This window comes from Ictidomys tridecemlineatus, chromosome 1, assembly GCF_052094955.1.
Source record: "Ictidomys tridecemlineatus isolate mIctTri1 chromosome 1, mIctTri1.hap1, whole genome shotgun sequence".
Classification (NCBI taxonomy): Eukaryota; Metazoa; Chordata; class Mammalia; order Rodentia; family Sciuridae; genus Ictidomys; species Ictidomys tridecemlineatus.
Window position 1 is genome coordinate 236,002,339 of NC_135477.1, and position 72,089 is coordinate 236,074,427.

The following is a 72,089-nucleotide window of genomic DNA, read 5'->3' on the forward strand; positions in this document are numbered from 1 at the left end:
AATGCAAAATTCATTATTCAATTTCAGAGTTCTCATAGGCTTAGTTTTAGCATTGCTCAAAAGTACAAGTCCAACATTTCTTTAGAGGTTCAAGGCAAACCCTTGACTGTAGGCCCGTACAAAAATCAAAACAAGATAACTATATCCAGTATACACAGGCACAGAGCAAACATTCCTATTCCAAAAGGCAGAAATAGGATTATGGTAATAAGGGATGTGGCCAAAGGAAGATCGAAACCTTACTGTTCAAACATATCCTTAATTGTATCTATAGCATCTATGACACCTAGTGCTGATATGTGCTCTGCAAAGAGCTTGGGACACAAGATTGGGGCACCTATTTGATCTTGTAGATTTTTACTGCACATGACCTCACTTTTTAGTTTGGCTCTCTTCACAGCTAGCAACTTTCTTTATCAGATAGTCAATGTTACTTGGCATCTTTTAATCTGGGGGACTCCATTCCACCTTTGGCTTCACCTTCAAAACTTCATGCCACATCCACTTAGGGGCAGCCCATCGGGATTTTGGTCTACACTTTGGTCTCACAGGTCTTTTTTTGAAATCTCAGTGGAATCCTACATGACACCTTAATTTTAGAATCCTTCATTCTTGAAAACCAGTACAACATGGACAGTGCCAATGTGTATTGTGTCTCAATGCAAAGTATTAAACTTCTCTTTAGTGGCAGTAATGTTTTCAACAACCACAACTTCCTTGGCCCCAATTTTACAGTTACTTTTCTGGAACAAAATAAGTTTTTAAAATTCTATGCTCTGCTGCCTGCTATTGTTTCTCACAATAAATCTGCCTAAAGGATTTCAGTAAATTCCATGTTTTGTTGCCTTGAAATTTCCTCCACCAGATTAATTAGTCCATCACCTTTAAATTCCCCTTACAGAAAGTCCCAGGACTTGCAAAATATATAGATAAATTTTGTCAGAATGTAGCATAGATGGTCTATATAGTCCAATTTCCAATATGGTTCCCATTCTCCTCAGAAAACTTATGAGCATGGTGTTTACTGCCCATATTACTTTAGGCATTCTGGTCTTTTGAGCTCTTTGCATTATTGCCCATTAAGTTCTTCTTACAAAATCCCAAGGATTGTCCCAACTGAATCCCCCAAATTTTCTAAATTCCTCTTACAAACCAGATCCAAAGGTTACCAAAACACAAAGTCAGGTTAGTCACAGCAACAATTCCATTTCTCAGTACCAATGTTTGCATTACTCATTTTTAATTTATGTGGCCAAAAGACATGACAAGAATAACTTATTGGAAAAAAAATTTGTTTCTCTTATGGCTTAAGAGTTTCAACCAATGATCATCTGATTCCACTGCTCTGGGCCCAAGGTGAGGCAAAACTTGTGGCATAAGGGAATGGTGAAGGAGTGATGGCTTTGTCAGTGATGGCCAAGAAACACAGAGAAAAGGAGACTGCAGGGAAAATGATTATTGCAATGTATGTCCTCAGTACCCATCCCCTACAGCCATGCCCTCAACCTTTCTACAGTCAACACCTTGTCACTCCATTCAAATGAGGAATAATTGATTAGGTTACAGCTTTCACAGTTCAATCATTTCATCTGTGAACATTGCTGGGTTAACATAGGAGCACTGCGGGGAGCTGAACATATCACTTTCACTAAAAGACAATCAGAATTAAACTACACTACAGATCAAATAAATTTAGCAGACAGCTACATAATAATTTATATAATAGTAGTTGGATATAAATTTGTTTCAACCATTCATGGAACTTTTAAAAAACAAATCATTGATATATTAGACTAAAGCAAGCTTACCAAATTAAAAAAAAAAACAGAAATAATCTCTTGAATCTTATTGGATCATAATGGAATTAAATTAAAAATCAATAGCATGAAAACTACAAAACTATACAAACACAAGGAGGTTAAACAATATATTTTTGAATGATAAATGAGGGGGAAGTTTATAAGCTGTGGTTGTCTACATAACAAAAAATAAAAATAAGCAAAACATGAAACAAAATAAAACAAAATCAAAATGGACATAAAATAAATAACCTAATGAAGCATCTCTAGGTTTTGGAAAAGCAAGAACAAATTCCAAAACTACTAATACAGAAAGGATTAATAAATGTTTGAATTAAATTATTTAACTAGACATTAATGGAAACACATGAAAAGAACAATGGAATAAAGAATTGGTTCATTGCTAAAACAACAACAACAAAAAGCAAGATTGATAAACCCTTAAGCAAACTAACCAACAGAATAATAAGACTCAAATTAATAAAATTATAACTGATAATGGGGATATTACAACTAATACCAAAGATTGGGGGTGATTTAGAGAACTTATATTTTGATATATTGGAAAATCTACAAAACATAGATGAATTTCTAAATACATACAACCTATCAACACTAAACCAAAGAACATAGAAAACCTAAATATACCAATAACAAGCAGTGAGATTTAATGCACTAATAAAAAGTCTGCCAATAAAGGAAATCCTAGGACAAGAAAATTTTACCAAACCTTGAAGGACTAATGCCAGGGCTCTTCACATTATTCTTTGAAATACAAAAGGAAGATTTCTAAACTCATCCACAAAGCCAGTAACATCCTGATACCAAAACTGGTTAAGACACTCCAAGTAAAGAAAAGTACATATTAACACATTTGATGAACATAGATGTGAAAAGTCTTAATAAAATATTAGCAAATTGAGTCTAACAACACATTAAAAAGAGTATACATATTATCTAGTTGGTTCCATTTTAAGGATGCAAGGATGATTCAACATATAACTAAAAAATGAATAACAAAATACACGTACAAGACAAAGAATAAAAATCACACATCATCTTAATATGATAAGAAATAGTGTTTGACCAAATTTAGCACCCCTTTATGATAAAAAAAACCTGACGAAACTATCTATATGAAGAACGTACCTGAGTATTAAAAAAAAGACTTTATATTACAAACCAGCATCATAATGAATATGAAAAAAACTGAAAAAAAAAATTATTTTACTATCAGGAACAAGACAAAGAGATATACTATCACCACTCTAAATAGTACTTGAAATTTGAACCAGAAAAATAAGTAAGAGAAAGAAATAAAATAGATAAAAATAAGAAATAAATATATAAAAATTTCATTTTTTATACAAGATATGACCTTATTTTTAAATACCACAAAGATTCTATGAAATCATTTCTAAAACTGATAAATTCATCAAGGTATTAGGATACAAAATGCACATAATAAAATCAATAACTTTTTTCTACACTAATAAGTACATTAATAATAACTACACTATTTCTACATCAATAACTTTTTTTTCTACACTAATGTAGTGCCACTAATGAAAGCACCCAGAAAGAAATCAAGAAAATAACTTTATCTGAAATAGCTTCAACAAATAATAATGAAGTATCTAGGAATATACCTATGCTGGGAAAGGCATGAACTGTCCAGGGAAAATCAAACAACATGTTATGGGCATGTATGAATATGTAAAAATGAAGCCCCCTATTATGTACAATTATAATGTACCAATAAACATAAATGATCTTGGTTTGGGAATCAAGCACAGTGCTAGAACACTTGCCTAGCATGTGGAAGGCCCCAGATTTAAACCCCAGTAGAAGAAAAAAAATATTTTAAACTTAAAAAAAATAAGAAACCAATAGAAGATGAAACCTTCTTCCATGATAAAGGATAGGCAGAATTTATATTGCTAAAATGGTTATATTGGAAGACGTGATCTATGGATTCAATGCAGTTTTTATCAAAATAAGTACATTAAAAGAAGGAAAAAAAAACCCTAAAATTTACAACAAGAGCAAAAGACCCATACTAGCCAAATCAGTTCTGTCAAAAGTGAGCAATGGTGGAGGCATCCTGATACCTGATTTCAAATTATACCATAGAGCTATAGTAATAATAATAATAATAACAATAATAATAATGTTACTGGAATAAAACAAATAAACCAATGTAATAGAATAGAAGATATGGAAAGAAACCCAGATAGCTATTGTCATCTGAATTTTGACCAAGTTACAAAAAATGCATGTTGGAGATCAAATAGTCTCTGTGATCAAGTGGTGATCATGAAACACAACTATTCTTATACAAAAGAATCAAACTAGATGCCCACCCTCATCATATGTTAAAGTTAACTCAATATGGATCAAGTATGTGGACATAACAACAGAAGGTTTGCAACTGTTAGAAGAAAGCATAGGGAAACATTTCATCATATTGGCAGAGGCAATGACTTTCCTAATAGAACTCTTATAACTCAGGAAATAATAGTAGGAATTATTAAATGGGATAATATTAAATGGAAAATTTTCTACACAGCAAAGGATACAATTAACAGTGCAAGGAAACAGCCTACAGAATGGGAGAAAAAAAATATTTGTCAGTTACTCTTCCAACAGAGAAATAGGATAAAGAATATATAAAGCACGCAAATATTTAAATACCCAACAATGCAACACCAACAAAGCACCAAATGACTCAGTCAGTAAATTGGCAAATGAACTAAACAGACAGTTCTCAAAAGAAGTACATATAATCAATAATTTAGTTCTTTATAAATTATTTATAATTAAATTTATTGAATATAATTAAATTATCTAAATTCATCAAAATAATTTCCTAATTAATAAATTTCTTATTTCCATATAACTGAGTGTTGGGAGCAACAAATTAATCATTGCTTTGGACTCCGTAATGTTGGACAGCTAGACTGCCCTTTTGGGTTTCTCTCAGGTATTCACTCTTAAAGGGGCAGAGTCCATTTCCACCGGGAATTTATGGGTTTGATAGCTTTGCATTCAGATGCCTGCTGACCTGAGGCGGAAAGTAGCCTGGAGGCCTGAGCTTCCTCTGCAACCTGTGTACACTCAGAGAAATGAGAAATTATATCCCATCTGATTCAAATGTATGATATGTCAAGATCACTGTACTGTCATGAGTAACTAAGTAAAACAAATTAAAAAAAATGTGCAAGTGATAAGAGTTCTATAAGGCAAATTCCCCACAGCCTCTTGCTTCTTGTTTACCCTCCTCACAATAAATTCCTTTGGTGTGCTTCCCTTTAACTAAAGAATTGGCGGACCTTTTTCCTTTCTTAGGGGTAGGACCCATCAGGTCCCATTAGGTCCCAGCCATCCACAAGGTCAAGCTGTGAAACTATTTTTGTGTGTCTTTTGTCTTTTATTTCTTATTAATTATTTTAGAATTTTAATATCTCAACCGGCTCACACCTCCATGTGGTTATCTCATCCCTTCTTGTTTAAGACTCAGTGACAATTGAGAAGCTTCAAAGAAAAAACAAAGGGCTGTAAGGGAAGAGAATTTAATTTTGGAAAATCACACAGAAAAATAAATCATAAGATCGCTTATATGACACCTTTATTCATAGGCAAGTTTTTTTTTTTAAAAAATGGCCTCCTGTTTTCCATCCTTCCTCCCTCTCTCTTGTTCTTCACCTTCTACTCCACTGATCTTACCTATATACTTATGATATCTGATCCTACACCAAAACCTTCTTTTCCTTACTTTGCTTTAGGTTCCATATATGAGAAAGAAAAAAAACAACCAACCAACCAACCAAACAAACAAACATTAAACCCTTGATTTTCTGAGTCTGATTTAATTTATGTAGTATGATGCTTTCCTTTTCCAATCATTTACTGGCAACTGCTTTTATTTCATCACTCTTTATAGCTGAGTAAAACATCATTGCATGTATATACCACGTTTTCTTGACCATTGCTTTGTTGACAGATATCTGGGCTAATCCCATACTTGGACTATTGTGAATTCTACTGCTATAAACATTAAGGTGGCTGTATCACTAATGGTCAATAACTCTACATAATAAATGTCCAACAGTTTTAGTCATCAGGTAACAAAGATCAAAACCACACTGAGATTCCATCTCACTCCAGTCAGAATGGCAATCATTGCAGGTACAAATAACAATACATGTTTTCAAGGAAGTGGGTGGAATGATACTCTTATACCCCTTATACACTCTTTATGGGAAGATTAATTGGATGGAATCAGCATGGAGGTTCCTCAAAAAAATAAGAATAATTCAGCTATAACACTCCCTGGTATTTCTCCAAAATAATTAAAGCCAACATACTTTAGAGATGCATGCATACCCTTATTTATCACAGCACAAATAAAAATAGGTTATTGAATCAGACTACATATCATTAAAATATTAGTTAATAAAAAGTTACCTATCTATCTATGTATCTATCTATGTATCTATGTATGTATGTATGTATGTATCTATCTATTTATTTATCTATCTATCTTATGGAGTTTTATCCAGTCACAAAGAAAAGCAAAATTGGCACTTGCAGGAAAGCAGATGGAAGCAGAAAACACTATATTAAACAAAATTAGTCAGACACAGAAAGAAAAGTCACATGTTGTCTCTCCTCTGTAGAAGCTAGTGAGAAGGGAAGGGAGAAAAAAAAAAGTAGGGGTGGTGGGACAGAATGAAGACAGAAGACCAGTCCAGAATGCCACTATGAAATCTACCATTCTATATAATCAATGTCTGAATAAAAAATGTGATTGCTAGAAGTGTAAAGGAAAAAAATTAAATTTTAACAGTGTCACATTAGAAACCATATACCTGGCAATTTTTGGAGTACTTATTTAAATTAATATGTTTCTCAAAAAATATATACTATTATAGCAGTTTTCCATGAATAAAAATTTTCCAAAGTCACCATTTTTTGATATCACTAATTAATATTAAGGCATTTACTATTATTTAAAGGAAAATATCACATAAAATAACCAAGTAATATTCTAAAACTAGTGACTGCCAGTACCAACTCATTGTTGAAACCATACTCTGAAAATTATTCACTCACTTCATATTTACCTAAAATATACAGCTTTAAAATGTAATTTGTACATATGAGAGTACATTTTTATTGCTTCTTTTGAGTTATACAAAACCTTAGGGTTCATTTTGACATGGAACACGAAAAGCATGGAATACAGTTTTTCAAATTCAGTTTCCAATGTTTCCCCTTTCCTTCCCTTCCTTCATCTCTATGCTCTTTTCCATCTTCTTTACTTATCTTTCTGTTATTTACTTTTAGATTCTTTTTTTATTGTAAGAGTACATTTAAATGAATCCCAGGTGTTATAGCAGTAAAAATTCTTACAGAGATTAAAAAAAAAGGGTAATGGATGTTCACCTAAAAATATGAACTTCTTTGAACATAAATTTATGGGTAAAGATTTCAAAATTTATCATATATGTATCTATTTGTACAAGTAAGTTTCATATAATTTCCTATTATAGGATTATTTTATGTCACATCTTTAAAATCATTCTGCATGATGTGATATACCACATATAATACTTCAAAATAGGCTATCTATTTTCTAAATCGCTACATTTCTCTATAATGTAGGAGTTTATTTGTTACCTTGAAATGATAGAAATTGTGTAATGAAATAATTCTTTTATAAAATAGAATGCTGAAAGGGCTTAGGGAGTGAAAAAATTTCTGTAAATGCAAGATAAAATTTTTATTGTTACAGATCCTTTTGTCCACATTAACATCTGTTCCTGTTTGGGGAGATTTTCCACTTGGCAAGGGAGGGCCACACACATCCAAAGGCCCTCAACCATTCCCAGAATATGTGGAAAACCACTAAAACAGCTCATCACTCTGCACCTGTTCAGGCTACCCAACCCAAGTTTGAACTGCAGAATGAAAGCTGAATAATACAGACCAGATACAGTAATCCTGCTAAAATAAATTAATTTACATGTCCCTGATTGTTAAAATTAATGAATATCCTACATACTGTAGTGATAAAAAAGATAATGAGATTTATAATTGCAGTATTTCAATCTTTACAACCATATAGTGCTGTTAGAATTTTCTAAAGCCATCTTCAAATATAAGTTAACTGAAGTAAAGTGCTTCATATACCATATTTTCTGTATACCCCTTAAATCATCTTCTCATCGACTACTTCATATATGTGCAAGAAATGGCCACTTGTCTCAATAACTTGACAAATTCTTATAAGTCATTTTCCTGTGGCTGTCTAAGCAATTTTGTTTTCAGCTTTAGTACTAAATGTGTGAGAATCAAGGAAAAAGTTTGTGAGTTACAGTTCATGAGTCCAAAGGGACTTTAGCTATTGATATGTCTGCTCCTGGGAGATTGCAGTTAAAAGGCTGATTGAGCTCAACATCAAGAATGAAGCTCCACTTTTGTGAAATGCAGAGATTTCCACAATTCCATGTACTCTCAAAGGATACCTCTGAACCCTAAATGATTGTTTGCCTAAAGTACTCTCACTCTATTTTCACTCAGAGATAATGGGGTAAACAGTGTGTTGGTCTTTTTAGTTTTGAAAGTATTTTGTTATTTTGAAAAAAGTACAAATATTCAAGAGAAATAAAGTCTGTCCTATCTGAAAGGGAATTTGGCTCCTACAACCACACGATAGTGCTAATATTTGGGGATAACACATTAATTAATAAATAAGTCAACATATTATGATATACCAAACTGGGTCTGTAAAATAAAAATAATAAAATCATTCCTTATTTTTTTTAGCTTACAAAAATAAGCTTAGTTCTCTTTCACCCTATTCAAGCAGAAACTAATGTAATCAATAAGAGAAATCAACATGAGTCCCAGAAAGCTGAATATTTCTCCCGACAAAACTTATTTTAACGAAAATAAATGAAAGCCAATCTTTACAAAATCCCCATTATAAAAATTTGAAACTTTGAACTCTATTTTAGGATTAGCTTTGAGCTCAGGGATGAAGCCATTTGTTATTTATGATAGCTCATCTTCTGAGAGTAGAGATAATATTAGTGTTGTTGTTTGGGATTAAGATGCCACTAAAAATATATTCTTGAGACTTCTTAGAGCTTTCAGTGAGTGGAAAATGTAAATTTTGAGAAGACAAATTTCATGTGATACCACATATAATACTATTGTAGATCACTAAATCCCAGCACAAAACACTGCTCTTATAAATGGTCAGTTCTAATGTATACTTCTAGTTGTTCTATTATTCCCATTGTATTTTTAATTAATTAAAAGAATTAATGAATGCTAGATGGTGCTTACATTTCGTAGAACATATGATATATAAAATGTGATAAAATAATTGAATAAAAGTAGGCTTAAATATAAACAGATATGATTGGACAAATAAAATATTTCTAAATAGTATTTTGCATATTACAGGTGGAAGAGCTAGTTTACCCTTTACCTATAAAAATACTTCTGAAAAATTTTCTGCATAGACCCTAGCATTCAGTCAGATCTTGTTCACATCACACTGTGGAGTTGAGAAAATTTTTTGTAAAAATCAAAAACTAGTACCTATAATTACTTTGTGCATTAGAATAAAAATTTTCTAATAGAAAAAGAGGAACACTCTCTGAATTTTAGAGGTCTTTTTTTAGATTCTAGATATGAGTTTAGTAAAAAAAATATTTACAAGCATAGTTTCCTATGATATGAAAAGCATTTTATATAACATTGCATTTTATTTTTAAAAAATTATACATAAATAGTCAGTGTAGTAATTATATTACTGTTACATGAAACTTGGTCCTTGTACCAGATACAAATCTAATAACAAAGACACAGTTTTGAGAAAAAGAAAAAAAGAAATTTTATTGCTTTGCTAACAAAGGAGAAACACAGTGGACTCCTGTCTCAGAGGATGGGATTCTGCTCATCATGGGAGAAGGGGGTTTTTAATGAGCTGATCCAAAGGTTACCTTCCATATTTTCTCTGTCAGGAGTTGTAATTCACTTGTTAGTTTGAGAAGACAGTCATTTCTTAGATCTTCTGGTACCATCCCTAAAGTCTGAATTAGTTTGGTCCTTTGGTGGATGTGTATGTCCAAGGACAAATAACTCTGCCTAGGATTAGGAAGAAAGGTACTCTTATAGGGAGGAGGAGGGAGAGAGGAATAGAAAGAAACATGTCTGTTTTAAAGACAAGTCACAGTGGCTAAGCCTCAACAGCTATACTCAAAGCATAAAGTGACCAGTATTACATTACCATTAAAATAAAAATCAATAGGTAAGGAAGCTAAGGCTCAATTTTTTAAATTATATTACTCATGTCTGTGTCTTTAAGAAAGATTTAGAACAATTATCTCAAAATTCTTTTTCCAGTTCTTCAATAATTCCTATTACTGCCCAATGACAGCAAATTATTTTAACTGTGGAGATGTATAAATGGTTAATGATGAAAACCAGGGCTTATGTTGCATGAAATCATAAACATGTTCAATACCCTTATTTCATCTTTATGGGAACTAATAACAGTGCATATTTACTCAGTATCATTTTCATTTACAGGTGAAGAGGTGAGGACACTTTCCTTCCATATGCCTTCTTCATTTTCTGCAGCATTCATTTTATGGTCTGCTGCCTTTGGAAACAAATGGCTATTCTGGGGAATTTTTGCTGTCCACTCATCTTTTGGTGATAAATTGTGGTATTTAAAAGATTCTGTGGTCTTACAGTTATCTCATAGCCCCTTAGTGCATATTATGGTTCTTACTTTTAAATAAATTCATAAATTATTGGGATAGTGCTAAAGTAAAAAAATTATCTCCTTAAATTGGAAGTATATTTTGCCTATCATGTAGCTTGCTTTATTTAAATATAAAATTTAGTTGATATTATTTTGCAAGCAGATATTTGCAACAAAATTTCCCGCATTTATTGATGCTCCTTTCATACAAAGTTGTTTTATAGGAGTATTTTCTGAAGTCAACCTAAAGGTTCTAATTCTCTTCAATACACATCATAAGAATATTTTATTTTACTAGGCAACTCAAATAGAAATGAATTATTATTGTGTACAAATTTCTGAAAAATTTTGTGAGGGGTTCTTGAGAAATTTATGTGAGAATTATTGCTGAAACAAGAATACAAGAAATATATTCATGTGAGATAAATATATGATTGAGTAGGATATAAATAATCTGTCACACATTTTATATATAAAGGGAATTGTGTCTGTACATTATATATTTAAAGGATTTTGCATTTACCTGAGAAAATTTATAACACAAATATCCCTTAGAAACTTTGGTAAAAGGGACATTTTCCAAACTTATGCCATTGAACACTGGATATCTTTGATATCTGGATATCTTTGATGATTTCACATTGAACTAGCGAAATCATCAAAGATATCCAGAGAATTTGAAAATAATTTTCACATTTTTGGTACTTAAAAGCAGGAAATGGGACAGGTGTGTTTATCAACCTAAGGGTAAGGAAACCAAGGTCAGTAAATCAAGTATCTACATAGACTTTATTAGCATATGCAAGGAAATCCCTAGAATTGCAAAAATAATTGATGAAGGCTTAATCAATGAAAAGGATACCTTAATAATCTACCCTATGCAATTATAAGTCCATAAAATAAACACTGGCAAAGTATACATAGATCATTTTGTGTCACTCTTGAGTGTAGTCTTTTCCTAACATAGTGTTTGAAAATGTTGAAATAAATAAGAACAAAGGGCTGGTAAAGTAGCTTAATGGCAGAACACATGGCTAACTTGAAAAACACTGGGTTTGATCACTTTCAGCACACACACACACACACACACACAAAAGAAAGCCATCAAAACCAATCTGGGTTTAGTATTCAATTTTGCCAGTGATTAGTTTGAAAAATTGAATGTTATTATTTTTAATAACAATATAGGAGAGGTATAGAAAATCATAGTACATACTTAGATCAAAAAGAATGCTTTTAGCGGCTGGGGTTGTGGCTCAGTAGTATAGGGCTTGCCTAGCATGATTGAGGCACTGGGTTGGATGCTCAGTAGTAGATATAAATAAATAAACAAATAAATAAATAAATAAAGGTATTGTGTCCATCTACAACTAAAAAGTATATTTTAAAAAGGGATGTTTTTTACATTATAGATAAGAAACTCATATGACTTTTTAAAATTTTTCTTTCTTATTTGTTGATAGATCTTTATTTTATTTATTTATATGTGGTGTTGAGAATTGAACCCAGTGCCTCACACATTCCAGGCAAGTGCACTACTGCTGAGCCCCAACCACAGCCCCTCATATTGATTTTTAAATAAAAATTGACAGTATAAATAAATTCAGACCCACTTGAATACAAAATTTCAAAAGAGAGTCACAAATTGCCTTCTATTTCAAATCTTTGCTGGCCTGGCTTCAGACTTATTCTGAGACTGACATTCTTTCTGATAACAACAATAGCGTGTGTAAATTTTTAACCATTAAAAATTCCATATCATTTTGTTCAAAGGACAATTCCTATCTTCCCAGTGATGGGTACAGGAAGCCCTTGGTCCTTTGAGCAGTTAATCAAACTACCCCTGAAAGTAGGAAATTCCCCTTAAACTCCATCCCCTGAATTGTGTTCTTTAATAGAATCCACCTTACAAGTGAACCTTGTTCTGTCTCTCCCTCCCTTGTTTCCCACTCAAAGGCCATTTCACCCAACTATTGAATCCAGCCTAATGTCCCACCCTCATTTCACTGCTAACATACCGGTCTTTCATTCAGGCTGTTTAGACTCTATGGCTTTAATTAAAGCAATAAATTCAGCCCCTTCTTTGAGAATTATCTGCTATAAATCATTATTCTCATAATTGGATTTGATTTCTTTCAGGCTGAGATATAGAGAGTGAAATTTTCAAGGCGCATAAAGAATTCGGTGTGGCTTGGAGCCTCTCCTTTAATCCATTAAACTTTGATAATAAGCTGTCAAACCCTTAATAGAAGCTCCATATATTTACTTTTCAACTCCATTTTAAAACCAGATAAACAAATCGACTGAGTTGATCTGTCTGACATTTCCCCAGCCATCTTTCAAACATTTTTTTTTAATTGCTCCCTTTCTTTTCTAAGAGATGGATATTTTTTTCCTCCTCCTTATAGAGTGCATCTGTACCATAACTGAATGTTTTTTTGTGTTTCCAGGCCACCATAGCAGAATAACATAGACTGAATGACTTATAACAATAAGAATTTATTTATGATATGTTTGGAGTCTGGAAAGTCTACAGTGAGGTGCTGGCAGATTCTCTGTCAGGTGAGGGTGGTCTTCTTCCTGAGACATGACATGACTAGAGGCACAGGGAACTTTCTAAAGCCACATGTACAATTCTGAGCCCTCATATCCTAGTCACCTCCCTGAGGCCCCACTCCCTAACATCATCACAGTGGAAGATAGAATTTCAACCTACAAATACGCATGGGGAGCACAAATATCTAATTTATGATTCACTAAATTCCCCCACTACTTAAAATTCTCCTGGCTTTCCAAAAACAAACTTAAGTTTAAACAAAGCAAACCAAAAGTGAGAAAGTCATTGTGTTGGCCAGATTTGTGTCATTGTGACAAAATACCTGAGAAATGAACTTGAAGAAGGAAAGAATCATTTTGGCTCATAGTTTCAGAAGTTTCCATCTAGGGTCACTTGGCCCCATTGTTTCTAGTCTTTTGTGAGGGAGGATACTATGGTTGGGAGGATGTGGTGGGGGAGTGATGCTCACCTCATAGTGACAGGAAGCATAAAGAGATAGAGGAAGAGTCTAGAGACAAAATAAACCCTTCAGAAGAATGTTTTGAGTGACCCACCTTCTCCTACTAGGCACCACCTCTCAAAGTTTCAACCACCTCCCTCTGGTGGGTGCTACCAGCTGGTGATCAAGCAAGAGATTATGGGGACATTACTATTCTATACCTTGACACCCATTACATGCCCATCCATCAAGATCCCTGTCAATAGCAGTAAAGTAAGCTTATCTTCGTGATTAACTTGTATTGCTAACATTTTAGCCACTTAGGAAGAAGGATTTACTCTATTATAGAAAAGAATAGGGCAGTTTCCCTTCTCAGCATCCCCAACCCTTGCATTTGTCCACCCACACGGATTAACTGAAATATGTGTGGAAAATCCTAAATACAAATGTTCACAATTATTCAACAGTGCTCATAATCTCAAAGAAGCCATTCCATTCAGTAGATTAAGACATTTGTGATGCACCTTGCAAACACAAATTCTAAAAATAGCCTCCTGGACCCTCAGCTGTTTACATACTCCTATTGATAAGAAATCATCTTAATTAAACAACAAGGTAAATGCTCAATAGGAGGATAATGGGTTAAAAGGCTTTCTAGTGAAAGAAAATTCAATGTTGCAAAAATATTTTTCTCTCATTTCATTATTTTTCTCTTAATGTTTTGGACTGAACACAAAATATTAGTAATAGTCAAGATATACAAATTTTGCTACTTTTCATTGAATCTCTTATTGTCTGACAATTTATTTACACAATTTCATTGGGACTGTTTTTTTTAAATTTTTTTTAGTTGTTTATGGACTTTTCTTTATATATATGTGGTGCTGAGAATCAAACCCAGTGTCCCACACATTCTAGGCAACTGCTGTACCACTGAGCTACAATCCCAGCCTAGGCTCTCTTTTTTTTTCTGTTCACTAGTAATGTTTTTGTTATATATATTCACTCCATCATTTGCCACATATCAAGGATGGATAAGAGGTAGTTCTGTCATCAGATCCTCAAAACATCTTTCCATCACCACCTCACTAAAGTTTCCTTATCCATTATGATTTACAAGACTTGAAAGAAAGCCTGTTCACAAGGCGAGTGTAAGCTAACAATAGTTATCAGATTTACCACACATCAGAGATCAGGGACCTTACTTATTATTATGATTATTATTATTATGCAATCAAAAGGGTGCAATTACACAAGAAATTGTAGGTTCTAGAGTATTCTAGGCTTCTCCAGTCCTTCATGATCACATTGGACCATTTCTGGCAGACCTGTAGTTAGCTGAGATCACTAAGTGTCATTTTCATATCACCTCAATGAACAAAGGAGTTTCCTTCTGAGGAATACTTGTTTAATATCAAATAATTGCAGAAACTCTGTGAGATTTTGCTGGGTGTTTTGTCTAATAAATCCAGCATTTAGGTGTGTTTCTTATAGGAGATCCTAAAACATGGTCATTCTGCTAGGACTCGTCTTTAGATAGCAATTTTTTTTCCTATCAAAATATTGATATGTTATTTACCAGAAACTCAAGATAACAGCATATTTACAAGGAGATAATATGAAATCATCAAACTACATTCAGCAAAACAATTTGCTCCAAACTTTACCTTATAATTAAATAAAATAAATAAATTCCAGGACTGAGGCTTACCTATATCTATATTCAAATCAAGGATAAGTATAGAGAATTCTATAACAACCAAATCCTACAGTTGACAGGAAACAATAGTTATTGGATCAATAATGCATTTGATTTGATATTCCTAAATCCATTTACTATTTTTCCACATACAAGACAAGTTACATCTATACAAGTATAAGAAATATAAGAAAAAAAATGCTTCACATAAAAAAAATACTTTGAAAGAAAGTTTACCAGTGCTTATATATCTTCATTTTCTACTTAAACTCTTAAGCAATCTCATTTTTTTTTATATTTAGTTTCATTTGAGTTTATTCGCATACATGGGGTTGGTCCAGATCCAATTTCAACTTTTCTACCAAAAGCTCACTGATTCCTTGATATATTTTATGATATCATCTTAATGCCATTAGTTTAATACTTCCCTTATGATGTAGTAAATGTCCATACAAGTTTGGCTTTATTTCTGGACTTCTAGTGTATTTCATTGGTTTAAATATTCACATATGAATAAATACTAAGACAATTTTATTAGGGTTTTTTAGTTGGCTTGGGCTGGGTAAAACACCAAAAGGTAGTTCAGTGAAACACACAGAAATATATTATTTTGCACAGTCTGAAAGCTAGAAAGTCCAAGATCAGGGTTTGGACCTATTCAGTTGTTTTTTTTTTTTTTTTTGGGGGGGGGGGGGTATCATGTTTGACAACAGGGACCCTTAAACACTGAGCGACATCTCCAGCCCTTTTTTATATTTTATATAGGGAGAGGGTCTTACCAAGTTGTTTGGGGTCTCCCTAAATTGCTGAGGCTGAGTTTGAACTTGAGATCCTACTCACTCAGTATTCCAAGAGGCTGGGATTACAGACATGCACCACCATACACAGTCCTATTTAATTCATGATGATGTCGAAGTCTGGCTGGGCACAATTCAGGAGCAACTTCTCAAAAGAAACAAACTTTATTTTTAGAACACACACACCAAACCACACAGCTCTTCAGGAAAACCCTCAGAGCCCAACTGCCACCACTGGCTTCTCACAAGCTTCTCAACCTCCCCCACTCCTCCTGCTCTTGAGGCCCATTGGCTGGGTCACGTGGGCAGAGCAAAAAAAATGTCGCCCAATGAGCAGCTCCATGGTCTGAAACTGCAGTGAAACAACCCAATGAGCATCACCGCAGAGGAGCCAATCAGTTGGCAGCTAGAAGTTTGCTGGGGCCTCTGTGAGCCAATCATCAGCTGGCAGCTGGAAGTTTGCTGGCAGCTGGAAGTTTGCTGGGGCCTCTTTGGCTGTGACTCTCAACATGATGAGGTCCTTCTTCCTCGCTTGTAGATGCCACCTGCTCAATGGGTCCTCACATTTACATTTATTAGTGCTTGGAGAGAGAGGAACATTTACTACCATGTCTGTTTTTATAAGGATACATATCTAATCTAATCTCATTTAGTTTCATTTTCTTCCATAAATGCCAAGTCTTCAAATATAAGGATTCAAAACATGAATTTTCAGGATATGCAGATATTCGGTTCATAGCATGAGAGCTTTATCGTATAGGCATATCTTATTATCTAATAGAACTACTATAAATCACTTCATAGAGAACATTATTTTTATAATTATATATTTTCTCATGTGAATAGTATAAACAATTCCCCTCATTCACATAATAAAAAAAGTTTTAATATGATGTAACTCTAAACTACCTTACTGATAATATTTTTTTAAAATATTTTTTGTTGTTGATGGACCGTTATTTTATTTATTTGTATGTGGTGCTGAGAATTGAAGTGAGTGCCTCAAGCATGCTAGGCAAGTGTGCTACCACTGAGCCATGACCCCAGCTCCCCTTACTCATAATATTATATATGTATATGTATATATTTATACGTGTATAAGTTGTTATTGCTGTAATTAAAAAATACAAATTTTACCAGGGTTTGAACATTTCCCCAAAAAAACATGGGTGGAAAGTTGATCCCTAAGTTATCATTTTAGTAATTGTAGTCACATAAGAGGAGATAGGATCATGAGAGCTTTTACCCTCTTGAATGGGTTAATGCCATTTTGATGGGAGTAGATTCGTTATAGTGAGATGTGTGTCTCATAAAACGACAATTTTCCACTTTTAATCTCCCTCTCTTAGCTTATAACATGCTGTATAAAGGCCCTCACCACATGCTTTCATCTTGATATTAGGCTTGTAACTTTTAGACCTGTAAGAAATGCATTTATTTTTACTTTATGTGATCAGGTATCTGGTATTTTGTTACTATCACACAAAATAAGCTAAAACACAACTCTTCCAGAAAATATTGAATTGTATGAACCTTAAACTACATTATCACACTTCAAAGAGTCACAATAAGACGTGCAAACTAAAGTTAATAGAACACAATGAATATTTTAAAAAGAGAGAGGGACCATTAAGAAAGAATAATGAATGTCTCTCCACTAAACACTTTGAGTCAAAAGCAAAATAAAAATAAAGAAAAATTTATTTAAATAATTATTGTACATATAGAATTCAGAGAGGTAAATAGGGAGCGTACATCCTGGGAACAAATTTTTACTCCTCACACTTCAGATAGAGCCCTAATATCCAGAGTACACAAAGAACTCAAAAAATTAAACAATAAGAAAACAAACAACCCAATCAACAAATGGGCCAAGAACCTGAACAGACACTTCTCAGAGGAGGACATACAATCAATCAATAAGTACAGGAAAAAATGTCACTATCTCTAACAGTCAGAGAAATGCAAATTAAAACCACCCTAAGATACCATCTCACTCCAGTAAGATTGGCAGCCATTATGAAGTCAAACAATAACAAGTGTTGGCGAGGATTTGGGGAAAAGGGTACACTTGTACATTGCTGGTGGGACTGCAAATTGGTGTGGCCAATTTGGAAAGCAGTATGGAGATACCTCAGAAAGCTGGGAATGGAACCACCGTTTGACCCAAGCTGTCCTCCTTCTTGGTCTATTCCCCAAAGACCTTAAAAGAGCGTATTATAGGGATTCAGCTACCTCGATGTTCATAGCAGCACAATTCACAATAGCTAGACTGTGGAACCAACCTAGATGCCCTTCAATAGATGAATGAATAAAAAAAGATGTGGCATTTATACACAATAGAATATTACTCAGCACTAAAAAATGACAAAATCATGGCATTTGCAGGGAAATGGATGGCATTAGAGCAGATTATGCTAAGTGAAGCCAGTCAATCCCTAAAAAGCAAATGCCATATGTCTTCTTTGATATAAGGAGGACAACTAAGAACAGAACAGGGAGGAAGAGCATGAGAAGAAGATCAACATTAAACAGGGATGAGAGATCGAGGGAAAGGGAGAGAGAATGGAAATTGCATGGAAACAGAAGGAGACCCTCATTGTTATACAAAATTACATATAAGAGGAAGTGAGGGGAAAGGGAAAAAAACAAGAGAGAGAAATTAATTACAGTAGATGGGGTAGAGAGAGAAGATGGGAAGGAGGAGAAGGGAAGGGGGATAGAAGAAGATAGGAAAGGCAGCAGAATACAACATACACTAGTATGGAAGTATGTAAAAAAGTGGATGTGAAACCAATGTGATTCTGTAATCTGTATACGGAGTAAAAATGGGAGTTCATCATCCACCTGAATCAAATGTATGAAACATGATATGTCAAGAGCTTTTACTGTTTTGAACAACTAATAATAATAATAATTGAAAAAATGAAGATGAAATGTAGTGTCATATATTTTTATAAGCAAAATTAAATAATGAAAATTAATGAATTAAATCTTTAAAAATATTTGAAACTTCAATAAAGCAAAACAAAAGGAAATTGAAATAAAAAATACAGAAGGTAAAAAAATCAGTGAGTTAAAACACTTAAAATAGAGCTCCTAAATTAGTAAGAAAACACCACATATTTTCAAAAAAATATAAAAAATTAGCACATCACTCACCAATGTAAAGAAAAATGATGAGTAACAAAAGCAAAAAATTTCAAGCAAAAATATATATTAGAATAAAGATAATTTCCAAAATATGCAAAAGCTAAACTTCTAAATCTATGTAAATAATTTTCAAAATGCTTTAATTACATACCTTCTAGAAAAAAAAATATATCTTCTATAGATCATCCCAAAGTCAAAATTTTAAATGTGTCAATTACCAAAGGATGGTTTTTTCTTTTTTGTTTTGTTTTGTTTTTAAGAACCAGCCCACAAAACATGCAGCTTGCCCAAAAGTTTTCAGAAAATCAAAAAGAACCTCCAAACTCTCTAATCTTGTAGTACTAAATTTGCTTAAGACTATATAAAACACTTTACTTATCTCTTTCAGAGCTCTTAGTTGAAAACAAGTTTACAAAACAAAAAAATCAAAATAAATAAACAAACAGAATTTCTCCCTTGAAACTTTGAAATCATAACCTTGTCAAGACAAAGGAGTTATTTTGAATTTTGAATCATTATTTGGGAATATCCTCTAAAAATAATATGTTCTGAGCTTCAAGAAAGAGTATCAAGCAATAAAACAATTAAATTAAATCATCATTAATAGCTGGAAACCTTATTCCTGCTTTTCAGTGATTGCATATAATAAAGACATACAGACACACACACATTTAAAATAATAAAAATGCACACACTTAACATGAACAGAATTCACAGATCATGAAAACACAACCTACATTTCTGAAAATGAACAATTTTATCAAATAACACAAAAATAAATCCCAAATGGCTCAGCTAGTGAAATGATTAATTACGTAATATAAAATATAAGCATTTTGCTTCTGTGAAACAAATAATAATAAAATTAACAAAACAGGACAATGTTAAGTAAAAATAGTCATTTATAAAATAAATAAATCTTAAAACATAAAAACAAAACATAGAAAAAAATATTTGAGTTAAATGCCAATTTAAACACAGAAGAAAACTACATTACCTTGCAGAAATATACTTTAGAAAAAAATATGTAATTAAATTGAAATGATATTAAAAATAAAATTTATGAAAAATAGTTAACAATTACATAGGTTAAAGTAACTGCTGTAATACATCCAATGTGGATTGCAGACAGAATAAACAGACCTAAAAAGAGGTAGTGTTCATATAATGACAGATAATTTTCAAAAAAAGTTGAAGGAAAGCATCTTCCAATTCTGGGAATTCAATGAATTACAGACAAGCAAGTACAAAGTCTAACATATTTGGACATCAGAAAATTAAAGTCAGAAGGATCATGTAGAAGAGAATATCTTAAAAATGGCTGATGAGAAAGAAATATCTCCTGGGACAAAATGACAAGTAGGCCACCACTGACAGGGTCCTCACCTCAACAGTGAAGCTCCGTTACAGTAGATGATCATTAGAAATCTGACGCAAAAGCATGGAATGCTGAAGTGAATTTTCAGCACAACTTTTTTTCCAAACATGAATCAAAAGAAATGATCTTTTCAGAAACACAAATATTTAAGATTCTCACATTGAGCTTCACTGAAGTCAGTTCTGAGTTTTGCTGTTGAAATATTTGCAGTGGCCCTTGACATAAATGTGGCCCACCTCTGATTTTAGTCAGACTCCTGCAGGACAGTTCCCTGTGCACCCAGGCTCTTGACAGCTGCTCCCCCAGCACTGGCCTTACGGCTTGCTGCTTTCTGCTTTCTTATTGTGGGTTTTCTCTGGGGAGTTCTCTGGACATGCAGGCAAACAAAGTCAAAAATGAATATATCCAGGGACTTCCTCAAACAAGAGGATTAAAGTCAATGGATAAACAACCAGGCAATTCCGGGAAGCCTCTGCCACTTTAGCAGCTATCTTGACCCTCTAACTCTCTCAGCATCTTCAATCCTTTGGGAACAACTTTCCATTACTGCATGCTGTCTTATTCATATCTGATGCTGTTTCAGAGGCCTCATACAGACTTAGTTGTGTTTAAGATAGAATATGAATAGGTAAGAGGAAAATTCTAAAGCATAAAATAAAGTCAAGTTACAACTCTAAGAACCATGTACATAAATTTAAATTTACATTGCAATATCAAATGATGTAAGAGGAACATTGTATTATTTTGAGGTAAAACAGAAAATACAAAATCATGTTTGCTATGGTTTGGATATGATTTGAGTTTATGCCTCAAGTTCATGTGTTTGTGTTTAGGATTAAACACAAATGGTGATGTATTAAGGGGGCAGATATATATGTATCGTGTTTAGAGGTGGTCACTATGAGAGTTGATTAGGATTAAAGTCATTAAGAAGGACCCTGGTGATCAAATACTTCATTGAATTAGTGCACAGAACATTGATTTTTTTAAAAATAGGGAAAGAGAGCCAAAGACGGATATGTGGGTTTCTAGTTTGTTGCCATGTGATGCTCTACACCCCTTGGGTCTAGCCATCAGGAAACCATCACTAGATCTGGGCCCCTTAGACTCCACATTTGTGAGCTAAATAAATTGCCTTTCTTCATAAAGTTATTCAGCCTCAGTATTTCCATTACAGTAATGCATGAAAATTGGGACTGAGAAAGGGGATTGTTACTAAAACCATATTGAAAATACAGAAGTGCTTTTTATCTAGGATATTGGAGAGCAGTTACAACATTTAAAGAAAATGACTAGCCTGCCCCTTTGTAAATGTCAATTTACATGAAGCATAATGGGATATTCTGATGAGGGCTCAGGAGTAGGAAGACTAGGACATGAGGATTTCATTGGAAATCAGAAAGGCCAGGCATATTGCATTGTAGCTAGTAATTTGGATGCATGGTATTCATGCCCTTGAGTTCTATGAAAGCCAAATGGATAAGAGATGACCCAGAAATACCTGAACAAGAATGTGCACAACTGAACCCTGGGCATCCACAGGAGACTTGGGAGCAGAGGGAAGTAACGTAATGGAGAGCAAAAGTTTGGAAATTAAGTCAGGCCAAGAAAGGAGCAGAGTAAGAGCAAGTAAGTGTGTTACCTGTGAAACAACTCGCTAAAAGAGATTAACATTAAACAGAGACATGAGGTGGGAGGGAAAGGGAGAGAAAAGGGAAATTGCATAGAAATGTAGGGAGACCCTCATTGTTATACAAAATTACATATAAGAGGTTGTGAAGGGAATGGGAAAAAAAAAACAAGGAGAGAAATGAATTACAGTAGATGGGGTAGAGAGAGAAGATGGGAGGGGAGGGGAGGGGGCATAGTAGAGAATAGGAAAGGTAGCAGAATACAACAGTTACTAATATGGCATTATGTAAAAATGTGGATGTGTAACCGATGTGATTCTGCAATCTGTATTTGGGGTAAAAATGGGAGTTCATAACCCACTTGAATCTAATGTATGAAATATGATATGTCAAGAGCTTTGTAATGTTTTGAACAACCAATTAAAAAAAAGAGATGACTGTGGATAAAAGGATGCCAGCTGTTTTGCTTCAAGATGACTGAAGAAGCCTCAAGGTCATCTCAGAAATATTTGAGGCCACCTGTCCCATCATTGGCCCAGAGAATTTCCAACGCAGAGCTGTTTCAGGAAAGATCCCAGTGTACCTTCTGCGTGCTTGTCACTTGAGGGCAGCCACCTTCAGGGGTATTTTCCTGCATTCAACCAGTGAAGCACCTGGGGCTGTGGTCATTTTTCAACCATGCCTGGCTGAGGTCATGCCAGCTGCAGACTTGGCATCCATGATATGCTGAGTTGGCAAAAGGGCCGAATGAGTTATGTGGCCAAGGTGGTTTTCACCAATATTTCACAGAAAATTCTGAAAGTCTAGGCAGAAGTTTGTTGCAGGATTGGGACTTGTGAAGAGAGCTCCTGCTGGGGCAATAGATGCTTAGTGGAGCCATGGGATGGAAGCTTCAGTTGAACTACAGGAAGAAAAAGCTACTAGCCATGTGCAACCTGCCAAGAAAAGCTACAGGCAGTGTGCAAAGCCAGAAGCCCAAGAGAGTATCCATGCTGCTTCCTGGGACCAACAAAGACATAGGGCAGGGCTAACAAAGCTTCTAGGGTCTTACTCCCAGCTGTATTGTGCACAAATGACAGATTTTTAAGATTTAGTATTTCTTTGGTTAAATTTGGTCATGCCCTTGTGGTAATTTTTCTTACTTGTGATGTTTATTCCTTTTTATGCCTTATTTACGCATTTGGAGTTAGAATATGTGTCCTGTGCTTGCCTCAACATTGTATTATGTTGAAAGTAGATGATGTGTTTTAATTTTAAAGACTTACATTGTAAGGAATGTGCCTTAAGTCCTTCATAATTTTTTTAAATAATGATGCAGCAAGTTAAGTCTTTGAAATTATTAAGGATAGAATAATTATATTTTACATTGAAAAAATAAATTTGGAGGGTTATATGGGTATGATTGGAATGCATCTTCAGAGAGTTCTGTGTGTTGTATTTAATTACCATTGTGAGGTAGTAAAAGGGTAGAATGCTGGTTTGACTGTGGTGATTGAAGGTAAGCCTATTGAGAATTGATTTGGATTAGACAATGTCATCCATATGCAACCCCCATGATTGGATACCGGTGAGATTACTATAAGAGTGCAAGACAGAAGCAGTCACACACACACACACACACACACACACACACACACACACACACACACACACTGTACACACTTCGCATCTCTTCTTGTATGATGCCATGCATTACATGAGAACTCTGCCAGCAGAAATTCCAATACAAAATTTGGGTCACTGAATCTCCAGAACTACGAGCTAAATAAATTAACCTACTTTATTTACAAAGTTTTCCAGCTTCCAGTGTTTTGTTATAATAATGTAAATGGACCAATACAGTTTCTAAATATTGGACATCATCATAATTTATGGAGGAATCTGTGAAGGATACTGAGAGTTAAACTTTTTTTCTTGGTCTATTCATGGCTAATATGAACTTCAGCATTTTTATTTTTTTATGGATGTTAAACAATTAGCAATAGAGAATATATTTTAAAAAGCAATGAGAGAAGAAGATAATAATAATAATAAGAAAACACAATAAATAGGAAGAGAAAGGGGAAGAGGAGGAGAAAAGGATATGTGTGTGTATGTGTTTTGTATTTACTTTATATATATGAATATATAATTTAGTTTTAACCCCACTTCTGGGTTAAATATTAGCACTTCTGTGTCTCAAAGTGCAGATTTTTTAAAATTTTATCTTGCTATTTGTATTTTGTTATTTTGAAGTATCCTATAGTGAATATGCACTGATTATAACATTTAAAAATTATTTTCAATACTTCAAATATTATGAAATATATCTTTAAAAAAGTATACAATATAGGGTTAATCTGAGCTATTTTATTATATCTAAATTGGAAAACAAATATGCCCAGATATACTATTTGGTACATAATTTAATACTTGAGTATAATTATTTTTTGTTTTTTTGTGGGTTTTTATTTGGGGGAGTACAGGGGATTGAACTCAGGGGCACTCAACCACCAAACCACATCCCAGCCCTATTTTTATATTTTATTTAGAAATGGTCTCACTGAGTTGCTTAGTGCCTTGCTTTTGCTAAGGCTGGCTTTGAGTACGTGATCCTCCTGCCTCAGCCTCCCAAGTCGCTGGGATTATGGGAGTGTACCACTGTGCCTGGCTTGAGCATAATTTTTGTTTAGATGTTGTAATGTAAAAAGAAAATGGAGCTTCTACAATTCCTCTAGGTATATGAGTTCACGCTCTCAATAAAATCCTGGTACACTTCCTATGGTTTAGAATAATGTCTCCCATAGGTCAATATGTAAATCCTGGTTCCCATGTGGTGTTATTGGGGGGGGATTGTAACTTTAAAAGGAGGGGCACAATAAGCCATCCTTAGGTCACTGGTGATTGCCGCAGTCTGGCTGGGCACAAAATCACGAGCCACTCACAGCCTTGTAGATTCAAACAGCAATTCTTTATTCCCGAACTCACACTGGCACTCTACACAAGTTCTGGAGAAAATCACGTTCTGAATCCCAAATACTCTCTGAATCCCGCGAGAACTCAACAGGAACTCAAGGAGCAGGCGTGCCTGAGGCAGCAGGATATGCCCTATTCCCAGCAGGGTACACCTTAAACCTGGAACCGCCCTAAACCCAAGGAGCAGGATACTCCCTAAAACCTGATCCGCCCTAAATCCGAATCCACCTTACTCAAGCATACATACAATGTCACTGCAAATGACCTGGGTCCAAAGGCAAGCCCATTTCCACAATGGAGAGTCCTTCCTCTAAGCAACATGGAGTATGCTGACAAAGAAATTGCCATGCGTCATTCCTACTTGGCAATGGCTCTTAGCAGGTGATGTGGCCCCAAAAGAGGGGAAGACACAAGCAGGTGTAGGACTTCACCTGTCCTTTTTGCTCTTCGTGTTTGTTCATGTTTTAACCATGTGTTCCACCATGTTTCCCTGTTTCTGCCATCCACTGTCTTCATCAGAGTTGAAACCAAGGCGCTACATTCTTGAATTTGAACTTCCAACTGAGTGCACAATAAAACTTTTTTCTTCTTAGAAGTTATTGTCTCATTCAGGCCTGGTGGTGCAGGCCTGTAATCCCAGTGACTCAGAAGCCTGTGACAAGTGGATCACAAATTTGGCATTGCAGGCAATGTTAAAAGGGCTGAGAACATAGCTCTGTGGTCAAACACCCTGAGTTCAGACTCCAGAACCATACACACACACTCCCACACAAACATGCACAAATTTGTCTCAGGTTCATTGTTGTAGAAATATGAAACTAATATAGAGTAATTTTCTACAAATATTCAGAAGGCTGTTAGGGAAAGCACAATTGTGCCTGAGTCCAGAGTGATTCAATAAACTCTCTCAAAGAAATATGAAAAAAGTATAAAGAATATTCCTTCCCTGATATAGTAGTCTCACTGTGGTGGTCACTCATTCAAAAACACAGCTGAAACTGCTAGAGGTAGTTGAAAAAAATTTTTTTTGAATGCTAACAAGTTCTTTTTAATATTTGGTTTTTTTTTCTGAAAATGGGCATGTGAGAAAACATGGCCACTCTATCTACATAATTTTTTTTTTATTTCAGCAACTAAGTGTTGACTACATGGGTAAGATGATGAATTTTAATTTTGTGTTTCAACTTCACTGAGTTATTGGGTACCCAGATATTTGCTAAATAGTATTCTGGGATAAACTAATATTTGAATTAGTAGTATGATTAAAAGAAATTAGAGTTAACATTATGGGTGATTCTCATCCAATTAATAAAAGGCCTAAATATAACTAAAAGTATGATCCCCTGAAAAAAGGAACTATTCCTACTTGGGTGCTTGAGGTGAGATATTTGTTTTTCCTGCCTTCAGAATTAAATTGAAACATCTGTTTTGAATCTCAAACTTTCTGTTTCCACCATCAGCTTTTCAACTAGAGATCTTGTGTCTCCTCTTCCTATGGAATTAAATAGCTGTGTGTGTGTGTGTGTGTGTATGGGTGTGTGTGTGTGTGTGTGTTTCTGTTGGTTCTGTTTCTCTTGAAAGCATAACATAATGATCTCAGCTTCCCAGTCTCCAGAAGAGTGAGAACCCAATTTCTCTCCTTTAAGTCATACAATCTAGAGAATTTTATTGTGGAAAGTATAGTAAATGAAAGTGATGGCTTTCCTTATAATAGCTACCGTTATTCCTGGAATTCAAGAAACCTGGAGTCTGCCTAAATGTATTCTGACAGTAATGGTGAGAAGTATAAGAGCAACTAAAACATATCAGTTCCCTCAGGAACATTTGAGCTGTCCTGAATACTGGTGGAAGTTGCTGCTTATGTACCAGCCTACATTAATGGGAGCTGTCCCTATTAGTTCCACTCACTGTCAAGAATTCTTATCTCTAGATAAGGGTTTGACGGTTGATGGAGAAACGACTGGTAGGCCTAGCCATTGAGAGCTTGCATCAGGAACTGTTTCTGTCAAGTGTGTCTGTATCTGCCAAGAGAGACTGCTGTCAGGAATGGCCCTTAGAACACCACAGATCCTGCACCTTCACTTCCAGGGAGAAAGTGACTGGACTTTAAAAAAAAAAAAAAGTGACTTTTTTTTTTAAAAAAGTGACTTTAAAAGACTTAAATGATCAAAAGCTGTAGAAGAAAAGAATATTTAACTTGGGAAAGTTCACATTTTGGCGATGTGGTAAGTCCATTCAAATATCTGAAGCAATCCATCACAGAGAAGGCATTAACTCTGGGCTGTAGTACCTCAAGGGATGAGATGAGAATGTATGGGAAGAAGTTTGAGGAAGACAAATAATAGCTCAATATTATGACTTTTTTTTTAAACTTGCAGCCCTGCTGAAAGATTGATTTTTTAAAACTCATTATTTCAAAATAAGTTTAGACTTGCAGAAAAGTGGGAAACATACAGACAGCTCTGTACATTCTTCGCCCAGATTTGCTAAAGCTAATATCATATATAGCCATAGTACAATGATAAAATCTAAGAATATCAGCAGAAAACTATTAGCTAAACAGGAGACTTTATTTGAATTTTACCCACGTTTTCCAACTGAAATTATTTTCTGATCCAGTATCTAATTGAGGATTTTGCATTTCATTTTGTTTTTCAATGAGTCCACGAACTTTGCTTCCAATGAAGTCCTACATTATGGTACTGAAGACATGTATGAATACTTTTTAGTGTTATCTTTCTTTATGATAATTATACAATAGCTAATTACAACTATTTTGTCTTAGAATATATATGGATATATTACTTTAGAGTGAGAAAATACCACATGTAAATTATTATAAGATGTTGGCAAGGACTGACTTACTGCACAGTTCTCTAAGACTGTTTTGGATGAGAACTTGATGATGAAAATAGTAATAATAACTATTCATGAATAAAACCTTGCCTGAGTCCAAGTACAGTCTTCTAGAAATTGGATGTTAAGCATTAATTTTCTACATCTCGCTAAGTTAAAAATGTTTTATACTTCCATGTAAAAGATATTTGGGATATCTGTTATGTTTTATACTTCCACGTAACAGATATTTGTGATAACCATACCTGACTCATACAATTAGAGGTGATATAGAGTGGTGAGGAAGTTTATAACATGTGGGTAATTTATTTAACAAATTCTTTGTCCCTTAGAAGTTATTCCCAATTTTTTTCTGCCTGAGAACTTATATTGTTTCAGTTGTGACTGATCAAGAGACCCAAACACCACTGTCTTTTGATCCTAGCTTTATTATGTAAATAAGAATATGTAAATATTTTTGAATATTTAGTTGACCAAAAATAAATCAGGAGTTGAGCTTGGTGGTGCATGCCTATAACCATAGCTACTTTAGTAATAGATCCTGAGAAAGGAGGTTCAAGGCCAGATTGTGCAATTAAACAAGACCCTGCCTCAAAGTTTTAATGAAAGGTAGCCTAATTGGTAGAGTGCCCCTGGGCTCAATCCCTACCAGCAAAATAAAAAAATAAAAATAAAAAAGTAAATAATCAGGTTTCTAGGAAAAGCTTAAAGAGTCTATGATTATAAAGAACATGGCAGACATCCAAAGCTCTGGAATTTGTATATTTGCAAGGTATTAATGTTCATTTGAATTTAGAATGTTGAGTTCTGGATTATTTGTTGATTTTATTTTATTTTTACTTTCCTTCAAAATATATGGAAGGTAGTAAGTGATTTTTATGACCAGGGAGAAAACTAATTGTGCAGAATGGAACACAATTCACGTTACTAATTTCTCTCCTCTTCCCCCATTATCTAATAACTGTTATTATTCCAGAGAATTTAGGAAACTTTCCTTCCAGGATTTTTTTCTTTTTTCTTTTTTGTTTCCACATTCTGGATTATCATATACCTATATCCATCTCAGTGGTGGCATTCCTTTATATTATGAAGGTAAAATGATGTGACATTGAGGTAGAATGAGTGAGAAGTTGGTAAAAATGCTGCCACGCCAACCTCATGCTTCTGTCCTGAAGAACTGTGAGATAAATTGCTACTACTAATAAATCACTTGATCTGTTGTTATAACTGAAGTATTTGATGATTGAGTTTTTTTTTTTGGTTGGTTTTTTTTTTTTTTTGGTAAGTGGCATTGGTTATGTGCTTTGCTTGGAGGCTTCACATCTCACGCAAAAAAAAAAAAAAAAAAAAAAACGGCCACCGTGGTTGGTCAGTGGTGATTCAAGAATTAAGCATACTTCTTTGTTTCCTAATAATCTGCACCCTTGAAATGATTGGTGAATCTTGACACTATGGTACCAAATTTTGGTAATTATGAACGAAAATTCTGACCTTTAGACTTTCTCAGTCTTGTGACATTTTATAAAATGACTTTAATGACAGGGCAGTGATAAAAAATGATTGAGAAGTTGACTAGATGACATTTATTCTGGGAAATTTTAGATTATCGCACTTGGCTGGGTTTTCACCGTCTAGTCAATAGACAAGGAAATCAAATTTAATGTAGTTCAGGGACATAAGGGACTGAGTGGGGCATTTTGGGTGGGACATAAATTGAATACCTTGAAAGAGAATTATCCCTAACTCTGCTTTAAGGCTAACCCAGCCTTAAACCGTTCATTAGGATCACATTATCTAGATCTATTTACATTATCAGGTTGCAAATCAACAGGCAGATAATGTTACTATAATCAACCAAAACTTAAACAATTTAAACACTCATACTTCTGAGTTGAGAAATAAAAATAATATTTACATATTCTGCTAAATATTATTTCTCCTTAATAAATAGAATGAAATCATTGGAACTATCCTCACGTAAAAGACCTCAAATGAATAAGAGTTCAATAAAATCTTATTTTAAGGCAAATAGTTGTGAACTCTTGCCATTGTGTAAGTACATTTTATTTATTAATTCATGCCATGATCTGGGACATTTGCCTTAGATACAAAGTCTACTTCAGCTTCATTATTTTTATTAAGCAAAATGATCTTATAAGAGGAATCAACCAACTGTTATCAAAGATTTTCAAATTAATCTGTTCTCAAGAGAAATGTTAAGAAATAAGCATTTTTTCATTCATTGATTCCCTAAGTCTGAGGGTTAAGCATGGTTCAGGATGGATAAAGGCATTAATACTCAGGATACATCCACTTACTTCCTCAGTACCTATTGTTCCTCTGGTATATGTTACTCTTTAATGTGGCATGCCTCGTGTATAATAATGAGCTCCTCCGTGTTTCTTTCTTCCTTCTTTCCTTCCTTCCTTCCTTCCTTCCTTCCTTCCTTCCTTTCTTTCTTTCTTTCTTTCTTTCTTTCTTTCTTTCTTTCTTTCTTTCTTTCTTTCTTTCTTTCTTTCTTTCGGCAATGGAATTAGAGTTTAACATTCCTTTCTCAAATTGGCATGTGAGGATTCAGCTTAGAGAATTCTTCATTCTTATTTTGTATGTCTATAGACAGATCCTAAATTTACTCTTGCCGTTCAACAAACCACTTATATCTGGAAGATGCTGATTTCATGGAACTCTGTAGTGAATCCTGAAAATATAATAGCGTCTCACTAACTTTCAAACATTGTTAAAATATTTTTCACGAGAAATTAGGAGATTGTTTATTATCCAACTGCATGTGTGAATCTTTCTTTTCTATTCAACTGTCCTGATTCTCCTCTTCTCATAATTTGTACTATTGCAATATTCCCTGTCTTGGAGGCACCCCAAACCAATTCTATGTTAAGTGTTTTTTTGGAGGGTTCATGAAACTTAGCATATAATTGTATTTGTGGCTAAGGTCTATTAGAGTGACTTAGTAAGGTTGCACAGCCAATATCATAAGGGGAAAAAGACAAAGATGAGTTCTGGAGGAATTCATATACAGACTACCTTATGGTCTCTCCTTCCTATGAGTGATCACACAGAGCACATTCTTCCTCAGGCAATGAAATTGCAGCAATATGTGTATGAGGTTTCTGCCCAGGAAGCTCATTACAGACTGAAAGCTAAGTTTTTTTGTGTTTTTTTTTTTTTTAATTAGGAACCAGTTACATAGGCCCCTGTGCCTAAATTTTCTCCAAAGTCCAGACTTTCAGGAGAAAGCAAAAGTTAAGCATCAGTAAGACTGTTGACACAGACAGTCTAATCACCAAGAGTGTTCATTTAACAATCTCCAAGTTCAAGTTTTGAGATGCTGGCCAGAAGCCAAGCTTGAAAGGAATGTCAAACTTACTGTGATAACTCTTCTGTGTTTTCCAAGTGGTTTCGCATTCTATTATGATTATTTTACCAATCCATTTTCTATATAGCAGGAAAAAGTTTTCAAATATCCACAAAGCTATCAAAAATTGATAAATGATGAGAAAGAGAGAGAGAGATCTATTAAAATCTTATTTGTAAAAAAAAAACAAATAAATAGGTAGCAAGATTGATTTAATTGATGGACACAATATATTGACCCTTTATTGACTTCCTTACATTCATGAAAATAAATAAATCACTAATTAATTTTACCAAATGAAAATCCCTATACGATACACTATTTTCAAACACCATTCCAGTCCTGATATGTTTAATTTGAAGGGGTTAGAGTAAGCAGAGAAAGGTTAAGTGTGGAGAAACATTTCCGTCTGCATGTCCTACATAAATTTTGTGATATATTTTTAGAAAAATCATCTATTTCTTGGTTAAGAATATTGGCTTAAATTATTTCAGTGTCCTCATCTTCTGTATGAGAGGGATTGTAGAGATTTGGGCCAGGAAATTTTATTTTTTTTTATATGAATGGCTCAGATTTAAGAAATTGGATATCAGAAAGTGCAGGCAATTGTCTGTTTTTAAAGAAAAACATGGAATTTATGGGATCAAGGATTCAGAGAAATTGTTCTTATTGGTGAAAGAGCTTAACTGTTGCCTCGTTTGGATTTATATTGCAACTGTTTCAGAAATTTGATCCAAGTTCTGAATTAATGCATCTGAACATTCAATGATTTAATCACGAAAGTCAAAATGTTTCAGAATTTCCTAAAGATTCTGATTAAGATGCCAAGTTAGTACTGGTAAATTATCATTTAAAATGATAAATATATCTTATTTATATGCAAAGTAGATGTATGTGAAACAATAGAAGCAAATCAGCATAAAGAAGATTAAAATAGATATAGATGTCTGATTCTGATTCCAATTTATTAGTGTGTGGTGAAATACTTTCTGAACTATAGAAATATTTTTATGTTTTGTTAGGTGAGACATTTTGGAGAAAAAATAAGAATGAGAATGATAACATAGTTCTGGAAATAGTTGTAGAGTAACGTAAGTAGAGAAACCATGCTGAATGTGATTAATAATACTGGTGTCAACTGAACTGAAAACAACTTTATTATAGCTTAGATCACATTTTACCTAAGGAATCTAAAATAATTTAGTAAAGATACAGTGGAACCAAGGTGATTATAACCCCAAATTACCCATTTATTTCCAGTAACTTATAATTTGCAGTCATGTAGTTAGCAGGCAGTTAGTCTTGCTGGGATCATTTCAATACCTCACAGTTTACCCACAATACTTATTACTGGGATGAGAGACTGACTGTACTGTATGTATTTGACACCAGCTCTGAAGCCTCTGAAGGTAGATCCAAGCACTTTGTACCAGAATAATAAATTCCTACCCCGTGTGCATTTAAATGTTGAGGAGTTCAGGGTTCCTTACATTAATAAAAATGTTCATATATTTTTTCCATTAAAAAATTTCCAACTCAAAAACACATTATTATTATTATTTAAAGAGATAACAATGATAATTAAGCAAATCCCTAAGAAGGTAGACAAGGAAGAATTACTTAAATAACTTAATGAAATACATGTAAATTATTCTGCTTTGGCATAAATAGTAAGAGAACAAAAGTACAGAAAAAGAGCTATTTAATAATTTTGGGAAATTTCAGTTCTTTCTAATAATATTAGACTGATTAAATATTTTTCCAACTTCTAGTAAAAATATTATACTCTTAATTGCTTACACAGCACATATTGGAAAATAAAGATTTTCCCCAGAAACTAAAGCATAAATAAACTCCAGGAAATAAATAATTGTGATTCATATGTCATAAAGGTTTTAAAAAAACAATACGACAATTTAAAACAAAGAATGAAAGAAAAATAGAAGAACAAGGAGAGAAGGAAGAGAAAAGAATAAGGAAGAATAGAGAAGATATTTACATGTTTTTAAATATCTTGGTTGAGAACATAATATCCAGAGTTCAACTAAAGAAGAAAAAGCAAAATTGTGAAAGTGTAAGTTATTCTAATGTGGTTTTGAAGGCTACTGAATATATAATTAAATGTTTCAAGAAAGTCTTTTCTATGGAAAGTATTATTTCAGCATTATGTTGAAGGGAGGTGGAAAATAAAATTACTAAGAGAACATGCATCTGAAATAAAAAAGCTGGATTGTTATCTTGATCCTTATTAGATTTATGCAAACCATGTAGCCTCAGTTTCCATCCTTGTAAAAGGAGAATAGTAATTTTCAATTTATAAACTGGTTGGGAAGATTAAAGTAGATCACACACATAATGTGCTTTTCAGTTCTTCATGCTATTTTATTCTTGTTTCTGTCTTCTTACTTTCTAAAATGTGATTATTTTGAAAGCCACAGGGATTCACTCCATTGTTGTTTCTCAAATATTATGTAGCCTAAATGTAGGCAAAGGGTTTTAAATGTATTTCATCAAAGGGAAAAATCTTCCTAAAATTCACTTTTACTCTATTTAAACATTTCCTTCTTGGTCCAGGTTTTTGTTTGTGTGTTTTGTTGTGTGTGCGTGTGCGTGTGTGTGTGTGTGTGTGTGTGTGTGTGTGTGTGTGCGCACTAGTGATTCCTGAAACATTGCCAAGTAACTTACAGCAGTTTGTGTCAGGCAGAAGTCTATGAACTGTGTAGGTCCAAGGCTGGGCCCTAGTGGGGTCTGTGGAAGAATCACTCAACTTCTCCTAAATAAAATATGCAGGTGTAACATGACAAGATGAAAATTCATAAAAATTTTCATTCTGGAAGCATGTGGGATAAGCAAAATGGGACAGGCATGAAGATGGTTTTCTGTCACCTGTCCTGCAAGCAACCCCTACAACCACTTACTCCCAAGCAGAGAGTGGTGATGGGAGGAACACATTTCCAAATTTCTTTCAAGTTTAGCAGCAGCTATACTTTGGTACAAAGGGGAAATATAAGGTTGATCACATAGTTGTTTTGAGACAGGGGTTACAATTTATGATAATTTGGGAGAATATGAGTGTAATAAATCATTCAATATAGGAGAACATTTTAACCTCTAAATTTTGTGGTTCTGTGTTTTGTAAAAACAGGATAAACTTGCTTCTCATTTTCTCCTTTTATTTTATGCTTGATCAGGAACATGATTTTCTGCTTTTTAATTCTATATAACATAAAAATCCACAGAGAAAGTGAAAGGAATTTCCAATGGTAGAATTGCTTGAAATAAGATCACAAACTCCCAATTTGAATGATATTAAGAAATAAAGGAACTATTCATAAACTTTATTAGAAAACTCTTTTACATATCTTTTATGATATGAAAGGGAAAAGGTAAGTTTTTTTAATTAATGGGAATTAATATGTGTAAAATGTTTGTGTACTCCTAAAATTCATATTGAAATTTAAAGACTTGCAATATGATGGTATTGAGGGAAATGTGGCTTTGGGGTGGCTTGTTAGGTTTAGGTGAGGCATTGAGGGTGAAGCTCCCATGATGAGATTGATGACCTTATCAGAAGATACACAGATAGCTATTCTCTCTCTCTCTCTCTCTCTCTCTCTCTCTCTCTCTCTCTCTCTCTCTCTCTCTCTCTCTCTCTCTCTTTATCTTTCCCCTCTCTCCAATTTCCTATTCCAAGTGAGGCTATAGCAAGATGGCCTTCTCCATGTTGGGAATATAAATGGGCATGACGATGATCTTAATTCTTAATCATCCAGGCATCCAGAATTGTGAAAGAAAATATTATTAATCCATCCAGTTTATGGTTTTTGGTTATAGGCAGGCAAGGAAGATTAAGGCATATTTCACAATCTTTGTCCTTTTTTTAATAGTAATGAAATGCAGAAAATTCTCCTGACATGTTGAAACAATTTCTTAGCAATGTGGAAATACATCTTCTGAAACACTCAAATTTTTCATTAATGAGTCAAAGGAGAACAAACGTTTAAAAATCAAGATATAAAAAATATTTAAGTAAATCTTCCATTTTTAAAATGCTGATAAGAACTTGAAAACAAAGAACATGGGATGAAATGAGCCCACAGGCCTTTATAACTTTCTGAGCTACAGATTAATTTGAAGTTTATGTTTTTATAACATTTCATTCTCTCCAAGTTCAATTTAAAGTTCAAAAAGACTAGGATGTGTGTTTATGAAATGAGAGGGAAGAGGTAAGTTTTTTTTAAATTATTTTTTAAATATATATATACACATACACACATAGATATATACACATATATATCACACTGAAATATGCATGAATACATATGCCTATGTACATATATGTGTATATAAACACATATTTAGTGACCCAGAACATATGAAAAATCACACAAAAAAAATTGGAATCACTTTGGTTTGAAGTAAATATAATACAATGTTAAAATAATATCCATAATTCTTGTGGACTAGAGAAATAAGCAAATGGAAAGATTTAAAAACCAAAGTGCCCTTCAACAGATAAATGTATGAACAAAATATGCTATGTATACACAATGAAGTATTACTCAGCTATAAAGAAGAACAACATGACATTTGCCAGTAAATGGATAGAACTAGAGACTGTCGTGCTAAGTGAGATAAGCCAGTGCCCCAAAGTCAAAGGTCAAATGTATTCTCTGATATGAAGAAGCTAATCCAAAATAAAGAGGAGAAATTAAAAAAGAAAGAAAGAAAGATCAGTGGAGTAAGTGGAGGGGAATGAAGTGAAGGGAGGAGCAGTAGGATAAGGAAAGACAGGGAATAAATCTGACTTAATTTCCTATGTACATATAGGACCACAGTGAATCTCATCATCATGTACATCCACAAGTCACTAATTAAAAAAAAAGAAAACAGTGTATATAGCTGAAAGATCTGTAGAGTAGAGGAAAAGGAAATGGAGGAGGGAGGAGGGGAGGGAAAGGGGAAGTACTAGGAACTGAATTAGAGTGAATAATACTCTATGCTTGTTTTTCTTAAAAAAATAATTGTAAATGAACACAATACCTTTATTTTGTTTAGTTATTTTTATGTAATTTATTTTCTGGGGATTGAACCTGGTGCTTCACATGTGTGAGGCAAGAACTCTACCACTGAGCTACAACGCCATCCCCTGCATTCTATTCTTTTATAATTATGTCAAAATAAATTCTAATGTTATCTATAACTAAAAATAATCAATAAAAATAGGAAAACAGTTGAAAAATTAAGGAATCTTCAAAGATCCAAAGGAGTGATTTTTTAACTAGATGAAACCACCACAAATAAATAAATAAATGGAAAAAATTATCTTTTAAAATGTAAACTTTCTTTAGTTATTTCAATAATTTTTCTAGTCAGTTTAAGTAGCAGAGCAAAAATTCAGCAAACTTTAATAATTCCATCACAGGTACTAAATTAAAATGATTGTAAAATATTTTTATCCCTACAATCACATGAAAATTTTGTCCAAATTAAAAAAAAGAACTTTAAGTACAGTTTAGCACAGACATAAAGAAAGATACACTCTAGTCTACCAAGAAAAGTCTACTTAATTTTATTGATTTTTTTTCCTGCAGTTTGAATTCCCTAGTCTCAATGGTCTTTTATCATTTTTATCCAGAGGTGAATAAGAGGTCAAAATTCAATTTTACTGTATCTTTTAGATTATTATTTATATTCAGATTCAAAAATATTGAATATCATTAGTTACCCATTTAAAGTTTCAACTAAGGAAGCAATCTGCAATTTTCTCCAGAGGCAACTAAATTTCCCATTTATTTTATGTAGTTCATATATTTTTAAACAGGTAGCAATGATTTCTGAGTGAGAAAAGCAATAACAGTTTTTACTGCAATTAATCTAGGTGTGGGCTTTTGAAAACATTAATGACTATTGATTTACATTTTCTAATTTTAGCTTTGATAGAATGATCACTCTCCCCATACAAATACCCTCCCACATTACATAAAATATTTTATATTCATTTATAAACATCTAAATATGTTTTAATAATATGTTTTAATAATTTTTATGAATTTAGTCATTTGAAAGATCATAAGTAGGTTCTGTTCTTTTTTTCAACTCTAATTAGGTATAATTACAAATAAAAATCATATGCATTTAAGGTGTACAATGTTGATGATTTTACACATGTGCACTTTATGATGCATTTGTTTAAAACAATCTGAGGAACCAGCTTTTTTACCTTTAGTGTCTTTATGCTTCTGTTTTAATTATCCCTCCATTCACTACTTTAATAAATTCCAAGGAATTGGATTTAAGAATTGATAAAAATGGGAACATCCTTCAACATTGTAAAAGCTATCTATGCTAAGCCCAAGGCCAACATCATTTTAAATAGACAAAATTTGAAAGCATAACCTCTGAAAATTGGAACAAGACAAGGGTGCCCTTTTTCACCACTTATATTCAACATAGTCCTTGAAACTCTCGCCAGAATAATCAGACAGATGAGGGATATGGATAGGAAAAGAAGAACTCAAACTACTTGCCAATGACATTATTCTATATTTAGAAGATCCAAAAAATTCCACCAGAAAACTTCTACAACTAATAAATGAATTCAGCAAAGTAGCAGCATAGAAAATCAATACCCATAAATCAAATGCATTTCTATACATAAGTGATGAATCCACTCTAAGAGAAATTAGTAAAACTACCCCATTCACAATAGTACCCCCCTCAAAAAAAAAAAAACTACTTGGGAATCAATCTCACAAAGGACGTGACATATCTCTATAATGAAAACTATAGTACGCTAAATAAAAAAATTGAAAAAGAACTCAGAAGATGGAAAGATCTCCCATACTATTAGATAGGCAGAATTTATATTGTCAAAATGGTCATGCTACCAAAGTGTTATTACAGATTTAATGCAATTCCTATTAAAATTTCAATGACATTCTTCATAAAACTACAGAAAGCAATCATAAAATTCATTTGAAAAAAATAAGACGCCCAGAATAGTCAAAAAAATCCTTAGCAAGAAGAGTGAAGCAGGAGGCATCACCATACCAGACCTTAAACTGTACTACAGAGCCATAGTAACAAAACAGATATGTAAACCAATGGTACAAGATAGAAGACTTAGAGACAAATCTACAGAAATACAGTCATCTCATACTACATAAAGGTGTAAAAAACATACATTGGAGAAAAGATAGCCTATTCAACAAATAGTACTAGGAAAACTGGATATCCATATGCAGCAAAGTGAAATTAAATTTCTCTTACATTACACAAAAATCAACTCAAAATGGATCAAAGACTTAGGCACTAGAACAGAGACCCTGCAACTAATAGAAAGAAAAAGTAGGCCCTAATCTTCATCATTTCAGATTAATTCCCTACTTCCTTAACAAGATTCCTAAAGCACAAGAAATGAAATTAAGAATCAATACATGGGATGGATTCAAACTAAAAAGCTTCTCAGCAAAAGAAACAATCAATGAAGTGAAGAGAAAGCCTACATAATGGGAGAAAATCAATGGGAGAAAATCTTTACCACACGCTCATCGATAGAGCACTAATCTCCAGTATATATAAAGAACTCACAAAACTTAACACCAAAAAGACAAATAACTCAATCAATAAATGGGCTAAGGAGCTGAACAGACATTTCACAGAAGAAATGCAATAAATCTACAAACATATGATAAAATGTTCAACATATCTAGCCATTAGAGAAATACAAATCAAAACTACAGTATGATAATTCCCAGCCAGAATGGGAAATATTAAGAATAAAAACAATAATAATTATTATTGAGGATGTGAGGGAAAAAATCACATTTATACATTGCTGGTTGGACTTAAAATTAGGTCAACCACTCTGGAAAAAAAGGATAATCTTCACAAAACTTAGAATGGAACCATCATTTGATTCCATTATCCCACTCTTGGTTATATACCCAAAGGAATTAAAATCAGCATACTACAATGACACAGCTACATCAATGTTTATAGCAGCTCAATTCACAATACTAAACTGTGGAACCAAGCTAGATGTCCTTCAACACATAAGTGTATAAAGAAAATTTGGTACATATACATGATGAAATATTACTCAGCTTTAAAGAAGAATGAAATTATAGCATTTGCAGGTAAATGGAGCTGGACAATATCATGCTAAGTGAAATAAGCTAAACCCAAATAACCAAAGGCTGAATGTTTTCTCTGATAAGTTGATGCTGATCCATAGTGAGGGTGGGATAGGGGAAAATGAATAAATTTTGGATTGTGCAAGGTGGAGTGAGGCAGGATAGGAGATATGAGGATGAGAAGAATGGTGGACGAGATAGATATAATTACCCTATATACATATAATTACCCTATATACGTATATGATTACACTACCAGTGTGACTCTGCACCATGTACAGCCAGTGGAAGGAGAAGTTGTGCTCTATTTTTTACAACGTGTAAAAATGCATTCCACTAGCATATATAACTAATTAGAACAAATTTAAATTTAAAAAAAAGGAGAGAGAGAGAGAGAGAGAGAGAACGAACTAAAGTAGAATATCTAACCGATGAAAAAGGACTATGGGTTGAATTCAACAAGCCTTCTGATTCCATGGGCAAGGACATCTTGGTGACCCTTGACCAGCAACACTCACATCACCCAGGAAACACAGAAGAGATGTTTGTTCCTGGGCCACACTAACCCCATGTACTCATTGTGTTCCTTCTCTTTGTCTTCACAAGTTAACAACAGCAGCCAGAATTATATGGGTGATTGTGGTATGTCTGAGTGTGTGTGATGCTTGCTCGCTATCACAGGTCTTGATTGCACAGTCACATGGCATTGATGGTACAGAAGTATTTCTACCCAAAAGGTATGTGTGTGTTCTGGGTAACAGAGAACACCAAGAAGTACTCTTTGAAACCATTTATGTAAAACATAATAATGCTGCTGGGATATTTTGCCATGTGAATAGACTTGAAGTGGGCTGAAAACTTAAGTCCCACTTTGAGCTGCTGCAACCACTGCTCTCATGAAGTTGCTGAGCAGTGATTGCTCATGAGAAAATGGGGCAGGAAGTCATATGTATGTGATTTATATATGTTTCTCTGGGCAAAATCTATGATTTTAACCAAAGTAAAACTTAATTTAGGCCTATTGTTAACTAAGTGTTGAGATGCCCTTTTATTTTTTTTTCTTTTAGGGAAAAATTAGATAGTATGAAGAGGTTAATTTTTGAGGAGTAATACTGTAATTCTTTCCCCATTTCAGTTTTGATAAATCGTACATAATCATAGAAAAGATACCCCAAATTCAAGCTTGTTATAAAAAAGAGATGAAATGAACTCAACTAGATGACAAATCTGACAAAATATAAGAATGAAAAATTCCATGTAGGACACTTATCCACGTCCAGATGGGAAAGCTGTTTTCCTTGAGAGCCTCTCCTCTTGGCATCAGCCAACGAAGGCCTGAGTGGATCTTGCAGTTCAGAGTCACAGCAAGGAACTCATATTATAAATTCAAATAACTGAATTATATAACAATGTTAATATTTGGAAAATAAAAGTATTGTCTGTTTTAGTGATGTAGTCCAGAATTATACATAAACTATTATTACAGATTTGTTATTTTTGTTTTTAAACCTTACATTTGATCTTTGAAGGCTTACTTTACTTTTTTGGAAAATATCTCTCTCTCTCTCTCTCTCTCTCTCTCTCTCTCTCTCTCTCTCTCTCATCTCTCTCTTTCTCTCCTCTCTCTCTCTTTTCTTTTCAACTATGAGAACTTAAGTTTCACTTTCTATGATGTTTCGCAATCTCTCACTGAGGTGTTGTATTAAATTTTATCAGAACTTTACATAGGATACAGATTTATTATGCCTCCTAGTCAAGGTAGCATATTTGTTCACAACATTAGTACACATGGTGAAATACTCCTTTTTAGTAATAAGAGATCATATATTACTGTTTTCCTTATGGTCTTTTTATTTTAAACTTAAATAAATATTTTTTTAAATATGAATTTTTATAGGAGATTTTTTTTTCAAGGACCATGTTGTGGTTTAACTATTAGGTGTCCCCAAAAGCTCATTTGTGAGACAACACAAGAAAGATTAGAGGTGAAGTGACTGGGTTATGAGAGTCTTAACCTAATAAGTGCATTAACGCCTGATAGTGATTAACTGGGTGGTAACTGCAGGCAGGTTTGGTGTGGCTGGTGGAGGTGGGTCCCTAAGGGTGTGCATTCATGTTGAGAGCCACAACCAAGTCAAGATGTGCCTGGCATTTTGCCAGAAGGAGTGGTTGAGGGGTAGCGCCAGTGAGCCATTAAGATGATGATAATTAAGTTAAGCTGTGTATAATTATTAAAATAATGACTGATTGCTGTAACTAGATGATGCTAAATTGAAACAAGCTGTGTATTCAGTTGTGTATATAAACCTCTGCTGTCCGGCAATAAAGCGGCTCCTGCTACCTCAGGTGCCCGCTACTTTTGAGTTCTCACGGAGTTCCCGTGGAGTTCCCTTGCTGGCAATAAAGTAGTTCCTGTTTGAACCTACAAGTGGCTCATGACCTCCTGGTTAATTTGTGCCCAGCCATACTGTGGCACATTCAGGGTATATATTTGTCTTGGTTGGGAGGGGGACTTCTTTCTCTCTCTCTCTCTCTCTCTCTCTCTCTCTCTCTCTCTCTCTCTCTCTCCCCTTCCTGATCATGATAATGTGGAACTTTCTTCCTCCACACACTTTTGCCATAAAGTTCTGCCTCATCTCCAACCCCAAGGATACTTCCTTAGCCATCTATGAACTGAGACCTATGAAACCATGAGCCCCCAAATAAACTTTTCCTCCTCTAATTGTTTATGTCTAGCCTTTTATTCATAGCAGAAGAAAAAGCTGACTAAAATAAACCCCCAAAAGCTAATAGAGGCTAGGTCCATAATCCTTAGTATGTGAGGGTTTCCTTATTATGAAAGGTTGTTCAGGCTTAATTTTTTCCAACCAAGTTAAGATTCGTTTGACCTCTTACAATAATGTGAATTGTATAATATTCTTACAAAGATTTCACATAAGATGATAAACTTTTACTTGAGGTATGTTTTTAATTAACTATTATTGTATGTTTTTCTTTTTTATTACATATTTTATTCATTGCTATACTTAAAAAAATTATATATAATATAATGACATATGTTTATCATGTTTATATATATGTAATCTCAAATTATTTTATGTTATTTTCTATTGAATGTAATAATATTTCAGGTTCTATTCTCAAAGCTCATAAGATTTTTGTGACATAGTGCTATTTTAAGTCCATTTGTGTCACTTTCAACTTTTTATATGTTATTTTTGTTCAAGTAAATGTATATCAGTTGTTATGAGGCGCAAAGTTAAAAAAGTAACATTTTCTGAGATTCGTTATTTTTGAGGTAAAATATAACATTTACTCTTCCTTGCTAGTATAAATTCTATTTGATATGTAAATATGGCAACTTATTACAAATTATAGTATTTATAATATGAATATATACATATAAACATACACACATAAATATATTTTGGTTACATGAATACATTGATATGCTATTCATTTTTTGACAGTATATATATATATATATATATATATATATATATGTATGTATTTATGTACTTATTAATTCACATAAAACTTAGATTTTATATAAAGAAATCAGTCTTTCTCTATATAAGTATATGGGCATAATTGTCATTCTATACATTTAGTTTTAATTGTAATTATATAATAATAATAATAGAGTTCATTATGTCATAATCTTTCAGGAACATAATTGATCAGTTTCATTTTCCAATACCTTTCCTTTCTATATATTCATTTGCCTTTATTATGACTGGCTATATCTGTTGCTTATGTTTAAATTTATATCTTCAAAGAAAATGAAATTATATCTTAGATAATATATAAACCTATGAACTGGTTTTGTAGATATCTGAAGTATGAAAATAAATATTTCCATTACTTAATATTTCTGTGTGAACTTGTCACCCATGTGTTTTGAATTAACACTCTCACTGCTTTTTTTTCCTAGTGTAAGACATCTAAAGACCGTATCTACTTCTTTTCTTCCTTTAAAAATTCTATTTTTATTTGATATTTCTATAAAATTGCCTCAGATACTGCCTGTTTAATCTTTCAATGGCCTTTATGATTGTGCCTTGTTATATCTTGACAAATATAAAACGTGTTTGGTCAATTCTTAAATAATTATGTTTCAAAAGTTGTGTGCATAAAGTCTATGTCATATACATATAACACAACCTCACAATAAGTGTAGTGTTAACTGCTTAGGAATAACTGCTTAGGAAACCGTTAACTTCATTGGATAATATCTCTGCCTCCTGCCATCTTGAAGGTCATGCTGATTTTATTGATCTAGTTTTCTATTTTTTTTTCCATTGACTTTCTTTTTGAAGGCATTTATGCTAAAGAAGTAGCAGATCGTTGACAGCTTCCTGCTCCATGTCACCTATGGAGATCTTTAGTACTCTGCAGTGTTTTTGTGGTTTAGGTTGCTAATGAGCTGTCTTCTTCAAGCTGATTGTCAGTTCATAATACTATGTATGCTGACTTGGCAAAGCCATTGCAAATCTCCTTGTATGTGCACTTGTAAAGAGTGCTTATCAGCTTTCTAAACTTTTTCAGTTTCTAATATCTAAAGAACTTGTGATCATAACCTAGGCCTATGGGTCTAGAGATTTTCCTTAGACAACCAAAAAAAAAAAAAAAAAAGAATAATCTATTATTGCTTCTGACTAGTTATTGTCTTTTATACATGAGTTTAGAAAAATTACTTAACAAAATCAATATCACTCTGAACTTTATTAAATTTTCCTTGTGAAGAAAGATAAAGTAGTCAATTTTTTAGGCTATGTTGACTCATCACTAAAATATCACAGACTATACAACCTAAAATATGTGTTTATTATTGTAAGAGAATCATCCATAAAGCAGTCCATTTTATATCTATTTATTAGAAATTCTTCATATGGAAAAGATAGAAGCTTAGTAATTCTGACTTAAATAATAGAGGGAACTTACCCATCGAAACTATGAAGCCTGACATTAGGGACTCAGTGCCTCAGTTCCTTTGTGTTTCCTGCCTCTTTCCTTCATTACCCTCATGGTGCTGAGCCAGGCCTCATAAATATCTTACATGTTACACTGTAAGATATGCAAACCTTAAATGTTTGAAAAATCTTAATTTTGGTTCATTTAAATGTAGCATTAATTGCATGGTCATCTTGGCCTTGCTCATTACAAAGACAGAGGATACACAGGTCAGCTTTACAGGCTGGGATATAGATTAGATTGTTTGAAACTACACAGAATTCAATCTAATTACAAGTGTTTTGGAGAAAGGATATTAGCGAAGCAAAAACAAATATTCTGCTTCAACACAATTGGTCCTCTGAAGCATTCAGTGGAAAGGAAATGAATGTTTCTCAGATGTTTTACATGGTTTATGCCTTACTCTCCTAAAATGTCTACCACCTTTATACGTGATTTTGTCCATGGAGAGTAAAAGTTTTCTTAGTAGCATGTGTCTAAATGCTGGCTTTTTTGTCTTACTGGGCTTTTGCAACAAAGCCTGGTTAAATATAAAGTCTATAAACTTTATGTTGTAGATTTACTTTGTTTCTTCTGGACTTTAAAGGTTTTTCTTTTTTTCTTCTGTCTTTGATAATTGCTTCAGGAGAATTCATTAATTTACCTTTCAATGTCTGTCCTAATAGCTTAAAGTAGAGTCATTTTTTCTCTGGAAAGAAATGTGCATCAGCTTTGGAATTTAACCAAGAACACACCCAACTGATAATTCCTTTGCTATAATAGTGGTTCACTATGTGTGGTGAAAAGGGGAGGAAAAGGGACAGGGAAGGAAGAAGGGAGAAAGAGATAAAGGAAGAAAGAAGAGAAAGAGAGAAATAAGACCCAGAGATTCAGGATCAACTTAATGTCCCCACCAATGTATCTGTAAAGTATATTGTTTATGGCCTCCTTTGTTATGTTGCTGTAAATTTTAATGTAATCCTTTCCTCAGAGAAGTACATTATTAAGAGTAACCTGAATCTGTGTTTCCAAGCCTTGATCACTCATATTTTCCTCAGAAAAATATCTTATTTCCTTTGAAGAAAAAGATGTGTTTTGCCTCAAAATAAGCAAACCTCATGATATTGGCTTGCTGCCTACTTCTCATGTGCTACTAATTACTATATATTGAATTTCTATGTAACTAGTTCAATATACAAAGGCTAAAACACATAGAATGCTTATATTTGCAACACATAAGGGGAGAAGTGTTTCCTTCTCTTAATTAGCTGTATTGATCTCTCCATCATAAAGCTACATTAAAAATAATGACTTTAATGCTCTTGGTTGTGTTAATTCAACTTTTGGGACTCCAATGGAGAAAGCATGAGGACTCTGGGATGTCCTTGATCATGGCTGTGATGTTATGAATTATTTAATTGGTCTTTTTATCCCTTTCTCACATATACTTCCTACTCCTTGGACTCTTAAATGATATGTGTCTTTTGGTATGCTAGTGAGTTAAAATTTCACTGGGGGCTCAGGAATGAGAGGATGATAGGAATGGGTCCTAGGGAAGACCACAGCATGATTAGAGGTGGGGGAGGTGAGCTGAACTTAAAACGATCATCAGTGGCTAAGATCTTAACCAATAATGCCTTTGTAAAACATAATAAAATTTAAAAAAAAAAAAACTGTTCAGATAGCTAAACACATGGAAATTCTTGGAGGATGAAATATCTGTGAAGGTTATAGAAGCTCTATGGCCCTTCCCATGTATCAATGCTCTATGAATCTCTTCATTAGTTTCCTTCATAATATTATTTATGATAAACAAAGTAAGTGCTTCTTTCTGTTCTATATACACTATAGCACATTAGTTGAACAAGGAGAGGGGTACTACAAATAGTTTATAGGCACTAGGTCACAAGTATAGATGACAATTAATTAATTGAGATCTGAATTGGGACTATGGTGGACCTGGGCCCTCAATCTATGGGATCTGATGCTGTCTATCTCTAGTCAAAGCTGAATTGAATTAGAGGCCATTCATGTGGTATGTTTGCTCCATATTAATTTCTTCCTTGCTGTGTTAGGATAAATACTCACATAATTGGTGACATTAGTTTTCTGTGTTGTGAGAATAGGTATGAAAAGACTTAATGTCTACTCTGAGAAAGGCTATCGAGAGATTGTAGTTAAAACAACTGGCACTTTCAAAACATGGGGTGTATCCTAGTCTATATTCTGCTACTATCACAGAACAGAAGATAAATTGCTTTCTTTCTTCTCTTTTCTTTTCTTTTTTTTTTCTTCTGGTATCAGGGATTGAACTTGAGGGTACTTGACTACTGAGCCACATCCCCAGTCCTACTTTGTACTTTTTATTTAGAGACAGGGTCTCACTGAGTTGCTTAGCGCCTTGCCATTACTGAGGCTCCTGAGCAGCTGAAATTACAGGCCTGTGCCACCAATCCCAGCTAAATTTATTTCCTATAATTCTGAAGGCTGAGAAGTTTAAGGTCAAGGGATTGCACCAGGTGAGGGTCTTCTAGCTGCAATAACATATGCAAAAATGCGTTAAATGTATCACATGGCAACAGAGAGAGGAAGCATGCCAGCTCAAGTCTCTCTTCCTCATTTTATACAGATGCTAATTGAATCATGAAGCCCCCTTCATAAGCTTATCTAACCTTAATTCTCTTTCAAAAAAACTCCTTCCAAATATCAATAACATGTGAATTTGGGGATTTAGTTTCCAACATATGAAACTTGAAGGACACATTAAAACTAAAACAGGTTGCATGATTTCTTTGGTAAAATGAAAAAGTCAACACTTAAAAAAATGTAGAATTACATCATCTTGTCTAGAAATGACCAATCTAATGCAGGACATAATTAAAATAGAAATATAAATAATAATGAGTTTATGCTTTCTTTTTCTTTTAGAGAGAGAGAGAGAGAGGGAGGAGAGGAGAGAGAGAGAATTTTTTAATATTTATTTTTTAGTTTTTCAGGGGACACAACATCTTTGTTTGTATGTGATGCTGAGGATTGAACCAGGGCCACACACATACAGCTTGAGCCACACCCGCAGCCCTATGCTTTCTTATTACTTAATTAGATAAAGGAATATATACTCTACAATCTATTCATTATACCTTCCTGATTATTCAGAAATTATGAAATATTTTGTTAGATTTTCTAGAAAAAGAACAAGATCAGATCAAGGAGGAGAATAGTGTTCTTAATCTAGAAAATGACAAAGAAAATTAAAAAATGAAATTATGTGATGTATTAAGCATACAGCAGAAACATGATAAATTCTATTAAGGCTACACTACCAGTAAAAAGAAAATATGGAAATATTTTATTTATGTACATAAAATTTTGAGAAACTGAAGAATATTTATTCTGAATACATTCCATTTTGAAGGAATGATTGGAATGTGAATAGAATTTCAAAAATTATTATACCCAAATATAGTGACTTATTCTTGGTTAAATTGAAAAGAAATCACAGATTGTAAATCTCTTTTGCATTTGATGCAACAACTGGGTTGAAATTAAAATTGTTTACACAATTCTCTGAGTAAATAATATATCAAGCTAATTATTAGTCTTGGTCTGTAGGGCATGATGTAACATGTGGGGCATGTTGCATCAGAAAGGAGGAAACCTGACTTGATATAGGGCATGCAACATCTAGGGCATGTTGCATCAGAAAAGAGGAAACCTTACTTGCTGGTTGCTACCAGTCCTGGGGCCACATGTGACTAAGATAGTGCCTGGCGATAAGACTCAAGGCTTTGCCTGGGGTGTGACAAAAATTGGAGCACCTCTAGGATAGGCTCAGAACCCTTCTGCCCTCATAGACAGCTCCTGTCTCCCATTATGGCCTGTAGGATGAGTGTACATGTAAACTCTCCCCACCCTGCTGACCTTTATCCTGATTGGCTCCTGTACATTATATTAGCTGTGTTTTCTCAATAAACTGAGATCCTGCTTTGACTGGTCTCCCTGACTGTCTGATTGTCCTTCCCAGAGGGAGGGCTGGGTGTGAGCAGTCAGTCAACCTTTTCCTTTCTTGGCTCATCCTGGTCAGGGCTCTCCCCAATCTCTCCTGCAGGTCAGGAGGGAGGAGGAGGTGCTAAAAAACCCCGACATTGGTCCAAAAGTAAGCAATATTTTCAGATGATTAATTAAGGGTAACTACTTGTGAGAAATTTCTTGGTTATATTTATATATATTTTCTAATCTATTATTATCTAATTTCACTTGATGGATTTATTTATTTCCAGGGGGGAAAAAGTTTTTCTGTGATATTCAGCAACTGGATACAAAAAAAAAAAAAAAAATGTGTGGACATCCAGTGGAAGACAAATATTACTGCAATGATAAAATTACTTTGGTGATTATTTACAAATTACTGTACTTGACATTCTTTTAAAAAAAGCTTTTTAAGGAAACTTTAGTTGACTCAAACACATGACCTCACAGTTTTTGATAGATAGATAACTTACTAAATGTAAATGTACATTGATCTTACCAGGATATAAACTATGCATCTTTGCTTTCTAGACAGAAAACATTGGCTTTAAATATCTCCTTAAAATTAAAAGATAATAAGTAGACTATGATAGATTTCTACCTTCAATTCAAAGCTTTTTTTTTTTCCATCTCAATACTTTGCATCATATTGAGAAATTACTTCTTTATTATTGGTCTGGGAAGGATGGTCTATTATGAGCATATAGCAATTTTAAAAATAATTCTGACTTTTGTTAAATTCATTTAAGAGACATTCATATGATTTAATTCCTTTAATCTATTAATGTGTTAAATTATATAATGAACATATTATATAGATTCTAATCTCCCTTTTATGATAAGCCCTTCCTGACATAGAAGAATGGAAGTACTTAATGCATTACGGATAACACCCTCATAATATTTAAAAAAATACAATTGGACTTTGCCTATTTTTCTTTTGCAATAGTGTTTGTTCTTGCTCAGTTTTTATAGCAACAGCACACTGGTCTCATATCAACTGAGTAAAACCTGCTGTAGTATCTTGATCAGTTTCTGGAAGATAGAAAACATCTGTTTCTTGAATGCTTATAGGACTGGTTTGTGAAATTGGTTTAGTGCAATGTGGGTGTATCATCCAAAGAAGCTGAGATGAATCTGTGAAGAAAAATGATGTATAGTAAGGTCTTAGAATTCCTTTTAAAATCCAGGTGCACTGACACATATCTGTTATTCCAGACACTCCAAAGTTGAAACAAGTAAATCACAAGTTCGAGGTCAGCCTCAGTGATTTAATAAGACCCTACTTCAAGATTAAAAAAATTAAAAGAAAGGATGCATCTCCATGATAAACCATACCTTGGCTCAATTCCTAGTCTTCTTCCCCCCAAAAGCACAAATTCCAGTTGAAACTGGTGTGACTCAGTGGGAGAGCACTTGCCTAGCATGTGTGAGACACTGGGTTGGACTCTCAGTACCACATATAAATAAATAAAGTCTATTGACAACTATATATATATATATATATATATATATATATATATATATATGTATTCAAGAGTTAAAAAATAAAGTTAAGTGGGCTGAATTTGTCCTTTATCAGCAATTATTTTTGGAGGAAAGTCCAATTATACATATCAGCTCAGACTATACAGTTGTTCCAAGCAATTCCAGTTCATACAATCTTCAGGATATTCTCACAGTAAATAACTTTCCTCTGGAATGTCAACATGCCCCTAAATTGGCCAATCAACATCTGAATTTCTATAGACTTGTAATTTTTATGTTTTCCTTTTATTTTGCATATACTTTTCTCCCTACTTTTGAAATTCATCACCCTGATTATATTTTGATGTTAATTTTATTTATCATATGTAAATTTTGAATGTAGTTATTTAAATATTTTATTCCCAATGTTAAATATTTTATTAACAGTATTAAGAGCAGAGTTTTCATAATAAGTCCTAGTACTCTATTTTCACTAATATAATTTGTTGCATAATATTTTGTGTAACTAATACGTTTTTTGTATTTTAATAATTTAGAAAAGTTTTTAATCTTTAAAATAAATACATATGTGGGATTTAGCCTAAATAAAACTTTGTAATTAAATTGGAAATTTTACATTGCTATCATAAAGTTATTTTCAATATTATCAATTTTGATATTAATGAGACTTACTTTATTATCTAATACATTAGATGATTGTAAAAAGATTCATAAGTACATACATACATATTTATATGTGTTTAATTTTTTATTTTTAAAATTTTTTTAGAGAAAGAGAGAGAAAGAGAGAGAGAATTTTTTTAATATTTATTTTTCAGTTTTTGGCGGAAACAAGATCTTTGTTTGTATGTGGTGCTGAGGATTGAACCCAGGCCGCACGTATGCCAGATGAGCATGCTACCGCTTGAGTCACATCCCCAGCCCCAGCCCCTTTATATATGTTTTATGTACATATATTTTCTTCATAAATGCTTTTGCATATATTATATATAAAATATTTTATCATATACCTTTACTTATATAGACACATAAATATATGTATAAATAAATGTGAATACAAAGTGATTATGTGAAATGCATGTTCACATTTCACAAAGAGGTTAAGAGATTATTTTTTCTTACTAAATTTAGTATTGAGAAAACTGAATTATAGCTGCTCCACATAAGAATCAATTTGTCATTTTGCTCCTTTAAATCCACTGTATTCTTTTCATATTATGTCCACACACAAATATATACATATAAATATACATATAATTTATATGTATACATATACATTCACACACACAAACTCGCTTCAATGTTTTTGTAATGCTTATTTTATAAATTATATTACTGACATTGATTTTTGCCTTCTCAATCTTACAAATAGAATTCTCTTTCTAATGCTGTTTATTTTATGCTACTTTGTTATTGCTCTTATATAATTAGCACTTCTGTAACACAGAGTTCTCCATTCACATTCCATATTGTGAGCTGTACTGTGTGATTTTATTCAAGATTTCCTTTCCTATACTTGCATCATTTCTCTTTCTTGTCCACCAATTTCTTTTTCTCATACATTTACATAAATGATATCGAAGCACATATTTTTCTCATTTCATTTTGTCTGTTTTGCTTATCCTGATACCAAAGTTTTTCTGGGATACCCTCCATCCACTTCACACTCATTTCTCCCTCTTGAGGGTTCTTTCTATTGAAGTTTTCTTTAATTATTCCTCTACAGTATTTAGTTTTCAAGGTAGAGATTTTCTTTTTCAGGTCAGATTTTGATGATGTGTGATCTAGTATTTAACAAGTGTGTTATTTAGTGAACACTTGTACTCAAATTTTGGTTCCTTTATTACAGGAAAGGAGGGAGCTGAAACTCAGCTCTTGTATTCCCAGGAAAGATTTAATGTCAGAACAAAATCATGCAAGAAAACTTTATTATAGGTGAAAGTGAGGTGAAAATAAAGTAAAGGAAAAGTGAGGCTTCAGCAAAAAGCAATCTCAAGGGAAAGACTAGGCCATCTCCAAGAAGAGAACAACAAAAGAGACAAAGCTGTCACCAATTTTATTACTGTTTGATATTTACTAGGAGAACTGGGACCACCTTTGGTACTCTTGACAATCAGGTGTTCAACTCTTTCTCAAGTTGTGTGGTGGAGTTGTTGACCTTTGTATGTCCTCTCTGGAACTGTAATGGTGGCCATTCTGTGTAGGGAGACTTCATCCACAAAGTCAATTCCATGTTAACATGGCCAGTGGGATCAACTGCTGGTCAGCAGTTACTTCAGTACTCTTAAGGTACTAAAGGAATCTTTCTTCCCAGACAAATGGAGACACTTATAATCGCGATGCCTAGTGTTAATGTGCCCTGTTAAGAGTAAGTTCCATTAATCCTTTTTTCTTGACACAAATTCCCAATTAGCCCCCTTGCTTCTGTATATTTTCTACAAATTAACTACCCCACTTTGCTTTCTAGTCTACTTTGAAAATAATTTAAAGAAGGACTCTAGAGTAATTTAAAGAACACTTGTGACTTTGTCTGCATTTCACTACTCATTGCTGGCTACTATCTAGCACCATCAGGCTTTGTGACAACTGGCCAGGACCCAGAAAGCCAGGACCTAGTCTGATCATCTCAGGCTATGAATATTTTCCATCTGTTACTTTGTGTTAACAAATACAGTCATCTATATGTATACTGTGACGGGACAAAGTTGGAGAATCACTTATGTAATCCTTAATTTTTAAAATACATTTTCAACATTGTGGTGGAGATACCAGACCTGATTATAAAACGAAATTATAAGAACTTTATGAGGAAGAACCAGAGCCTGGGGAAAGAGTTAATCCCCCCTCCCTGAAGTCTCTCTTTAGGAATTCTTATTAACCCTGGGTCCCTACCTATAGATTGTAAAAAGCTATCTCTAGGAGCCTGACTTCCTCTTTAAATGTAAACAGCCCTGTAAGAGGCTTCCAAGGCCAGAGGTTAAAAAAATGCCTGTAAAAAAGTCTTTTCTTCTTATACTTTGTAACTTTTTGAACTCTGTAAAACTGTAACTACATCACATAATTGCTAGACCAATTAACTGTTGTCTAAACTATAACCTCGTAGGCATAGTTCTTAAAAATATAGTTCATAGGAAGGTAAACTCAAATTATATTGAGTTACTGCTATTTGTGGTGAAGGGCACTTCATGATAACACTCTCGAAAGTTTTACTGTCTTTGTTCTGCACCCATAAGTAAATTACTTATCATAAATCCCCTGTGCATGGTCTTTGATCACATAGGCCAAGAATTCAAACCCACAAATGTTGTAATGTTAAAAAGTGATGTCAAATTTCCTATAAAAGCCCCCTGTAACTTGAGCTCAGGGCCCAGAATTTCAGAGCACTAGCTCACCTTGGTCCACTGGCATAAATAAACCTCAGCTCCCCAACCCTCTGAGTGATGCTTGGTCTCTATGATTTTCTATAACAACATGAGAACTGGAGCTTTCTGTCTTCAGTTTGATATTTATGCAAACTTTGAAATTGTCTAGAGTAAAAACACACTGATTTTATCACATGCCTCATTTGGGTCACTTTTAAGGTTCTCAGTGTCTGATTTTGATGTGCCTTCAATGACTTTATATTGTTTCCACATGTTGGTTAAGTATTAATTACTTTTCATTTTCATTGGTTTTCATAAATTCTTGGAAATCTTGATCTATTTATATATCGTGTCTCACACATACTTCTTATCACCTACTTTTTAACTCATATGTAAGTTAGACCTTCTCATCTTTTGTGCTTTCAGATGCATAATGTACATTTATTCCTATACAATCTTTTATTATTGGGGCTGCATTCTGAATAATTTCCTCAGATCTATATTCTTATCTACTGATTCCAAGCCAGTAAATGTTTCATTGGAAATTGTGAAATCAGAGATAATGCTGGTGTTCTGAGTCTTATTCCCCAGGTGTTGAAGGAAAAAAAACCCAAAGATACCACCATAGAAAAGGGGATTCAGATCTGGTGCCTAAGAGAGTGGGGTTGTCCTTCCTCTTTTATACATTTTAGGTTTCCTTTTTTCTTATGCCCCCTCCTCCCCTTATGTTGCCTATGAGACCAGTGACCAAAAGTCAGGACATGAAAGGCAGGAAATGAGCCACCCTGGGGATATCCATTAGTGACTTGTGGCTGGGAGGACAATTTTCCTGGAGGCAGGTAACCTTGGCAACAGGGTGGAGGAGGGGAAGTGCTCTGGAGGTATTAGCATTTTATGTCCACTTGAGTCAGTTCCCATCTTCCTGATCCAATCATTCATTACCTATACTGACAGCCTCTTTGCCCCATCCTCAGTCATATTGTTTTTTTGGGTAATTGTAATATATTGTCTATAATTTTCATAACTAAGTGCTCTTGGCATAGAGTTTAACACTTATGGGTATGAGGGAAGAAATAAATAAAGGAAATAAAGAGAGAGGAGAGGCACCTCAACAGTAGCATAAGCTTATTCAGGACAAAGCACAGAATTGGGCCCAGTGGAGACTGAGACCCTCCTTCTGCTTACAGCCTGGAGTTGATATAGGGGAATGAGGAAGCGATGGATTATTTGCAGTTAGAGCATTGCTAGAGGGTTTTCAGGAAAATGTCCCCATAGTGTCATCTTCATAAGGAACAAGGAATCACAGGATTCCAGTCCCAGATAGAACTTCCCATTATTAAGATGATGATGGAGTATTGTCTGGAGTTTAGGTCAATCTGAATCAGATTTTTCTAAAATGGAGGCTATGTTCCAAAATACATTGCCATGTCAAGATTTTCCTAACTATGGGTATTTCCTAGAACCGCAGGAATACTGTAATTGATTCCAAAAATTTTTTTTTCAATTCTTAAGTTCAGAAAATTACATTTTTATCTTTTGTCATCCACAGGAATGTCTAGCTCACCTCGTGATTTTTGGCTCTAAGTGGGAATCCTAATACTTGGCCTCAAGTGAAATCAAATAGTAGCTCCACAATGTGCAAAAACTTGGGAGATTTCTAGAATTTATTTTTCTCTCCTAAATTTTTTTGCACATGCAACAATATATACAATCTTTCTTTGTTACATGAAGCAAGAATTAAAGACAGGTAGTCAGTGTAGATGGGCAAGGTAATCAGTAGGATTGTGAAGACTGAGGCCAATTTGGGTCTGGGAAGTTGAAGGCCACCTATAGAGGATTGAAACATTAATGCCTCCAGAGCCCCTTCTCCACCCTTACCAAGATAAACTGCTCCTGTTCCATCCTGCTGCTAAGGTGATCTGTCTCAGAAATTGTTCCTCCTTTCAGGGAGTTGTAAACATTGTTAATTACCTGCAAATACCATAATTTTATTCTCTCTTATTGTTGAGTACTATACCATTGTGTATATATACCACAGTGTCTTTATCATTTTACGTATTGAAGGACATATATGTTGATTCCACAGTTTGGCTACTGTAAATTTTGCTGCTATAAACATTGATGTTGCTGCTTCAATGTAGTATACTGTTTTTAAGTCTTTTGGGTATAAACCAAAAATTGGGATGACTGGGTCAAATGGTGATTCCATTTCAAGTTTTCTAAGGAATCTTCATACTGCTTTCCAGATTGGTTACACCAGTTTGCAGTCCCACCAGCAAAGGATGAGTGTGCATTATCCCCCACATACTTGACAATATTTATTGTTGCTTGTATTCTGATGACTGTCATTCTGACTGGAGTGAGATAAAATCTTAAGAGTAGTTGTGATTTGTATTTCTCTAATTACTAAATATTTTCAACATTTTTTTTCATATATTCACTGATCAATTGTATATCTACTTCTGAGAAGTGTCTGTTCAGCTCCTTAGCCCATTCATTGATTGGGTTTTTTTTATGTTAAGTTTTTTGAGTTTTTTATATATCCTGGAATAGAGTGCTTTGTCTGATCTGCAAGTGGCAAAAATTTGCTCCCCAATGTAGGCTCTCTTTTCACCTTATTAATTGTTTCTTTTGCTGAGAAGAAGATTTTTAGTTTGAATACATCTCATTTATTGATTCTTGATTTTATTTCTTGTACTTTAGGAATCTTGGAGGGAAGGCAATGGAGAATGGGCATAGGAAAATGGTGGAATGAGATGGACTTTATTACCCTAAGTACATGTATGATTGCACAAATGGTGTGACCCTACTTTGTGTACAACAAGAGAAGTAAAAAATTGTGCTCCATTCGTGTACAATGAATCAAAGAGCATTCTGCTATCATCTATAATAGATTAGAATAAATAAATACACTACAATCACATTTGCCAAGTAGATAAAACATGTAATTCAGCTATATTCTGTCTATAAAAGACACACTTTATATTCAGAGACACAAATGAGTTGAAAGTTTAAAAATGGAAAAATTATAAGTCTATACATGCTTACATATATTGTTTTTGAGTAAAGCATTCTGTAGATTCTGCTTTATCTATTTTGTTTACAGAGCTTTACAAATATTCTATCTCCTTTTTAATCTTTTTTTGAGTTATCCTACCCATTAATGAAAGTGGAATATATTGCTAAATTGTCTGTGACTCCCTTCAGATCTACCAATTTTTCCTTTTTATATTCCTGGGTTCTATTGTTAAATTACATTTCCTCATGAATTGACTTTTCACCATTAAAATTATCCTTTTTTTTCTCTTTAAAAAAAAAAAAAGTTTTTAACTATTGCTTCCTGTGCTTCAACTTGCCTGGATCACTCCTTTTGACCCTTCCCACTGCTCCTCCCTCTGCTTCTCAACTTTTAGCCATCTCACTGAAATTTCCTGAGTCTAGTCATGTACCAGGATATGGAGAGGAAAGAGGAGGAAGGAGGGGAGAACAAAGAAACTCTAAAATATATAAAAGAAATAGGACACTTCCACTTCTTGGAATACCGGGACAACAGCTATGGCCCACTTCTCCCTCTCAAGAGAAGTCTGTGTTACTATTTTTTAAATAAAACTTTCTTCCCACACTTGTCTAGGTGCAATTCTCTAATGTTCAGATTTCAACATTTGAGTAAGCAGATCTCTTCAATGACAACCAGAGTTATCATTATATATATATATATATATATATATATATATATATATATATATATATATATATATATATATATATATCTTAGAAATTGTTTGCAAGGCTAACTTTGATCCTAGCTTTTAGGTTCTAGGAATTTCTCTTGAAAATTTTGTGCTCATTATGTAACCACTTGCTTGTTTCTGTTTTTCTTTTCTTCCCTCCTCCTTCCTCACTTCCTTTGTTTCTTGATTTGCTGCTTTGTTGGTATCGAAGCATTTCAAGTATTTTAAACACATTATAAAATTAAGATATTTATCTATATAAAAGTTATTTTTGTAAGTATAACAGGTAATCTAAATAACAGTATCTTAATAAAAAAAAAAAGTGTGCTGTCATGTTAATGAGAAACTAGAGGTAGTCCAGCCAGTTAATGGCTTTGATAAAGTGATTGAAACCTGTTTGAAGAATGATCTCTTCACTAGATTGTTCTCTAATTGTCACATTCAGTCTGTCCTGATTCATGCAATCAAGTCCTTTTATGGTAATAAAAAATATGAAATAAAAGAGACAACGAGTGTGTGCACACTGAGCAGCATAACTCAGTGGCTTCCACTTAGATTTTCTTGTTTAAACTTTGCCTGTTGCTCCTGTGTCATTATGAAATTGAAAATTCTGTCCATCTCCAACTAAATTGAGCTTATGTTAGTGAGAAGGAAAAGGAGGGTGGCATTAGGCAAGAAGTGAGCCATTGGCATCACACATTATGGAGTGTGGCCACACTGACCAAAACTATATTTTGAACTCAAACCATTTGTGTTAAGACTTTTCCATCTTTCCCTGTCTCATGTTGTACAAGTACAATATCTATACAGGCACTTAGAATTTGAAAAACTCAAAGTTTATATTTATAATGTAATAGTATAGTATATTTTAACTGCATATATATATTCTAGGTTGATTCTTTTGTCTTTTAGAAAATTAAAGATGCTCTATCACTTTCTTGTGTCTAGCACAATTTCATATTTACCTCCACATTTTTTCAAATTGTTTCCCAGTAATGATCCATCATTCTCTGACCCTCCATTTTTTTTCTTTCTTTTTTCTTTTTTTCTTTAGAACATTGCTTTGTGTTTAGACATACCTAGCTGAAGTATTCTAGGTCATCATATGTATAGACACACATAAAATACATAGATCATACATATATATGTATACATATATACACATATATGTATACATACACATGCAAACATAAATATATACATATCTTTAAAATGCATTTTTAACATAAACTGTGAGAACAGTTTAAATTTTACATTTTTGAGGGCAAACATGAAACACCAGGATTACAAAAAACTGACAGTTTTCTATTGAGGGCAATAGCAGCAGCCAAAGAAGTGTTATTTTTTTTTTTCAATTTTCTGAATCTCAGTTCTTACAGAGTGATACACAAAGGAAAGGTAATCTTGCAACTACAGTAGGTTGCAATAAAGAGGCAAACAGCAAACCCAGAGCTTAAGGAACCTACACATTTAACAATGAGCAGTAAGTAGGCCTGACCTTTACAACAGAGGGAAACATTAGCTTCATATAACTGGAAAGTAAATGAACCAGTTTTTTTCCCCCTAAAGACAGATACATATTTATCTTCCAAGGCTGTTTACTATTTAAATATCCTTATAAAGGTAATTTGGGCTAGGTGTCGTGGCGTATACCTGTAATCCCAGCAGCTGGGGAGGCTGAGACAGGAGGATCATGAGTTCAAAGCCAGCTTTAGCAATAGTGAGGCACTAAGCAAGGAAATGAGATCATATCTTTAAATGAAATATAAATAATAAGGCTAAGGATGTGGCACAGTGGTTGAGTGGCCCTGAGTTCAATCCCTGGGATCAAAAAAAAAAAAAAAATGCTAATTTGAACTAAAACCACCCTGTCCTTGAGGTCTCATTTCGCAAACCATGGTTCTCAATTGATTTGGGGTGAAAATGCCTTGAGCAGAGTACAATGGGAAAGAACCTCTACACCTTTCAGTTCAAAATTCATTTCATCCCTTCCTGTCTCCAAACAAAACCCCAAAACTGTAAGGAATCCACTTCACCATGCTGAGGGTTGGCGGAGGACCTTCTGGTCTCTTCACTCTGCTGGAAATGGAGGGTGCTGGGTCCCCGTGTAGGAGAGCACAGAATTCTAGCTTTTCCTTCCTTTCTCTGTATATTCGGCTCAGAGATGTTGAAGGTTGATAGTACCTACTCAGTTTTCTGAAACCATCTACTTTACAATGATACCACTAATAGTAAACTTTTTTTTAAAAGCAAAAGGAATTAAAATTATAGTTCTATTGTATTTCATGGTGAAATCTTATCTAGTAACTTAGAATATTATAAGCCATAAGGTGAATCTGAAATATCTAAAGTCATTCTAATTAACACAAAAGTTCAGTAATAGTTTTTATTCATAGTTTAATCTATCATTAACAATAATTTAATGTCTCAAAAATAACCTATTTATTTTTTCCAGCCTTATAAATTGAAATATTTCTAAGAAACTTTACAACTAGTTCAATGGAAAAAACTTGCAAAATATTTTTTGAGTAAAGTTTTCTTTAACTTAGATTTTATTCTTCTCTAAGACTAGATTTTATTCTTCTCTTGTACTATGGATCATTTTCTATTAAAAGTGAGACTGGGAAAATCAATCTATTTCATATAGGTCACCAAGCAGTCATTAAATTGAAACCTATCTGTCTTTCATTTTACTGTGATATCTTAAAGTGACATTATTTTGTCAATATATTTTCTTTTCTTTTAGCAATTTTAGATAATATTTCCCCTTTGACTACTTTTAGTTTTTCCTTTTGGAACTTTATCATTGTTAGTTTGCTATTCTTCTTTCTTTTATTATTTTACCACAGTTTTAGAATCATTTTGACTAATATTTGAAATAATGATTATTGTAAGAAAAACATCACTATACTACAACAAAACAAAAATATTTCTGTATTTCAGCAATAGTATTTATTGTTATTTTTCAAACAACATTCTGTGGAAAAACTCATTCTCTTGAGGAAGTGTTTCTATAGAAGTTTAGCCACTCACAAGTCGAGTTTTAATATTTTACTTTATAGCAAGAAATAAAGTTACAGAAGTCCAAATATCCTTGGATCAGCAAATAAACTGCTATGATGTGTAAAACCCTGGAAGCTAGATGATTTCTTTTCAAAAATTTTTGTTTAATAGTAAAGTAAAAGCGAGACTAAATACTTGAGAATTTTATCTACAATGAAAAAAGTTGTATCATTAGTCAGGAATATGATTTTTTTCTCTGCTTCATTGCTGTTGTGGTTGCTGTTGGAGGTGGTGGGGATTAAACCCAGGGCTCTGTCCAGCGTTCTTCCACTGAGTCATATCCCAGCCCCTTCTTTACTTTATCAAATCAGTAGTAGTAACAAAAACAAACAAACAAACAAACAAAAAACACAAAAAAAGGATCAGGCTCATCCATAGCACAAGAGTTAATAACAAGAATCAACAAATGGGACTTACTTAAACTAAAAAGTTTTTTCTCAGCAAGAGAAACAATAAGAGAGGTAAATAGGGAGCCCACATCCTGGGAACAAATTTTTACTCCTCACACTTCAGATAGAGCCCTAATATCCAGAGTATACAAAGAACTCAAAAAATTAGACAATAAGATAACAAATAACCCAATCAACAAATGGGCCAAGGACTTGAACAGACACTTCTCAGAGGAGGATATACAATCAATCAATAAGTACATGAAAAAATGCTCACCATCTCTAGCAGTCAGAGAAAGGCAAATCAAAACCACTCTAAGATACCATCTCACTCCAGTAAGATTGGCAGCCACTATGAAGTCAAACAACAACAGGTGCTGGCGAGGATGTGGAGAAAAGGGTACACTTGTACACTGCTGGTGGGACTGCAAACTGGTGCGGCCAATTTGGAAAGCAGTATGGAGATTCCTGGGAAAGCTGGGAATGGAACCACCATTTGACCCAGCTATTGCCCTTCTCGGACTATTCCCTGAAGACCTTAAAAGAGCATACTACAGGGATACTGCCACATCGATGTTCATAGCAGCACAATTCACAATAGCTAGACTGTGGAACCAACCTAGATGCCCTTCAATAGATGAATGGATAAAAAAAAATGTGGCATTTATACACCATGGAGTATTACACAGCACTAAAAAATGACAAAATCATGGAATTTGCAGAGAAATGGATGGCACTAGAGCAGATTATGCTTAGTGAAGCTAGCCAATCCCTAAAAAACAAATACCAAATGTCTTCTTTGATATAATGAGAGCAACTATGAACAGAGCAGGGAGGAAGAGCAGGAAGAAAAAGATTAACATTAAACAGAGACATGAGATGGGAGGGAAAGGGAGAGAAAAGGGAAATTGCATGGAAATGAAGGGAGACTCTCACTGCTATACAAAATTACATATAAGACGTTGTGAGGGGAATAGGAAAATAAACAAGGAGAGAAATGAATTACAGTAGAGGGGGTAGAGAGAGAAGATGGGAGGAAAGGGGAGGGGGGAATAGTAGGGGATAGGAAAGGTAGCAGAATACAACAGTTACTAATAGGGCATTATGTAAAATTGTGGATGTGTAACTGACGTGATTCTGCAATCTGCATTTGGGGTAAAAATTGGGAGTTCATAATCCACTTCAATCTAATGTATGAAATATGATATGTCAAGAGCTTTGTAATGTTGTGAACAACCAATAAAGAAAAAAAGATCACTTTCATTTTAAGGAAATTTTGTTACATGGATTAACCTAGTAACATAGCATTAAAATGGGAAGAACCTATGTAGATCAAAAAGAAATACCACACATACATTACTCATGAATATGGGTATGCACATTAATCAAGATAATGTCAAATGTTTCAAGTTCACCAGTGTCTTTAGATGTATTTTTTCTTTGCATATTTTTAAAGGTTGCATTATAGTTACACAAAATGGTGGAATGTGTTGCTTCATATATCTAAGTCTCTCTAGAGTATTTTTCTGCCTCTGTACTCTTTACTAATCCCTCAAAATTTTCTACCACTTATTCTCTACATCATAGGATGCAAAATATATTTAATATATACATTGGGAATTCAAAATTGAACAAGAGACAACTTTTTTTTCTCTTGGATCATACAATATACTAGAAAGATAAATATATTAATATAAAAAGTAATAATATGGGTCAATAAGTAATAAGTTACTTAAGTAATATGTGATAATTACAGGGGGTAGAGAGTTGTGAAATTTTAGACACATGTTTCAAGGGGAAGGATTTTCTCAGAGCTGAGACATATGTGATAACAGGAGGCCACCAACTAAAACATGGGGTAAAAAAGAATGATTAGAGCCAGAAGCTTGATGGACACTGATTTACCTGAGTCAGGGGCACAGAGGTACTAGAGGGGATAATTTAGACAAGCAGATGTTATTAAGAAGTGACCTTTGTTTTTCAATGAGATGTCTAGCTCTTTTGAGTCTCAGAGGATTAGTTGGTACTCATGTGTTGCATTAGGAAAGATTCACCTGATTAGATCAAGAATGATACCATGGAACAGTTGAAGATTCATTTGCAATCATGTAGGCTTCGTTTAAAATAACAATTGTGAATATTGGGAGAAGTAACCACATTTAGGTGACATACAAAATGTTATGAAAAATGAACTCTCTGCAAACTTACACACATGAAGAAAGAAATTGCAGATCCACAAAATCAGCCCATTTCCAAGAAACCCCAGCTGTGTTGCCTCCTGCAGTCACTTGCTATTTGTTGCCCTAATACACAAGACTACAGAGTAGCTGCCTTCTCAGCCTTATATGTCCCTGTTCATCCAGATTGCCCAGTAAAACCTCGGTCCCGATCTCTTTATTCCATAGGTCACCTGGTAAAGGAATGAAACGAAAATGTTTTCCTCAAGATGGACAAAATGAATAAATACATAAATAAGTATAAAAATGAATAATTAAAAATGGCTGGATTGAGATGGGGATTTCAGGGGATTGTGATCTTTGTGCTCAGAGTTCTATAATTATTTTGCTCTTTTTAAATTGCTTTGAGGGTGAAAATGATCATGTAGATTAGATAATCAACTGACTCATTACCAAAGATTTAAAAACAAGGTTCAGAAAATAAAAAAGATAACTCATCCCAGGATATATAAGTTGCTGCAGTAGCAAATACTCAAGTGCCCTCAGTTCAGTTACTTCCCATTGGCAGCACAGTGCATTTTAGCTGATCATTTGTCTGTGAAGAAAATATATTAGTCAATAAGTGCTTAGAAGCTGACTTCCTGGAAAACATCATGGGATCTCTTTCTTGTGTACACTTATGTTTAATTCAAATCTCAAACTGCCCTTGGAATGTAAATGAGTGTATTCTTCTCAGGTTAAGTGGTGCCAGTGTGACAGAGAATAAGATAAAACGTAAGCAGTTTTATTGGTTATTATGCACAGTGTAGAAGCCAAATATAATCTTGCGTATGTTAACATTTTATCTTTCCTCTAAGTGGAAAACTGCGTTGGCATTCTAGGAACCATTCAGCACAATGAAACACACCTGAAGTTAGGAGTCGGTTAATTCTATCTTGGCTCAATCCCATTCTGTTTACAAAGACTCACATGTACTCTCAATACAGCTGAGCCTCAGTGTCTTTTGTGAATTAAGAACACAAGAAATTATTATAGAAATTAAAAATATGATCTCCTAAAAAAAATTCTGCAGCAAAATATATACTCACTGTTAGGTTTAACCAACATAAGATTATAAGGTGGCATGCACTTTAATTCAGAAAAGGGATTCCTTGAAGGAACCTTGAAATGCCACCTCTGTCTTTTCAGATACAACTACTGCAATCGTTTTTGTTGGTATATTATATGCACTTTTAGAAACAATATTATTCACATTTGAATCATTGGGAGAAAATATTTTTTAAAATGTGAAAGATTTTAGAGAACACTTTTAATGATTGTTCAGCAGAAGTTTTCCTCGGGGGAAATTTAATCATTAAAACTTCCCAAGCATTTCATTATCATTTCATGCAATTCCCTGAATAACCATATCCCTTGTTAATCCACTAATTTATTCTGGGACTCATCCTACTGAATAATGTTCCCAGATGTTTCTTAACTGCATAGCAATACCACCAATTATGGAGCCATTTTTGACCTTTTAACATTCATATTTTCTACCTTATGTTGTTTAGTAATATTGGAAATGTATAACTCATGCAGAAAACATTTTAACTGAGTGGACCATGATGTAAGAATTAATGTTGAAATAATTGTTTCCCCTATTAAATCAACAGTGATTGTGAACTCATGAAATCTGTGTCCCCAAATTTTCTATAGAACATGAGTATTGCTCAGGATTTACATATATACTTAATAAATAGGAAAGTTGAAAATAATATACATCTAATATGCATCTAATTATTTTATCAATAATGAGTTATTAAATTTTCAAATTGCTATTTGTTTTCAAAGCAAGTTTTCTCTTTCTGTGATATGCAGAGTTTTCTTTTTTAATTCCTCAAGCAAATTACTAGAATTTTCTTATATTTTATAAGTCAGTTTTCCTGTTTTTTATAATTTTCTCTATTGTAAAATTAGGTTTGGGAAATAAGTTGTCATTCACTATTATTAAAAAAAAATTATAGTACACAAGAGTACTTGTGTGCCCATCACCATATTTAGATGACTAATGACATTTTCTTTATCTTTTCATTCCTATAATGAGATAAATCTCTTATACAATATTATGGGGGTCATCCTTTTAATTCATCTAATTCCAAAGAAATAAATGGTGAAACTCAATTTTCTCCTTTGAATATTCATATTAATACTGTGCAGCTTATTTATTGGTTTTCCATTGTGTACTGCAATCTTACATAAATCTCCAGGGCCAGCTATATTTCGTTTTTATTTGTTTGGTTACAAATTAGCCTCAATAACCTTTTTCTTTTTTATAATCCATTCCATTACAAACAGAAAGTTTCTCAGAAGGTTTTTTTGATGAATTCTATTGTAAATAGGAAGATTCATTTGATGCTTTTTTATAATGCATTTATATTAGAAATAAAAAGTTGATATGCCAACTTTCTAGAATGAAATGTCTGTTGATCCTGTAGTCTAAATATCACTATTATTAAATCTTATGTCTTCATAGCAGTCTGATAGATGTGTCACAAAAGGATCTGAGGGCAAAGGCAAAAAATTACAGATGTCTCTTTTAATTGAAAATATTGTATGATAATAAGAAGTCTATAGCAATGTACTTCTATATTTTGTTCAGTGTACATATTGATATTCAAAACATATGTTTATTGAAAAATTAATATTTCAGTGTTTTTTAAAATTATTTTAACAAGATACTAGAAGCTTTGAATTTGCACTTATACTAATATGGAGAAAAATAATTACCTTAGCTTTAGCTGACATGTTCAAAATCATTAACAGCTAGTTTTCTATAAAATTTTTTAAAAATTAATTTTTGGAATTATATATATTATAAATTTTCAGGGCTGGGAATTGAACCCAAGGCCTTGGCACATGCTAGGCAAGCATTCTATAAATGAGCAACATCCCCAACCCCTATATCAGGTTGATATTAACATTAAGTTTGGAAGATTATGAAAGTAAGATTTAAAGAACCTATTTTATCATCTGAAATCCTCAGAGTTGTAAAATGTGCATATAAACTTATACTGTGTTTTTTTTAATGACACTGTGGAATGGATTCTTATATTTTAATATTATTGGACTGTCCCGAATAAACAATCTTTAAGTTGATTTATCAAAGGTTTTACAACTGAAATGTTACTGGTGTCTCTTGCATTAATAGAATACGGCTAATATTTTCTTTTTTGTTGTTATTTCACTTAGCAAATTCCAACATCCTTCAGAAAATTTATTTTAACATGAAATGCCTATTCAGAGGAACCTCACCATTTATATGGGAAGAGAAGATATGCAAATAGCATATTATCAATTTGGAAAATAAAAATAAAATCCCACTTATGCTGAATTAACCCAGTATTATATGAAGATAATTTGAATTTCCCAAGCTGAAAATCTGAACAAAGTCAAATCAAAAGCATATGATTTCAACTCACTTTGATTTCCAAATGTGTGTAATTATCTACTGAAGAATGCAACAACTAATTTAAAAGTAAATGTATTAAATATTGATGTGACTGCAACACTCTGGTGTGCTAATTCTAAATCATTTGTGTGATTTAAAATATATATATATTTTAAACATATATTTTAAATCATTTATGTGATTTAATATATATATATTTTAAATATATGTATGCATATTTAAAATATATATTCACATATATAATATATATATTATATATATATATGAAAAGAAAGAGCTGAATCATATCCATTTCCATTTTTTTTCAGGAATCTACATATTGCTTTCCAGAGTGGTTGCACCAACAAGAGTAACACTGAACCTAACCCTAAACTGTATCCTTGCCAATATTTATTGTTATTTGTGGTTTTGGCAAAGAGCAATAGTCAAGGTATTGAACAAATTTAGGTTCAGTTCAACAGATAAATAGATAAAGAAAATATGTTATATGTACACAATGGAGTATCACTCAGTAATAAAGTAGAATGACATTGTGGCATTTGCCAGTAAATGGAAGGAACTGGAGAATATCATGCTAAGTGAAATAAGCCAGTCCCCAAAACACAAAGTTCAGATGTATTCTCTGATATGTGGAAGCTAATTCAAAATAAAGGGAAGATGGTTTACAAAAAAAGAAGAAGAAAGAATGAAAGAAAAAAAGACAAATAAGAAAAGAGGTGAGAGGGAATTTGATCAAAATGGAGGAAAGTTCAGTAGAGTAGATGAAAGGGATTCAAGAGGAGGAAGAAGAAGTTACAGAAAAAGCAAGAAGAATGGAATGAATGTGACTGAACTTTCATATGTGCATACATGGATGTGGAATAGTGCAAAAACGTAGAATTTCAATGGAAGGAAGACAGAGCAAAGGAGGGGGAGCAAGGGGCACCAGGCAATTGCTGGGTGAGCAGGTTGAGTTACTTGCTTTATAATTATGTCAAAGTGTGTCTTGCTGTTGTATCATAACTAAAAATATTTTTTAAAAAGTTAATGCATGTTGTTTTTAGGTCCTTTGGGTATAGTCCAAGAAGAGGAATAGCTGGGTGAAATGGTGGTTCCATTCCCAGCTTTCTAAGGAATCTCTATACTGATATACCCAAAGGACTTAAAAACAGAATATTACAGGGATACAGCCACAACAATGTTTATAGCAGCACAATTCACAGTAGTAAACTGTGGAGCCAATCTAGATGTCCTTCAGTGGATGAATAGATTAAAAAAAATGTGGCATTTATACGCAATGGAACATTACTGAGCACTAAAAAATAATAAGATCATGGCATTTGCAGGGAAATGAATGGCGTTGGAGAATATAATGCTAAGTGAATTTAGCCAGTCCCCAGAAAACAAATACCAAATGTCTTCTCTGATATAAGGGGGGTGACTCAAAATGGGGTAGGGAGAGAGAGCATGAGAGGAAGATAACCTCTAAATAGGGAATAGGGGTGGGAGGGAAAAGGAGGGAGAAGGGGAAATAGCATGGATGGTGGAAGGAGACCCTCATCACTATACAAAATACATGTATGAAGATGTGAATTTGGTGTAAACATACTTTATATACAGAGATATGATAAATTATGGTATAAAGGTGTACTAAGAATTGTAATGTAAAAACAAAAAATAAGAGAACTCATGTATAATGGCATAATTTGGCGTGAACATACTTTATATACAGAGTTACAGATAATTGTGCTGTGAATGGATAATTATGATTGTAATTAATTCCACTATTGTTATGTATGTAAGAAATTAAAATAAATTAAAAAAAGACATTGTTATCAAAAGGGCTGCCACAGACTGGAAGAAAATATTCACAATACAGATATCTGATGCAGAATTTATATTTGTATACATTTCAACCATAAAAATATGACAATTTATGATCTAGTTATATGATACAGTACTATGTGGTAATAAAAAAAAAACAATTCAAATTTTATACATGAATTTGAAAAATGTAATTCTGTGTCAAAGAAACCAGACCAAAAAAATGTACTTACTGTATGACTGTATCTGTGAAGCTGAAGTTTAAGCACAATCAATCCACAGTGACAGAAATCAGAACAATGATTCCAGGGATGGAGCTGGGGGACTGACCAAAGGGTGTCGGGTGGGAACCTTCTGGGGGGGTTGAAGGAGGTGTTTCATATCTTCATAGTAGTGTTGGTCATGAGGATGGATTATATTTAAAGCTCATAAAATTATGCACTTATGATCTTTGTATTTCATTGTATACATTTTACCTGAATTTAACCAAAACAAGCACTAACATATCATTAATCATGCCAAGTAATATGACATTCTTAGTATCCAATTCTAGGATTTCAACTTTATTTCAAAATTTAATTTCATTGACATTTAATTAATATCTCATCTACTGAAACTTGCCTTTTTCTGCTGTTTCTGTCACTTGTAAAAAATGGGAGAAATATTTACAGATGATATTTTATATGCTGGATGAAAACCAGAAATGCTAGACTTTTTTTAGTTTTTGCATCCTTAAACCTGGTTTCCATAGCTTTCCCTTCAACCCACTGATATGTGGCTCTTCACAACACCCAAGGATGGCATAAAAATAAGATTAAGTTATGTTGAGTGAAGATGTTTGTTCAGTTTCTACCTTCAGATTCATCTTCTGCTCTTCTCTAAACCGATTCTCAAGAAGTGATCTCTAGGGACTGTCTCAGAGGCCCCCTGCCCTTTGGCTGTGGAGACACACTATAGAGCAAGGGAACCTAGAGCATGAAATTGGGTGACTTCTTCCCGGATCACTCCCTTCAATGCCACAGGTTGGCAGCTGTGTTCTTTATTATTATTATTTTTTTTTAACAGAAAGCCACAGTTGTTTGGGGACTGCCTCTCCTAACAGCTAAGGGTTTCTACAGGTCTGGAAACCATTCTGTGCTCTTACCCTTCCAGACCCAGGAGACATTTGATGCTCCTCTGTTGACAGTCCTATCTTGCTTCACCATCCCTCTTTAGTCTCCCTTAATTCTGTCCACCCTTTTGTAAATTCATTGAATTTCATTAAACTGTCTTACATTAAAAAAGTTAAAGTATTAAATATTGTATTGTAGTGGCTCTCAGATATATTTAAATGTAAACATTCCACATTTCTATTTATCATTCATTTCACCGCTCACTCTCTCCCCTTTCCCTCTGTGTTCTCTTCACCCTCTCTCTCTCTCTCCAGGATGTTCATACGTACATGCTCGCACACATGCACATGCACACACCAGCAAGGACTTTTTCTATGACTATTTGAAAGTCTTTATTTAGAATAATTTAGGTTCAAAACAGAATAAATAAGAGAAGAAGGTAAAGATATTCTTCTCATACCCCATGCAGTCACACAGGTAGTGCCTGTGTGATTGTGATAAAAATTTTCTACCAGAGTGAGGCTTCTAATAATTAAGTAAACTACAATGACACACAGTTATCACCCAAAGTACATGGCTGACATTAGGACTCACCACTGGTGTTGCATATTCTATGGTTTTCGACAAATATTCCATGACAAGTGTCCAAATTATGTAGTCTCACACAAAGAATTTTCATTGCCTTCAGTGTCCTCTCTGCTCAGCCTATTCATTCCTTCTTCTATCCAGTTCTAAATTCTTGGAAAATACTCAACTTTTTCCTCTCTCCATAGTATTATCTTTTCAATATTTCCTTATAATCAGAATTACATATCATAAGCATTTTCCTATTTATATTTTCTGTTCGTAACACATACTTAAAGTTTCCTCCCTGTCTTATTTTTAGATCTTAATACTATTTCTTTGGATGCACCAGAGTTTGCTTAATTAGTGACATTTGCTCCTTTATGTTTGTTGCCTTTGTTTATTCAGAGATTAGTTGATTATGTTTATGTGGATTTGTTTAAAGGTTCTCTATTCTTTCCCACTGATTCATCTATTGGCTTTTTCATCAACACCACAATGTCTTTTTTTTCATATATATTTTTTTTCAAATTAGTGCTCTGTAACTACACATAATCACAGAGTTCCTTGTGACATGCTCACATGTGCACATAGCATAGCTTGCTCCAATTCATTTCCCAGGGCCACAATGGCCTGATCACTACAGCTATACTGTAAGACTTAACATTAGATGAGGCTCCTCCTCCAACTTTAGTCTTGGCCTTCAATATTGAGTTGGTTATTCTGGATCTTTGTCTTTTCTGTACCAATTCTAAACTCTTTTTCCATTTCTTCTAAAATGCTTTCTGAAACAACACCTCCTTGCAGGGGAAACACAATTTTCCCTGTGATGTCAGTGTCCCTCACGATTGTCACAAAAATGTCTTTCATGTATGAGATATTTATTGTGAATCCTGGTAGGGAGAGGAGAAAACTAGAAACTGATTTTGCTAACTTATTTACTTTATTAAAAGGCTATTAAGCAATGTACAAGTAAATGGAAACCTCATACTAACAAACAGCCAAAGTATGAATTAAGCATGAAGCAACTAAACTCACAACACAATTTGGACAACATCATAGTATTCACTCTCTCTTGAACATTAAGAACTCTACTAGTCTCCATGAACCATCACCACTTTTCAACTGACTAATGTATACCATTGTCTTAATGATCTGATGTGGTATGTAGGATCATTGATTTGGTGGCCTGGCTTAGTTCATGTCCTATGTCCCTATTTTCTGAGACAGTGAAAGGAAAGGAAATAAATTGATTTCTTTTCTATGTTCTGTATTAACCAAGGAGATAACATGTTTCATTAAGAAACTGAAAATCAGGACAAATGTTATTTAAAACATTATTTAGGCAAAAATAAATGAACAAAACAGATAAATATAAATCTACTTCCTGGACATTATAACCAGATGGTGTTATATAATATATTTATCTCATATTTCTTATATGTAAATAGTGACCTTATGCATGTTTCTTTGCAGAATTCTTGCAAGGAATCAAGGATTTAATCAACAACTAATACACATTTTCATTTGTTATAGATCTCATAATTTTTTATTTTAAAAATAAATTTTCCAAAATAAACATAAAATTTTTCTCTTTAGAAATATAGAATATGTTACTTAGAAAATAAGATATCCACCTAAAGTTGCATATGACAGCAGAAATTAACTTGTTTTTGAGAAACAAGAGGGATTCTACATGTATTTTTAGGAGTAAAATTTTAAAGAAGGACTTATTTTGATAGTAGAGGCAGGTACATGAAATTCAAATGCATATTCTAATCATAAATCTTTATAATACTATGATGCCACCTTATTTTGCTAGATATTAATTATTAAATTTCATTTCCATCTGTTGAGCTAAATTTTGAGCACCTACATAATTGAAACAATATGTTTCAATTAATTTTCACAGTTTAGATCCTTTAGCTTTAAGCTAATTCACAGTGCTCTGTATCTATTTTAAAAATTAACAAAAAGATTTATAAGTGCAAATTCTTATAGAACAGTAACAAATAGGTGATAAATGTTATCTGAATATCTGCCACCTAACTCACTCAAATGCTGAAAAAGTATCTACTGCACTGTTATGTTCAATATCATACGGACTAAGCAAATACAAATATGCCATGTATTTCCATATAAAAGGTAGGATGAAAACTGCTATATGAAGGCAAGAAAGGGATGTTTGTAGCACTTGATTTTGTTATGCAGCTTATGTCTGCTGATCCTGCTGGGTTCAGAGTTCTAAAAGGCTTCTTTCCTGCTGGGAGTGCAATGTTTGGTGCACGCATGAGTAGGCTTTCTGAGCAAGTGTATCCCCTGCAGTCATCAAAGTACTGAAAATACTCTATCTTCCTTGATACAAGTGGCACACAGGCATAATTACTACAGCTTATTACTTTATTTA